Source organism: Ixodes scapularis, unplaced genomic scaffold, assembly GCF_016920785.2.
Source record: "Ixodes scapularis isolate PalLabHiFi unplaced genomic scaffold, ASM1692078v2 PGA_scaffold7__128_contigs__length_106722199, whole genome shotgun sequence".
In the NCBI taxonomy this organism is placed as follows: Eukaryota; Metazoa; Arthropoda; class Arachnida; order Ixodida; family Ixodidae; genus Ixodes; species Ixodes scapularis.
This window is the reverse complement of record NW_024609882.1, coordinates 28225670-28297758: the sequence shown is the minus strand read 5'-3', so window position 1 is coordinate 28297758 and position 72089 is coordinate 28225670. Positions and strand designations below refer to the sequence as shown.

The window sequence follows — 72089 nt, the reverse complement described above, 5'->3', positions numbered from 1 at the left end:
ACACAAAAGTGCAAAGGGATTGAGTGATTAGTTTTCTTTGTATAAAAAAAGATCGCTTTGGTCCATTGAGTTACGGGCGCCGGCGCAGCGGCGGCCGATAGATGGCGTAAGTAGTAACGGCGCTCGCCTGTCCGAGAATCTTGGGGTTGTATGGCGACATTTTGTTTTCGTCGATTTCTTTGTATTTTACCCGTGAGCGCGAGCTGTCGGCATCGGGTACTACAAAGGGTGGCATCACCCTTTACAGAGGGACATTAAGGCACCCTATATAGACCTATTGCAGTATTACCCAAGCATCAGGGAGAATGCAGGGGCTGGTGTTCCACGTGCCAACCGTGCACGCCTTTCCCAAATAAAAGATTCGAAGTAAATAACCAAAATAAAGCGTTGACGAACGCGCGTGCAAGATGCCATTTGTTTTATGTATTTGCTTTAGAAAAGTTGCTACTGGTGACGCCGGCACGTGCGGCGCGTGGAACACCAATCCCTGCATACTCCTTGATGCTTGGGTAATATAGCAAATCGTCTATCGTGAGACGCGATGACCACACCATCATATAGCCAACCGGCGCCAAGCGTGCGCAAAAGGATAACAATTAGCGCGCGACCCGACCGGTAAAGGGCTCTGAAAACGATCTACTCCGACCATGCATTGCATAGGATGTCATTCTGCAGTGGCTGTGGTTACCCCTGCCTATTGTCAGCTTTCAGATAGAAGTTCGATTATGTTAAATTACCACAGTAAAGCTACGCTGGCGGCTGGTATGCCACCGGCTTGGCTGACAATCGCGTCAGTGCGCTTATCTATGACCATGACATCGCCATCAAGCTTTTAGAATGTTAGTAGATCGTGTTTTCCGGCCACGCTGCGTGGCGAGAACTCGCGCAGCCACTTCGCTTTGAAGCATCGCGCGCCCGGAGCGGTAGCGGGCCTCTGAAAATGACCTACTAAAACTTGATATTAAGGAAAAAGCACTTACCGTAGTACGTGTCGATTAATGCTCCAGAGAACCGCCGGAAACAATGAAAAGGTGACCACGACACGCTGATTGTCAGTTGTACCTGGTTCGACAAAGTTAAACAATGCAAAGCATGCAAGAAGCGCGCGTGCAGTGCATGGCAAAAGCGAACTGGCGGGAAAGCCACAACAGTTGGATTGGCTTGGCTTGGCTGTATTAAATTTGCCTAATTTTTTTTATCGTCCGTATTATTAGGTATGACACCATATTATACATTTAGTTTTGTGCAATTATAGCGTAACGCTTGCCAATTAAAAAAGGGTATTTTTTGCGCAAGTGTTCTTTAACATTGATCAGTGTACTTCATAGAGGGCGCTGCCAAGATGCTGATTTAGCTAATTAGCTGAACTGTGCGGTGGCTTCGGTCACGCTTCGGTGGCTTTCTGTGCTCGATCAAAGAAATCTTTCGCTCTCTCGTTACGACTCTGTCGTGCACGGTTAACAATTCAGTAGAAGTTCCGCGGTTCCGCCTCCAGCCCGAGCTTTCTTCCCTTGTCAAGCATGGTACACGCGCACTGCGCGTACTCGCGGATTGAAAGCACGGCCAAGCGCCCAGCACGGCGAAAGGCGAACCGGCGAACTGTTACTCATGATACTTGTATCGTCCCTCATTTTTCCCCAGTCTCCGGGGTTTTGCATAAAATGTTACGCTTGTACGGACGTAATAAGCAGAGCTCACTCGTCCGGTGCTCCAATTCCCGCAAGCTCGTTGGCTGAACGAAATCGATGGCGCGGGAAGGACTGCCGACGTCCTGCGGATATCGCGGTTGGGACATCCTATTCAGGACATTTGTCGTACATCCGATGGATGTCCGTATTCGGCTTCGGACGTACGGATCTTGATCGGACATCCGACGGATTTTAGTGGCCCTCTGGGTAGGACCCTGACAACCCTTGTTACCATGATTCCACCCGGAAGTGGGTCGGCAAAACCACCAAAGAGAACGGCTCTACTTTTGGACGTGTTGAGCCGGGCCCTTGAAAGGACGGCGTACTCTTCATACAACCGTAGGGCTGATATAACCCTTCCGGAGTCCCGTAAGAAAAGAGAGACATCGTCCGCATATGCGGATACTTTGATGGATCTTGAGCCAGGAAGAGGGAAGCCATGTACCGAGGGTTGGTCGTGGATTCATCGGAGAAGTGGGTCCAGGCAAAGGACGAAAAGTAAGGGTGACAGGGGACAGCCCTGGCGTATCCCTCGCTCAACGGTAAAGCACGCGGTAATCTGGCCATTGACAACGACGTCACTGACCAGATTTACATAGAAAACCTCAAAGAGGCGCATGAAGTCTGGAGAGAATCCATACATCCGAAGGACCGAAAACAAAAAGCGGTGGTCGAGACGGTCGTATGCCTTCTCCTGGTCTAAGGAAATGAAAACGCCTGAAAGGCCACGGGACTCTGTGAGGTGGAACCTGTCACGCGTTAGCGTGAGGGACGAGAATATGCTCCGTCCAGGAACAGAGCAGGTCTGAAAAGGGCTTATAAGTCATGGTAACACGTCGCGAGCGCGGTGAGCAAGAATGGTGGCCAACAGTTTGTAGTCTGCGTTGAGGAGAGTGACGGGCAGCGAGGCCTGCGGTGTGTGTGTGTGTGTGGGGGGGAGGGGGGGTCGCCAGTCTCCTTCGGGACGAGGACGATGCGGCCACGGCGGAAGGAGTCGGGAACGTTGCCACCTCAAAGGAAAGTATTGAAAACGCCGACTAGTGCCGTACCAATCTGGAGTCAAAGCTCTTTGTAAAACACTGCAGGCAGGCCGTCGACACCTGGCGCAGAACCCATCTTCATGCCTCTGAGAGCCTCGTAAGCCTCAAATGCGCCGACAGGGAGGTGAAGAGTATCACGCAGGTCGAGCGGGACTTGAAGTAAGGAACCACAAAACTGTTGGAAGAGGACATCGGATATGTTCCGTTGGGAGTAATCTTCTATCCGGAACTAGGCTGCAAAGTGTTCGAAGAAAACTTTCACGATGTCAGGCGGATGGGACGACTGGAAGCCATCTGGTGTGGCGACAGACGGAACCCAGACCGGTCGATCCCCGCGGCCCCGAGAGACGCGAAGGTAGCGGAGGACCTCAGGGTCTGACACGGGACGGCTGTCCCAGGGCTGCAACGCCGTGTTTCCTGAACTTTCCCGCAGAAGGAGAGAGTACCTCACCCGCAACAGGTTCAAGTACTCAGACATGGAAGTTTTTGGACGAAGTGGCATGAGGAGCAGCAGCGTTCGCTTCAGCTCCGCTAACACCACTAAATTCCTGCCATCAACTGGGTCCCCCGACCCAAATCTTTTACCTAAGGACGGCGACCCATCGAAAGACTTCCAGCAGAACCAAATGTAGGCGAGTCTTTCTTCTAATTCTCACCTCGAGAGGCCGCCGTAGGCCCGGACCCCGGGTAGGCAGAACTAGGCCTGCCCATCACCCCGCATTCTGAACATGGCGAGTACTGAAACAACGCCGATCGAAAGGTGCACCGAGAACGACGAAAACAATAGCATGGAGCTAGAGACCAACAAGAACAACGCAAGAAAGGTGATAATTCCCGCGAAAAGATTCCGTAGTCAGGACCGGGACGATAGTTTTGAGATCAGCGATGACGAGATTAACAGGATAGCTAACATCAACGATAGTTCTCCTTCTGAAACGACAAACAGTTGGACGCGAGTCACATACAAACAACAAAAACCACAATGGGGAACCCACCTTGAGCGCTTTGACGAACCAAAGATTGTGATTGTGGTGAAACCCACGACGCAAACCAGAATATCGAACATCTCATTGCGGATCCTCATGGACCAACTGAAACAGCTTTTTATAATTCCTTGCAACAGAGACCGACTTAGCTACGATCCCAATCACAGGAACAACACCATAGCCATTACTGTTTACAGTGAGGCACACGCAGGAGACATCCTCCAGATGAGCACTCTGACGCTGGGTGACGGCACGGAGGTAGGGGTCCAAACATACAGATCCACCACGGGCCTCATGCCCAGAGGAGTAATACACGACGTGGATGCAGAGTTCACAGCACATGACATTGTCGACTACTCAGACTCTGACTACTGCAATGTCCTACATGCAAGACCCATTGGGAGGAGAGGCACATTTCTTCTTACGTTCGATGGAAATAGAGTTCCTAGAAAGATCACGCATCGCGGAAGACTGTTCAGAGTATACACGTACAAACCAACAGCCGTCCTGTGCCTCAAATGCCACGGCATCGGGCATAAGGCAGCTGTCTGCACGAAAGAGCAGATATGTAGGCGTTGTGGTGAACCTCACCCAGAAGGAGAACAATGTGAAGATACGTATTGCCCTGACTGCCATGTGTCGGGACATACAGCCTTCGACCCCAACTGCGAGACCAAAAAAAGCACGGACGCAAAGCTACAAAGAAGAGCACAGGCAATGACACAGACAAAAAGCAAAGCAACAAATGTGGCAAGTGCGTCTCCATGGAAGAGGATGGCTACTGCCCTGCACAACCAAGGCACAGTTAGAGGAAGAGCATCCTTTTACCAAAATCGCATCTCCACCCTACAAGACCTCGAAGAGTTCCCGCCGCTGGAAAACACCGGCAGTACCAAGAAGGGCCCCACCGGCACCAACTGCACGACATACAAGCAGGATCTACCAAACGCCAATGCCAACATGGCCAAGAGAACGTCTTCAACGAACAAGACATCGATAGAAGCCAAAGAAAGTCAACTAAAGGAACTTGAAAGACGTATGGCCCAGCTCAAAGTGGAAATTGAAAAAGACAAACAAGAAGAAGAACGTGCCAAGCAACGCCGACAAACATAACTGGAAAAAAAGAAGCAAGATGCAATCAAGAAGACTGTTGAACAAACGATGGTGCTAATTCCCTCCTTTACAAAGAACCCAACACCATCAGAAAACCCGCCGATCTGCGCGGTCACCGAAGCTACCCAAAGCGGGAATTGGGAAGAGAAAGTGCTGCGCTTCGTAGAAACACAAGCTCAGCAAACGCAACAAACACAGCAAATGCTACACCAACAAATACAGCAACAGCAACAGATGCAGCAGATGATGCAGCAATTTCAAATCATGTTCATGCAGTTCCAGAAATCGCAAGTACAACAATGCAGCATAGAGGATACCTCTACCCCCACCCACAATGCAGAACAAACCATCTAGGGATTCCCGGAAGACAAAGACACTCGATTTTCTCCAATGGAACTGCCGGGGCCTCCGAGTTCGCACGGCGGAACTTAATTTACGACTGCAACAAAATCCTAACGATGCACTACTATTACAAGAGATAAATGGGGACAACATCGGTCTTAGAGGATACAGAAGCTTCACATCCCCCTCAATCATCCACAAAAGAGGCAAGAAAGAAATGGTCCGAGCCCAAGTTGCGGTGTACCTAAGAAAACCACTGCCATATGAGCAATTAGACACTACTCAATGGTGCAACCAGACCCAAGAAATAGTAGCAGTCCGCACAACAGATAACGACATCAAGATCATCCTCATATCGGTATACTACAGACCAGCACTTTTCACGAACGACGAGCACAGCTGGCGAACACACTTTGTTAACACGTATCCCAAGCACCACATCGTAATTGAGGGAGATTTCAACGCCTGGCACGCGGACTGGGGACAAGACCAACCCAATGAGAGAGGCGTCAAAATTCAAGAAGAATATGAAAAAGCAGGGCTCAACCTACTGAATGACCCCGAAATTAAAACCAGACTCGGGCAAGGGCCCAAACAGAAAGACACAACACCCGATTTAACCCTTGCATCACAAAAGTCTATAATAACCTGGAAATGCGATAATAATGACCCATGGGGAAGCGATCATTTCCCAATACACATAACACTAGAACTCGGAAGCAAACTTAAACTGAAAAGAAACAGCAAGACCATCATCTCGGATGATTTCAGAACAATCTTGAATCAAGAATACCACATAACTAACACAGACGAACTAACCCACGCTATGAAAGAAGCATCTGGAAAAGCGACAATTCAGAAAGCAGTAAACGCGGATGGCCCAAATCCTGACACACACCTTCTCTCACTCTGGCAACACAGACAGGAATTCATTGACAAATATAGAACATCAAGAAATCGCAAAGACTTAACTGAGGCAAACAAGCTTGCAAAGGAAGCACAATCTTACGCCAATAAGCTATGTATCGACAATTGGAACGACCTATGCGAATCATTTAACGAGCATACGTCAATAACACGAATGTGGAGTATTTGTAACTCTATGTTCGGAAAAAAGAAAGAGTGGGGTATAACATCCAATATAGCCCTACGATGCAACAAAACGCTAGAAGAAGTACTTGAAGAAACGGGCCCACTTTTCTTCCCTCAACCGGCAACCAAGCCGAACGAGATAATCTACACCCCAGCAGTAGTAGAAGACCAACACCACTACAACTGCGACTTCACCGTCTGGGAGCTTGAAGCAGCAATTGCAAACGGCAGGACTAGAAGTGCACCAGGCCCTGATCAAATAACCAACAGTATGTTGAAGAACCCACCCGAATGTGCGAGAGCTGCGCTATTGGAGCAGATCAACATCATCTGGAAGTTAGGTGAAATGCCAGAGGACTGGAAGATGTCGTGGGTCACACCCATACCCAAACCCGGAAAAGTCCCAGACAAACCTCAAAACACAAGACCAATATCCTTGACGTCGATACTGTGCAAGCTCGTCGAAAGAATGACGCTTGCTAGGATCGATTGGTTTACGGATAAGAATGGTACATACCACCCGGCCCAAACGGGATTCAGAAAGAACTTGGGAACGCACGACAGTCTAATACTACTTAGAGAAACAATATTGAAATTCACCCCCGAAGCTCACCGTACGAGAATGTTGGTGGCTGTAGACATCAAGAAAGCGTTTGATTCGCTACCACACGACGTAATAATCAAGACCGTGGAGACGCAAGGAATCCTAGGAAGACCCCTTAACTTAATCAAGACATTACTCAAAAATAGAAGATACGTAATCAAAGTGGGCAAAGATCAAAGTAGCACAAAGAACAATGACATTGGAGTGCCGCAGGGTTCTGTCCTTTCCCCCACGCTCTTTAATCTAGGGATGGCACCGCTAGCTCGGAGGTTGGACGAGGTAGAGACACTCCATTTTACTATATACGCAGATGACATCACACTCTGGACGACACAAGGCACGAAAGAGGAACAGGTCGAAACACTGCAGGCAGCACTTCACATCATAGAGAGCTTTCTAAAAGAGGTAGGCATGAAACCATCAGCAGAGAAGACTAAACTCCTCATATTTCGTAGAGAAAGAGACAACATTAACCCCACTCTAAAATTCGACTAGCAGACAATAGAAAAGAGTGACGAACACACCATCCTCGGAATCCACGTCAACACCAAACTCAATCCCGACAAATGGATCAAAGGAATGCGCGACACATGGAGACACGGCACCTCGATCATCAGAAGAATAGCGAGTAAACACGGCGGAGCAGGTGAGGGAATTGCCAGAACGATAGTTCAAGCGGCACTCATACCGAAAGTCATGTATGGCTGTCGCTTTTACAGATTGACACTGAATCATTGGGCCCGTCTCGAAACCCTGATGAACGACGCTAGAAGATGTATTTCGGGCCTTCCGAGACAAACAAGACTGGAAGAACTACACAAATGCGTGCTATTTCCGTCGCTGAAAGAATTGGCCTTCACGCAGGAACAAGCACAAAGAGTCAAGATGCAACACACCAAGCAAGGCAGAGAAATCGCCAAACTACTTGGTTGGAAACTCGAGAACAATACACCCATACCAGACCAACTACCACCATGGGAGAGGATCGACATAGCCCAATCGGCCCCTATACCACGAAAAATGAACGGCGACAAAAACAAAAGAGACGGCGACACAAGGTAATAAAGCACGCCGAGGAAGTTAAAGCCATCATCGAATGTAACGACTCACATACCATCGTCTGCTACACCGACGCATCCTTCAGTGAACGAGGAAATGCTGCTCTTGCGTGGTACGTTGAAAACACGAAAACTACTTGCACAAAACATGCACCGTACTGCAGAACAGCGCAAGAGGCTGAGATCACGGCCATTGAAGAGGCCCTGAATGCACTGGGACAAGAAGCCCAATGCGGCGCGAGCATCATCATGTTCACAGACTCCCAAGACGCCATCCGTTCACTGAAGACGCATCAAGAAACGTGCGAGGCGATTCGAAATATTACGACTACGGCCATCAAGCTAAGGATGCGCGACATCCGAGCCTCGGTACGCTGGATCCCGGGTCACGAAGGGATCGAGGGCAACGAGATAGCCAACGAGGCAGCAGGAGAGTTAACTCGTTCCTTCCTCCGCTGCCTTCAATGCCACTCCGAAGCCCCTGCGCCCTCTCGAACCCATCAAAGTCCACCACAAATGTCACAACCAATCGAGTCTCCAAAGTGCGAACCTAACGGCTTTTACGACCCTTTTTGGGAAAGTAAAGCAGCCAGGATCGCTCTGAAGAAAAATATTGACAAGCACAAAGACGTGGCACGGTAAAGCCTTCCCAAAGGATTCCGAAGACACGAATCCGTCCTGCTAAGAAGACTCCAAGCAGGAGCTGCAATCACTCCATCAATAACAAAGAAATGGGCGAACGCTAAAAAGAAGAAGAAGAATCCGGACTTTGTACCAAAACCAGACCAGTGCAAGTACTGCCTAGAGAATCTCAGGGCAGACACTCAACACTTGGTCTGGGAATGTTCAAAGCTCGACCAAGAACGCAATGACGCCCTGGGAGCGCTCAACCATGAAGACAAACCTTCAACACTCGACGAATGGGTAAACCCGGCAGGAGACTCAGAACGACGCAGCCTCATGCTCCGATCGCTGGTCGACTTTCTGAAGACGGCCAACCTCGGCAGAGACTTGTAGCTGCCACAATTACAACCCTACGCGCTTCCATCATCGAAATAACCCCCTCCCCTCTGGCCCTACCATAGTGTAAACCGCCAGCTGAATTTCATTCTTAATAAACGCTGTCTGACCTGACCTGACCTGACCTCAGACATGAAGGGCGTGAAGGTACCACCGTGCTTAAAGGGACAATGAAGGCAATTTCGGATATTTTTTTGGCGAGTGAACTGGGTTCCCGGCACGCCTCAGGCCACGATGCCCAAAATTTAGCCGAAACCGGCGCTTGTGTGCCGCGCAAATCAATTAAACAGTCGCGGTAATAATCGTACCGGGATCGATCGAGGCGACGCCCCGAGCGTTGCGGGAGAAACCAGCAGAAGCGGAGGTCACGTGACCCTGCGGGGCCTGGAAGCGTGACGTCACAAGAGACGTGTCAGCGATTGGTCGAAACTAGAAACGTGCCCTCGGTCACGCTTTGGTTCGTGGTTTTTATGAACACTGTTCTAATTCCACTTCAATAACCATGAAAACTATAAATCGACCGAAAATGATAACTAAACCGTAAACAAAACACCATAATTATTTTTCTCTTTGCTACACTGCGCGCGAAACGGGCAACGAGCAACTATGGGCAAACAAAATATATAAAATAAAGAACACAGCGCGGAGCACGCGGGAGTTTTTTGGTTCCTGTTTCAGATGTCGGTGCCGTGTTTACTTTAGGAACACGGCACTCGAGGGATTCTGCAAAGCGGTAGTCATGCCAAATTTGTGCGCAGTTGAAGGATGTTCAAACGGTCGACTGAAGACCCGTGATCGTTCGGGCGACGCCAGTTTTCACCTAATCCCAAGCGATGAAGCATTGCGAAGTCTCTGGTTGAACAGCGTTGTCTTGCGCAGAGGTCTCGGCGATGGCGTCAGAATTTGTTCGCTACGTTTTCGGTCAGGATACTTTGAACAGAACCTTCAGGTTAGCCGGAGTCTGGGCGTAGGTGTGAGGCATTCAGTGCCATCTGGTGACATAAATGGCAGTTTATCTTTTACTATACTAATGGCGGCAATGAACCTGTGGTCTGCAGTATTTAATGAAGCACCGTCACTTAAAGGTTAACGGTAAACGAGAATGTGCACTTCACTAAGATTATTTCTCAATCTCTTATAGTGTCGATGGCGAAACAAACGCAGCCAGCAGGAACGAAACGGCAACCCACATAGGCGCCTTGATAGAGTCTTATACATCAAGGGGCTTTGAAGCCGAGTGAGTGCTACTAACAGATTGGCTGGGACTGAGTTAGAAATGAACGCTTACGCAGCTCTTGCGTACAATTCCTGCTTCACGTCGCACTAACATCTAGAATGTATAGGCCTCGAATCATCTGTTTAGGAGCATTTTCAACTTTTTCCTTCACCACTAAACAGAAGGCCGCCATTAGTATAGACGCTTTCAGCGCGCGCCAGGTTGAGCTGCCATAGTCGACCTTCTCTTGTCTTACGGAGATGCCGAGCCACTGAAGCGGGCGTTCACGAGCCTCCACAAAGGCCTATGCTGGGGAGAAGGACACAGTAACACCTAAAGTGACGATGACTTGTCCTGCTGTGACAATGAAGAAGTGGAGCGAACGGAATCAGAGGGAACGAAAACTGAAGGTCGGTTATGGTGGCGCCCATGCACAGCTGCCTGAAAGCGTCTATAGCGCATATGGCGTTTTCACATTGGATTGGATTGGATTGGAGTCTGCGGCTCTTCCCTTTGTATCGGATGATCAACAGTAACGGATACTGGATCTAGCCTAGTCAGTCGCGCCTCCCGCGACTTCCGCTTCCGCTTGATGTTCCGCTGATCGGTTGCACTCCCTCCGCCGATGCGTCTCCCTCCACCAGACCTCCAGCCGCCTCTTCGTCACGTCTACCGTCGATCGAACGTTCTTTTGTTCTTCCTCTCCTTGTTCTGCACCGATTCGGAAACCGAGTGCTCCAGGTAGCACCTTTGTACTTGGGACCGGTACAATGTGCCGGCACTGCAGCACTAGGTGCTCCGTCGTCTCGTCGGTCTGCCCGCAGAGTGTGCACGTCCTCTCCTGTCCCTCCGTGAACCTGGCCCTCCACACCCGGGTCCGTAATGTGCCCATGCGGGCCTCTGCGAGGAGTCCACTGCCTGTCGAGTTGTCGTACCAGGGCTTTTTCCCTATGGCCTCCTTCTCCGCGTAGTACATCGCGAGGGACGGCTTCGCCGCCGCTCCCGCTCTCCATCTTTCCGTCTCCACTGCTCGGATGCCCTTTCTGATTGCCGCTGGGCCCTCCCGGCTCTCGCCCGCTGACTCCAGACACATCGGTTCGAAACCATAGCGGTCCCGCAGCCTTCGGAGGCGGTGCATCCATTTGGTGCCTCTTCCCTGGTATATCATGTAGCGCAGGGTGCGGTGGGCCCAATTCCCATCCGGGAGTCTGTGCACTCTCCTCTCGTACAGTGCCTTGGCGCTGGCTTCTCTGGCCTCGAAGGACGACCAGCCCAAGTCCCCCGGACACCCTCGTTGGGTGCTGTTCTTGAAACTGCCAAGGCCATTCTTCCCGCATCTCTCTGTCTTCTCTCCAGGAAGGCCCTTGTTTGCGATGAGAGGACGAGTATGCCATTTGCGTACGTGAGTCCCGGAACGATGGCCATCTTCCATAGACCCATAGACATGATGATGATAGTGATCAAAGTGGCCAGACTGAATTCCGGAAAGGGTCTATTCTGGGGCGTCCTCGTAAAGAGGCACTCCAGAGTTTCGTGTCCTTAGGAGCATCTCCCGTTTTGTTGGTGTCAGGTCACTGAACAGGAGCCCGAATTCGCTCGCGAGAGCGGCATTGCCGTCCATGTTGGTCCGACGAAACGACCGCGCCACCGCGCTGCTATAACCGACCGCGGTAACCAGAGTCTCGACGCCCTAAATGCTGCCGGTACCGACAATTCACATGTGACGTCACTCCCTACGTCACCTCCGTTTTCGGAGGCCCAAAAACGAGAAACGCAGATAGTTCAGTTTCGGTTTCTTCAGTTCTTTCGTAGGTATAGAAATACGCGTGACAAATGTCTACAAAAAATTGAGCAGCATGCCAGGTTCCCAAAAAGCCTAAAAACACCATTTAAAAAACAAAAATTAAAATCGCCTTCATTGTCCCTTTAATGATCCGGATGCGTCGCAGGACCTCATTGAGCTTGTGGAGAGTTGACGCCGACTCCACTTGCTCTCGTGGACGCACAGAGAACGCCACAAACACCTTCAAGCTCTCCGAAAGCGCAGGATCCGGGTCCATGACACGTTGTGCCTCAGTGAGCGCTTGGCGGAGTGACTGAACCGCTTCCCTATCCCTAAGAAGCCGCACGTCAAAACGCCAAAAAATGCAGCGAGGCTGTTCGCCCCCAGGAACGGGCAAGGAAATCAGGACAAGACGATGATCCGAGATGTACCCCGCCGCAGAGGGAAACGAAAGTGTTTCACATCGAGTGAGACATGTAGCAAGCCAGGTTGGGAGGTACACCGATTCTAAACGACTGCTCGAGCCCGCACGAGACCACGTGGGCGCAAAAGAGGAGCCGTGTAACTCGCACCAATCGTCTCGTAAGTCGAACTGTTCAACGAGGCGACGAAGCTCACGAGCATTCCAGTTGGCCCTACCCTGACCTGGACCCCGAACATCAAGGTGAGCGTCTAAAACACTGTTAAAATCCTCCAAAAGAAAGAAGGGTGGGGCTCCAACAAATATGGGTCCAACTCTCGAAAAAGCCAGTCGATAAAGACATATGTGCAGGCGCATACACATTCACCGCGCGCAAGCGATTCTGACCAAAAAAGAAATCAAATGCAATGACGTGACCAGCGGCATCAAAAATGCTTCGACATCCTCGACTGAGCGCTCCACGCTCAGTCGAGGATGATAAGAACGCCGACGCCATGACCGCGCGTGTCTCCGAAAGAAAAAAAATGACCGCATCTCCACGTGGTGAATGATGTTGTTGGGGCGAAGCTCTGGTGCTGCTGATGGTACTGATTTTAATGTTCATAGGTACTGCTAATGGTGCTGATTTGTTTTTATTGCTCATAGGTAGTGCTAAGTTCCGAGTTCCGTTTCGACTTCAATATTACTGCTTTATGGTCGGTGAAATGCAGAGCCAGTGGTTTTTCTAGCGGGTCAGCTTGGATCCGCTAGAAGAACGCTTGAGTCACCTTACGGTAGTTAACGTGGCTCAAGACCTTTACCTTGCCGTACTGCCCGAGGACCTGGACGAGGGCGTCCTCGGACACGTACGGCGGGAGTCGGTAAACCGACACGTGGGCAACGTGGGCCCCGACCGGTTGGAGTGGGACCTGGACGTCACCGAGCAACAGGTATCCCTGTGCTAAAAAACGTAGGGCAGTGGTCATGGAATTGACCGTTGCCATAAACCTTGCACCACCATGGTGCTGAAGGTACAAAAGGTCGGCGTCGGCGACCACTTGTTGGAACGCGTTCATGATGGCGTCCACTGGCATGTCCACCGGCACGTTGTCGAAGCACTGCGCCTTGGACGGCGCCGCTGACGACGTCGAAGCCGCCATGTCGAAGACCGAAGCCCCGGGACCGCGATTTGATCTGGGTCGCAGGGAACGGTGAAAACTGGAAGGCACGACGCTAGTGAACGCTAATGTTGACCGATTTCATTGTTACAGAGTTTTTTAGCGTAATTCGGAGTCACCACGAACAACGCTTGATATACCCCAAGGACCTGTCATATCACTTTTAAAATTTCTTGTCAATATGAGCATTTTCGATACTGTGAATGCGATCCACCTTTCAACCTGGCTGAGCTGCAGAAATCTCCTACAATATTATCATTCTCGTGATGGTTGTTTGAGCAGGAATTGCTTAAAAAGCCGAGTAATCACAACATCAAAAATCAAGATTTAGCTCAGAGTCCGCGGGACTGTTTATTGCACTTGAAGCGTCTTTGAAGCTGTACGAGAATGATAATAATGTAAGAGATTTCTGCAGCCCATCCAGGTTAAAGAGTGGACAGCATGAACAGTATCAAAACGCTGACATTGAGAAATTTTCAAAGCGATATGACAGGTCATTGGAGTATATCAGGCGCTTGTTCGGGATGACACCGAATTACGCTCAAAAGCTGTGTAACGAAGGATAGGGTCGAAGTTACTGTTCAATATGGCGCTGAACACCGTTCCCATGGTTCTTTTAGCGCGAGTCGGGGCGCCTGGGGGATACAGCAAATGGTCTGTTGAGTTCGCCGCCGATTGAGATTAGGCTCCTCCCACCGGCGACGTCACGATGAAGTTTCTTCATCGCTTTTTCCAGCATAGACAGACAGATCACACGGCAGCTGGACAATTCAGGATAGGGGTACGTCTTCAGTTGGGGATTATCAGGTACATTGTTCTCTCGAAAATAAACCTACGCGCGACACGCCAGAGGGTGAGCAGGTGAAAGAAGGGGTATAAGAGCAGAGAAGGAAACTCAAGGTCGCAAGCGACGGGAAAAAGGGTTTCGAAATTGGCGCGCAGGTTCCGCAGCGTTTGCTCACACTATAGGGAACCTTCGTACGCGCACACGGCACGCCTGTGTGTGTATGAAGGCTCCGTAGCTCACACGGACAGCCAACGCCGCCCTGGTGGTTCAACTAACGTCTTGTTCAAAATGGCCGCCGTGGTACCGCGGCCTATCGTATACAAGATAACAGGAGCAGTTCTCAGAGCGGAGCAAATTCCTCGCTGAACACGTCGTCAGCCAACCCATCAGCCGTGGAGGATCAGATGCAATCATTTGGGAAGAAACTTGATCTGCTGTTGGCAATGAAAACAAGCATAGACTTTCTCCTATCACTTCCGGCAAAGGTGGGTGAGCTCTTGACACTAAAACCTACAGTGGAAAGATTAAAAGTCAGCTTGCAAGAGAGGGATAACAAGGTGGACGGGCTGACGGCACACTATAACTCTGTGCTAGAGACCGCGACAGAAAACGAAACTAAGATATCTTACCTTGAAAAACAACACGGGGAATTAAGTGCGACTGTAAAAGGCCAAGCAGAAACGATTCAGGCATTGCAGGAGCAAATCAACAATTCTGAACAATACAGTCGCCTGGTGAACTTGGAAATTCACGGGCTGCCAAAAACTGCGGAAGAAAATCTGAAACGAATTCTAAGCGAGTTGGCAATCAGACTTGGAATATCTAATTTCGGAGACGCAGATATCCAAGCAGCCCACCGTCTCCCTGCCGGGGTCAATCCCAATAGTTCTGGTTCAGCTCACGTGAACTAAAGAATTGCTGGCTCCACGCCCGTGGCAAACTGCGTGATCTTGCGCGAACAGCAGACACACCAGCGCTCTTTTTCAACGACAATCTCACGAGGCAAAACAGAGTGCTGTTCTAGATGGTCAGAGAACGAGCAAAGCAAAAGCAATATAAGTTCACGGGGGTGAAGAACGGGAAGATGTTTGTGAAGAAGAGCGAGAACTCACCACTGCTGCGCATTAACCGTGCCGCAGACTTCGACGAAGTTGTTTAAATGCAAGCCATGGATTTTTTTCGGTTTCCGAGCTGTTCGTAACTAAAACTAATTTCAAAGAGCCTTCAAAATTTTCGTTTTTTTTTTTCATGTTAATATTAGAAGTATTCGAAAGTACTGGGACCACTTCATGATTATTGTTCGAGATTTGAACACTGTCATCGATTCTTTTGCTCTTACAAAAATAAGTGCTACTGAGGGTATGATAACTCTGTTGTCTATTCCCGGTTATAATCGTTTTGCCTATACAAGAAGGTCTGGAAGGGGAGGGGAAAAACTAATATCGAGATAACAATGACGGATGCGGAACAGGTAGGTCTGAAGATTAGCTGCCAAGATTTTTCTGTCATTTGGATTGCCATCTATCGCTCCCCGTCCAGCAACGCGAATTTGTTTTTGGAAGAACTATCTAAAGCTCTATTGGAATTCAGCCCGACAGGGCATTTGTGTTTGTTAGGCGACTTCAATATAAATACAATGGGTTCCTCGCGTCATGTAGTGTGCGATTATCTAAACTTAATCCCAACCCACGGTATCGACAGCGTTACAGGCACCGACAAGGGAGGAATTTTTAGGCGACAATTTTGTTTCTTCTTGAATTGACCAGATTAGCCTCCGGATTCTCGACAGCACCGTGAAAGCGGCTGTGATATCAGAAAAGTTGGCAGATCATTATTACATAGCCTGCCAGGTTAAACAGAACAGCAAGGGGAAGGGCTACGATAAAAGAAATAGCTATCATTGACCAAGCGCAGTTTAATAAAAAAAATGAATGACTACGACTGGGATGGTCTTTTACCTTCGGTGGAAGCACCAATTCTATATGACATAATAGTAGACCTATTTTCGCAATTTTCGCCATCACGCAAAAAAACAAGTAATCATTAAAAGGCACAAGGAGGATCATGAATGGATTACGTCAGACATTTTAGGTGCTATAAAGTATAAAGATTTTCTCTAGAGACGCTGTAAACGTTCGCCAGATGATTTAAGCTTAAAGGACGAGTTCAAAATAGCCAGGAACAAGGCGGCCTTGTTCTTCTAAACGCAGACATTTGAAGGAAGAATTTGAAAGGCATCATTTCGATACCGCAAAAACATGGGAGTGCGCTAATCGGGTTCTAGGTAGGTCTTAAAAACTTACTATTGACGATATGATAGACAAATCTTTTGCGCCTGGTGACACAGAAAACAATTGACGAATTCAACGCCTTATTTTCTCGCACATCCGGGGCACTCCAGAATAGTGATAACGTTAATAACATTACCTTGCATAAATATTATGAAGTCTCAGCCTTTCTTCCTTTAATATCGCAAAGGGAGCTACGCGATTATTTAATTTTGTTTAAGGAAAGGAAGTGTCCAGGTTTTGATGAGATCCGGATGCGCGATCTCCAGGAAAATCTTGAACAACTTAAACCTACACTCATTGCAATCTTGAACAGTATCATTGACACGAGAGATTGGCCGTCAGGAATGAAAACCGCCATTGTTAAGCCACTGCATAAAGGAGGGAAAGTGGACGGTGTTAAAAGCTATTGTCCAATATCAATTTTATCATGCCTTTCACAAATTCTGGAGAAACATCTGTCAAAAGTAATGACAGTATTTTCGAAAAAAAGGTTTGTTTTATTGTCTGCTCACCAGTGCGGTCTTGTTGTGGAATAAGGAACGCGGGCCCTTTTAGAAAATTTCAGCGACTGCATACACACAGGTTTTGATAATGTTATGCTAACTTGTGCAGTCTTCTTGAATGTATTACAAGCCTTTGATAGCATACATCACGAAATTCTTCTTTTTGCAAAACTGTACAGACTCGGTTTCAGGGGCCCTTTACTTTCGATTCTAAAAAGGTACTGTTCAGGACTGTCCCAGGTTGTGAATTTTAGAGATCTCAAGAGCAGTAGAGCTTGCCTTACGGCCGGGGTGCCGCAAGGCTCAGTTTTGACGCCTTTATTATTTAATTTATACGTGAATGATTTTCCCTCGGCTATTTCCGAGCGTAGAGTATTTCAATACGCGGACGATACGGTTCAAGCCATGCGACTTATGCTGTGGCTATTAAACAATTACAAAAAGACCTCGTTCTCGCAATGGGCTGGTTTCAGTCAAACTTAATCAGAATGAATTCCTCGAAGACTAAACTAGTTTGCTTTAAAAATCCCATAAGAAAAGGTTGAACTATAAACTACTGTATGTCTTCACACTTCTAGTGGCATGTCATGTGATTGCATTCCTATTCAGTATGTCAATTCAGTAAAGTACTTAGTGATACATTTCAATACCGATTTATCGTGTTCTACGCATATGATGTACTTGTGTAAGCGGTTAATAAGTGTTTCGTACTGTCTTTACAGTGTTAAAATGTTCTTGCATTTTTCCGTTCGGAAGATAATCACACACGCTTTGGCATATAGTTACATACGATACGGTATAACATTTATGCAGGGTGTTCTTTTTTTTTTTTTGCGAGATAGAGTTGATTTTTTATTGAAGGGTATCCTGAAAAGTATTGCGTTTGACCGGGCCGAAGTTTCTAGCCTCTGTATATTTAAAAAATAAACTTAGCGCCTTTTCTGGGATTATTTAAGGAGACCTAGTACTGCAACACTTTTGGAACTCAAATGTTAGAACTCCGTACACTCCAGGCCGACCAATAAGACAATCATTTCGATTTAACATGCCGCGAATTTGAACTAAATATGGGGAACGTACGCGTATTTATTATGTGCCTCATATATTCAACATCATGCCAGAATCCCTATTTGCTGCCACATCAAGACAAAAACTTGAAAAAGCCCTACGGGATTTAGACCAGTGATGTTGGTTACTCTTCTCCCTCTTATTGTTTGCTCGTTTTTTTGTTTGTTTTTCTCAGGACAGTGCGTATTGTTCTGCAGTGTGTTCCGCGGCTTACACCGGCTCGTCATTGTACTTTTTGCAAATGTATGTATTGGAAATAAAACTATTCTATTCTATGTTATGCTTTCTGATAAGTAAAAATAGGATAACGAAATAAACATGTTAATTTTATTGACCTTGATGCAGAATACCCGAGACTGTGGTAAAAGCTCGTAAACCAAGTCGAAAAAAAAAGACAAGGGAAAAGAACGTCTCAAACTCAGCTACTGCGTTTATTTCCTCAATGCCTCATATGTCCACAACCTAATCACCGACCACCGACGTCACAAAGTCAACCTTTGTTATGCAATCCTACCCACCCTGGCCTTCACCTCAGCCGTAAAGGGTGACCCCAATCCCAAACTGAAAACTCCGGACCCTGAACAAAAAAAAAAAAAAAAACACCGACTCAATTTCCTTCCAGCCAGAGTCTGAAAGGGCTGTGCTTTATATAAACGAGAACTGATATGTCCTCCAACTGAACCCCTGCCCGCAAAATGACCCATTGCACATTTACTTACAAAAAACAAAAAAACAAACACAAAAAAAAAGATATTGACAAAATCATTACCGTTTAAAAAACTCCTTGGAACTACTTCCATGTTGCATTGAAACATGGCTGATACAGTTACCGATGGATTTGATACGAACTGTCTCTCTTATGAGCCTCGTAGTGTTGTTGCGCTCTCTGTGCACAACGCCAATTTGCGAGCAAAGTGCCGTACAATCGTTGCACTCACTAATGTGTTTAGCAATCTCTGAATTGGGTGAGTTTACTTTTAAGTTTCTTTTGTGCTCTACCAATCTATCATTTACACACCTTGCCGTTTGACCCACATACTTGAAACCGCATTCCAGTGGTGTTTCATAGACCACCCCTTATCACGGTGCGCTTTCTGGCACACTTTCTGACTCATCTGAAACGGTGTCAAACGGTTTAGTTTAAAGTCGGACCTAAACGCTACATCTATCCCAAATTTCTTTGAGCACGTTTTAAAGTTGTAAGAAATTGCGTGAAAAGACGGAATAACCGCATGCTTTTTCGCTTCCTTTTCTGGTCTTTGTTTAGCCTTTTGCTGCTATTCCAATTGTCTTTTTATGAGCTCACTGTCATAGCCTGCATCTTCTAACCTTGACCACTGCCTTTCTACCGCACAACCCATAAAATGGGCACACGACTTGTCCAGAGCGTTGCTGATTAGAGATTTGACATCACCTGCTTTTACTGGTTCAGCATGAGAACTTTTCCTACTCAAAACAGGTTTTGTGGCCATTTTTCCGTACTCCCAACATAAACCCCCCTCCACGTAAATGCGTAGGTCCAAAAACTGTAGAATACCATTGCCCGCCTTTTCTAAGCTGAACGGCGCCGCTCCCCTCACTTTCCGTTCGAGTACATCCTCTACGCGAAATGTTCAGATCAATATGCCATTGATATACCTCCATACAAAGCCCGTGCTTGAGGAAATACAATTCAATTTATCCGTTTTTGCTTTCTGCTAGCATTGGAGCAACCGATGAACCTATACATACGCCATCTCCTTGTACGAATTTGCGTTCGTTGTACTCGACTACTGCTGCCTGGAAATAGATCCAGAATTGACAGAAACCCATCCACCGTTAATCATAAGTTGGATTTAAAATGAACCACATTTAATTGGAAAGACTTACGAACCCTCTGCATTAGACGTGACTTCTCTAGAGAATAATATGTCTTTTATGACCATAGAGACTACCAAACTTCTCTTTCCATGAACTCCTTCTAGGATACTGATCAATTTATCCGAATTCTTAAGGCCCAGACTTTTTTCAAGCTGCACAAGGCTCAACCCTGGTTGAATAAATCGCGAGATGGTGTGCTGCCACGTTCCGGTCTTATTCACCACTACACGAAAGGGCACCATGAACTCCTCTAGGATACTGATCAATTCATTCAAATTCTTAAAGCCCAGACTTTTTTCAAGCTGCACAATATTCAACCCTGGTTGAATAAATTGCGAGATGGTGTGCTGCCACGTTCCGTTCTTATTCGCCACTACACGAAAGGGCATCATGAACTCCTTCTAGGATACTGATTAATTCATTCGAATTCTTAAGGCCCAGACTTTTTTCAAGCTGCACAAGATTCAACCCTGGTTGAATAAATCGCGAGATGGTGTGCTGCCAAGTTCCGTTCTTATTCACCACTACACGAAAGGGCATGATCGTGACCTTCGTGAACGTTAAGTGTGAAGTGTAAAGATCACTTCGTGATCTTTACACTTTACACTGAACGTCATTCCTGCTTGGCTCATTATCTTTTTTTTTTCTTCCCAGTGCGTCTAACCCGTCTTCCTTTAAAACCGTGACAACACTTTTTTTTTTCAGTTTGCCAATATTTCTCCTCCATTCAACAAAAAGAGAATTCAGAGCGTCAGACGTTTATCCTTCGAACATCTTCGACGGAAGGGTAGCGAACTTGCGGGATTGATCTGTCTGCAGCACTTTAAGCGAACCTCTTTCCAGTTCGTACCCGAAACCACGCCTCGGAAATTCCTTCGTTCTGCTTAATAAGAGTTATCTAGAAGATATTCTATTCTATCAACTGCCTGGTCTACAAACGCTACCCTCTCGTCAAAATTGACCACCTTCGCAATGTCCTGAATCGAGGAGAAAACATCCAACCTCGAAGGTTTAACAATCACACAAAACTCTGGGCCTTTGCTTAACACCTGTTCTGCTTTGTCTGAGATGCCCATATTGCAAGGATGAACAATGCTACATTTAGATCCGTTCGTCACGTGCCCCGAGCTTGGTGTACTCTCATTTCTCCTTTCTCTGGGCTCCGTACTCTTAAAACTGTCTAATACAATTCCTCGCTTCACATACTTTAAGCTATAAGAAAATGAACAAGAAACACTGCTACTTCTATGAAGACATCCAATCTATGCATATTGGCGAAGAGAGCCAGGAGTCACAACTACAGCACTCAGGAACAAGTGCCTGGTGCAACAAAATATTCTGCTCATGTAAGTGCTAGATGGGGATGGTCGAAAACAAGCGACTGTTGTCTAACGATATGCAATTACGAAGGTGCCTGTGCTGAGGAGTTCCTCCAGTCTCCCACGTCTTCTTCATATACCATTTGAAAATGCAGCGCGACGCCATCACAAGCATTAAACAGACCAAAAAACATGATGTCACCTCCTACGTACGTAAACCTGCTGGAGGGCAGGATTTGGGCTACGGTCAGAACCGACACGAGAAGCCGCCACTCTCTTATGTGCTGCGGTAGGGACTTCCACTTGGTAGTTAATTTCTTGGCGACAAAACTGCTACAATGGGATCCCGGCATCAAGCAGGATGGCAGAGTGGGAACATTCTAAAGAGCTGCTCTGCCCGCAGCACATTTGCTTCAGCGAAGATATGCAATGGAAGAAGAAAAAAAGGCAACACTGCGGGAGCTTGACTGTCAACCTTTATTCCTGAGGAACAGTCCGATTACATACTTATTATCCGCAGATTTCGTTCGAGACAAACAACATAAAAATAAAAAAATATTGCTGCGACAGAGATATGCTAGTAAATTAATTGCAAAATGCAAAAATAATCACACATTGACCAACGATTCAAAGAATACTGTAAACAAGAAAAATTCATGGCCGAGTTTGTATTCATTGACACTTAAAGGGGCACTGACACCCCAAAGGTCGTATCAATTTTTATTGTCTAAAACGATGCAAATTATAGTCATCGACACAAAAAAAAACGCATTGCAAAAAAAAATTTCCCCTTTTATTTTTAGCGTTTATATTTACCGCGCTCACCTCCTTGCTTATTTTCATCGGTGACGTCAAAAATCAGGAAATTTAGAAGCTTTGTAGGCGACATTTCCATAACATTTAATAACGGCAATCGTAACACATGTTTTTTTAACGAAATTGCGAACCACTACGGCCCCTCTTTTTGAAATACCAAAAATCAGATTTCGGTGTGATGTCGCTTCCTGGAATTGTATCCTCCCTCGGAAAGCTTGGCGGCGCTCGAGCAGAGTATGTTTGGCGAGTCGGAGAAAAAAACGCGTTTTTCCCGTGCCGGCGCCCTTTTATCCCGCCTGGTCACCTCCTCTTTGCTTCGGGTCGCGGTGGCAACGGAGGTCCCAAAGAAAGTCCAGTCGCAGGAGACCGCAACATTTGACTCACCGCACTGGCGCGGATCACGCGGGAACTTCAAATTCGGCATTTGGAAATTGATTTTTTTTCATTCAGAAAGACTGAATTCCCAAGTTTTGAATTTTAAGGGTAATGTCCCGGCATCGTTTGCAATCGTTTCGGATAATAAAAAAAAAAATATGATTTTGATGTGTCAGTGCCTCTTTAAGCAGGGGACACATAAGCGATGAAAACGGGCGCCACGCGCCCTTCCGTCACTTCCACGCGCCACGGCGGCGCTTTGATCTGGTTCATACAGACAAAGTAAAGCCCCCATATACAGAAAGGTAGGGCAAACCATTGTCTGAAATGGCGAGAAGAAATTTCTCCTCGCCCATGGCCTTTCTTTCTCGAAAGTTCTCTTTCCCCTCGCTTCAGTTGGATTGGGCACGACAGGTGGCCGTTGCTTTCCCATCATCCCGCGCGACTCGGTGGTCTGCTAGAAACCGGCGCCATCTTTGTGCGAGGCGTGGCGGTGGCTCCGTTGCCTACAACCAAACCGAAAGCTTTTTTTTTTTTTTATTACGATTTTTGCAGCAACGCGATGCCATCATGCTCCGCTGTGCATTGTACAAACAGCATTGCGAAAGGGAAGATGCATTTTGGCGGTCCGACGAGAAAAGAAAATCTTCAGCTACGAAGACAATGGCTACACCGGATCGGTCGGAAAAGTGTTGACAGCCTCCGGCGGAGAGTTTGCAAGGTAGGTCATTGTAAAGCTCTGGATCGCATGACCTTTCTCTTTTGGTTTCGCCAATGAAGATCGCCAAATCAGAGCATGAGACGAGACAAGCACGGAACTAAGTTACCGTATTTCAGGAAAAATCAGTCCGACCTTCCGAGCAACGAAATGAACCTCCCAGCTCTAAAAGAAACAGTATTGAGCTCACTGTTTACTGCCAACGCCTTTCCGACACGCCACGAAGTGCACAAAAGGTTGCGACATTGTCTCTGCGAACAAGGATGCACGTTCTTGTGAAGAAACAATGTCGAAGCGGACAAAAAGGAAGTGGAGTCAAGAAAACCTAGTAGCAGGAGCATCGCAATGAGACATGCGGTCACAAATGTGCGAGTAATGCTTTTGTTTTAAGGGTTTTTTTTTTTCTTGTACTACTGGTTTTGTATAGATTTATGTGTGATCGAAAAAAAAATGAGACATTTATAATTCTCTGCAATGACGAATAAGAGTGCAGCTCTTGAGGAGGAGGATGGGGAGGGCCCAGGGGGAAGGGCATGCCCCTCTTCTTCTCCTGCTCCCCTCCCATTTAGCGGAAAATGTCTGCTGAATTTCCCGTTAAATTTAGAAAAATTTCCTCGCTACATTTAGTGGGTAAAAATTGCCGCTAAATTTAGCTGGAAATTTAGAAAAAAATTTGCTCCTAAGTTTACCAAAACAATTTCGAAAATTTCACTGCTAAATTTACCGCGGAAATCTTTCCGCTAAATTTAGCGGGAAAATTTAGCAACAAATTTCCCGCTAAATTTAGCGGGCAAACTTTACCCTCTATGTTAAGCGGCGGTCACACTGACGCCGACGCCGCTCAACTTGGAAACGAGCGCCTAATGGTACGTTTACACTTGCCGATCCACCAGCGAATCCGCCCAGCTTTTGCCTCTGGGGCGAAACGCTGGGCGAAAAACGCAACGCTCCGTGCGGGAACTATAGGGGGTCGCTTTGAAAAACGCGCGTAGCGTTACTAGCGGAGGAGTTGGCGTTCGACAGTGAGGCGCCTTCTCGCATGCCAGGCTGTGGCGGCGGAAGCGCGCACGGACGGAATTCTTGCTTTTTGAGTCGATACGTTGAGGGTGACGTTGCATGAGTGCTGGGGCAGACCTAAGAAGGACATCTAGCTGTTCTCCGCTTCTTAGATACTGAGTTTGAGTCGTTAATAGGGGTAATTTATCTAGTTGCGCTCGAAAAAGAGATTTGAGCAATTTTCCGAAAAGCATGATGGCCGCCACAATAACTGCTCTCAGTGGGAAATTTGTTTCGCTCGTCGCTAGAGCAGTAGGACTGCTCGGACGATGATATTTGGACGCGAGTGAGATGTTCACTAAGCTTGTGCACTTAGTGAGCCAAGTTTCATTAAGAAAGCAGGTGTGAAAGTTAAGTTTCGAACGAATAAAGGAATAAAGAAAAAGAATATTGGACCCAAACTGTCGTGTTATAACCGGGCTGTGCGAAGTGCAGATTTGGAGAAACAGGCTCGTGGATATGACCGTAGCTTGACACAACACCTATTACACCAAAAATAGGTGGCATAGGGAATCCATGCAAGTAAAAATTTGGTTTGAGCGGTGTAACTGAATGGGAATTGATTTTGACCGTGAAAGGGCTGTCAAGAGGATAACACTCGTCGTGGGAGGCGGAGACTTTACAGCAGTGTTGCGGAGTTGCCACTCCGGAGTTGGAATGATTCCAGAATCATTCCGCATTTTCGCGACCCCGGAATGGAATGGGAATGGAATGGCGGCAACGGTGGGGAAATGGAATGGGAATGGAATTAGATGCCTTTTGCCCGGAATGGAATGGGAATGGAGTGGGCCAGGTTCTTTATATTTTATTTATTTTTTATTTATTTTTTTACGTTCAGCTATACCGAGCCAGTCAGGGAGTCGGTTGTTCAGAAATAAAATGAGCGGGAAACTGCGAACCCGCGTAAGGCCCCAACAGACTTATACGCAAAAGAAGAAAAAAATACAGCACAAAACACAAGCGTCAAAGCAAAGGCCCGGGGGGGGGGGGGGGGGGGGGCGGTGGCGCCTTTCATAAGTGAAGTTCAACACAAATACGAATGCGTCTGCGCCTGTAATATTGCACGGCTCAAGGGTACCTCGTCAGCCGACGTGAACGTGACCCGCTGCTCTGGTCATCCGATACCCAGGAAGGAGGCCAGACGTGGCCTCGCTGTGCGGACCCAGACTTTGTACACCTGTGACTCGTCTCGAGCGCGCTGTTTCTCGGAGAGCTCGCACCTGTGCCGGCCATCTCAGGTCGCAATCCACGAGGTCTCTGTTTGAATGATGCTAGGCGAAACTTGAAGACCGCCTTTCATGTGTTGGAGGCGGAGAGTCGGCAGGAAGGACCGTCACAACAGGGAGGCCACCGTATCGATTTTTCAACCGTAACAGAAGACATCTGCTTCAGGATGCTTCAAGTGGTCCACTTTTCTCGAAAATTCCAAATGCAACTGCCTGCACGGTCTTCAACGAGGTCACCTACAGCGAAAGTACGTATTCTCCTTTCATGCAGCAGCGTGGGTAAAGTTTCATGTTCAACACCTACAGATTCAAGAATATTAGTTCGTCCCACCGTGACCTCATGGGATCAGTGCAGGGGCGCCCTTATTGGACGGGGAAGTGTTGATGTTTTGATGGAACTTATTTAGAGGTCGAAGTCTTTTCGCATCACTGGTCAGTCAGACAGGATGCCAGGGAAAGGACCGCGGTCAATCCTTGATGGAACGTTTTTTAAACACATTGACTTGAGGACTCTTCGTCCGGAACCACTACCTTCAAGGCGAAGTGCCAAGCCTGCGGAAAAGTAATTTCGGGACAAAAAAAAGCAAAAAAAAAACTTCCTCTTTAAATTTAAAGCCTCATCTCAGTTGGCGTCTCAAAGAAATTTGAAAAATGTATTGCATTATCAGTATTTATATTTCTGCCCTCCCTAAAATTAGTCTTGTATTTGTATTTCCGAAGACTTTCTGCCTCTTTTTAAATGCTGTTCCGATACGTATCGCGATACATTTTTACAGATATATTTGACACTTGAGTATCGGGATCTTAGCAGCTATATTCATCTATCCCAGTATTTGTATTTCCACATACATTTTTTAATATTTCTGCCCAACCCTGCAACGTAATGCAGCTGTCAAGTGACACTTTTATCGTTTAGGAATTAGAGGAATGGAATGCAACGATTCAGCCATTCCAGGAGTGGGAATGGGCTCAGTGTCCTCATTCCTAGGAGTTGAAAGGAATGGAATTATCGAAAGCTCTAATTCCCCGGAATGGAATGGGAATGGAATGGGGGTGCCCATTCTGCAACACTGCTTTACAGGTAGGAACTAGTTGACTGTACTTCCAATTGAAACAACTTTACGAATGGTGGTTCCAAAGCCGAGAAAACGGTTTGACCGTCAAAGGCTTTTGCGGTCAGCTGTTTTGTAATAACCTGGTTGTGCGAGGTGCCGATTTTCGGAACACAGGTACTTTGATTTGACCGTAAATTGACACAACACTTAATATACCAAAAAGAGGTGGCACAGCAAAACCAGGTAAAAATTTAGTTTGGGCGGCGTAACTGAGTGAGAATCGGTTTCCACCGTCAAAGGCTGTCAAGAGAATACCACTTGTCCTGGGAAGTGCTCACTTTACAAGTAGGAAAGGACCAGTGGACGGTACTTCCAGTTCAAACAACTTCGCGATAACTGCCTCTAAAGCTGAGATAAAAAAAAAAAAGACTGTTGTCTACAGGACTCGGGGAGTCGGCGTTTTCACATCCAAAAGGAGGCTGATCAAAAAAGGAAGCACACTGTATAAACTTCCAAACTCAAACGCCGATTGTCAAGTGATTCCAAGTTTCCTTGTAGTTTTCCTCAGATTTATATTTGTCACTTTTCGGACCCTCCAAATCTTTCTTCATAAAGTACAGGCTGCGGGCCATACTAGTCCGGAAATATAATCGACCCGTACGATGGCGACGCAGCTTCTTTGGAGGGCGTTCCTTTAACGAAATTAGCACTCCATACCCGCAAGTTTTGGATGGAATTTCAGTTTGTCCTCTCGGCGCTAACATATGTAGATGTTACTGGTATGAAAACAAACGCCGAGCGTAAAGCGGCAGTTTAGAATAGGTCAGCCGTGTCGACACAGTGGCAGACATGATAGGGAGACCAAATTTCTCGCGTGCGTACGGCACGGGTCCAACGTTGTCGCTCTCCTACAAAATATCGGCAAGTTGAAAAACTCTGAAGCTTTGTCTTCACGCGATGCGACGCAAAACTATTGGAGAACTTAACGCCGCAGCAATTCATGCTGTCAACCCAGCGCAACCGCACCACTCCGACTTCAAAACGTACCAATGTACGCGGCGTGATTTCGTTTCGCTGGGGTTCTCATTAGGAAGTTTTCGTAGATCGTTTTCGCCGTCCCGCAAGGCCCTCCGCAACCCGCTACGATAGCGGGAACTCCACAGTCAAGGCTATCGGCGCGCAGGCGCAGTAGCAACTTCTTCGTTGCGGAACGCTTAGCGGAGGGGGCAGCGCGGTCTACGAAAACTCCCTATTGCCTACCTTTGGTAACGGTCGCGCGGCGGAGCGCCCGTCGCGTCGCACGGAGTGGTTCCGGACCTATTTTTGCCGCCGAACGAGGCGTTTCGCTGCCCAGAACTGGAAGTGACATTCTTGCGGAGCGCGACGCTGCCTACGTCATGAGTACGCGTTCTTCTGGGAGCAGCAACGTTCGGGGAGACAGCCCAGGTGTGAACTCTCGCGCCTTCTCGTCATATTTGACGGGACGGGGGATCGGTGGCCGAGTGGATTCCACTTCCGGCCACCGAAGTGAGCGGACGCGGGATGTCGAGCTCCGGTGGAGCGGTATCAGCGGCCCAGCAGGGCCGCGGGAACAGGAATGCTGACGCAGCATTGCAGGAGTACGAAGTTATCTTGCCTATACACTACCTACTGGCCCGTCTGTCCAAAATACGCTTTTTTTACACGCCGACGTGCGCGCCCGGCACTACCGTCTCGAGCACTTCCGTGATGCCCTGGCCCTCGCGGCACTTCTTTCCGAAGTGCTCGCCTTGGGGGCATACCAGTATAACCACGTCTGGGCCGTGACCTTCAAGAGCGCCGAGGGGAAGAGGAAGTTGCAGGCAGCTGAGCGCTTCAAAGTCAAGGGCGGCCGTTGCGTTGTGGTGGACCCCAGCAACCAGGAGACCCGGCTCCACTGGTTGTTGCAACACGTCCAAGACGATGAGGTGCGTGCAGCTTTGGCGCCCTACGGGAGGCTCACGGGGGTCACCAGGCATAAGCGGCGCGTTCCGGGCTGCACCGACATGGGCTCGACGACGCGGTCTCCATTAAGCTCGGACCCGGCGTCACAGTGGAGGACCTCCCTCACCAGCTGCGCATCGCCGGCGAATTGCTGCAGTGGTTCCCGGCAGAGCGCCGCTGTGCCTCCGGCGTAAGGACAAACGCCACATCCGAAGGGAGTGCTGAATGCCACGCTGCACGCGTGCAGCGTGGCACTCGGTTGCGGCGAAAAACTCGCCGATTTTCTTTTTTAACTTAGAGTATTCTGTGTCAAACTTGTCAATTTAACACAATTCGCATTCGTCACTTCATTAAAAATATATCCTCTTTTTGTAATATTGTTGAAGTTCATTGGGCATAATTACTAATTTCTCAGAAATTAGTAATCACTCATTCTGTATATTATTGAAGCCGCAAGTATAAAATCAAAACATTGTACACCGGTAAAAAAAGGCAACAATTTATTGAGAGCTGAAAGTGCGCCGTCGGTAGCTCTGTCAGATAAAGAGGTTTGTACTTTTCGAGCTAATATGAGTAGCGATGTGTGAACCGTTTCAGCTCCAAATATTGTGTAGTGCCTAATAGATAAGTAGGTGTTTGCTGATATAATCAGTGTCGGCTACGCTGTTTTCTTTCTCTTAATTTCACTAACAAACTTTAGTTACGTGAACAGCTTCGTCCTGTCGTGTTTGTTGTCTTCACTCCGTCGTCGTCGTTTGAGCGGTTTTCAACATGTATAACGTTTACCAACTTGCTATATTAATTCGCTATATTACAGAAGACTAATTCTTATATAGGTCACGAGAAACAACGTGCCAGTGTGCAGCTCTGAAGGTCATGGGTGGCTCGCCGTAGAAGGGCAAAATCACACAAAGGCAACGTGTGGAAACACCAGCACGAACGGCTACAAAACGTGCATGTCCGTAGAAGAAAAAGTCTCGACATCCTACACTCTTAGAAAAAAGGGTCAGTATAGTCCTCCCTAAAGGGAGGAACGGTCTTGACACATATGTTCCTTCAGAACGGGAGAAACTTTCGTCCCTTAAGCAGGGGAGCAAAAGTTCCTGCGTCGACTGCATCTCATTATGGCGGCCACGAATCGAGCAAATCGAGCTCGATGAGGCTTAACGAGAACACTAAGTCTATTGTAGGGAGCGAGGGGAGCAGCAAATAAAAACGTAACACGAGCTTTCCGCGAACTGTATTTATTTCCGAAGCCAGATTCCCCCCACAGGTAAAGAAACTTACATTTCGAAAGCATGCAGTCACTCAGTCTTCTCATCGTCAGCACTGCGATGTTCAACGGAGACAACCGGCACCCAGTTCGCGCACATTATGTCTTACCTTGGCTATTCCTCGAGCCACAATTCCTTCATCAACCGTTGCGTCAACCGCACATCACGGAGGAGTGGTAAACCATTCGCCCGCAAAACCAAAAGCCGCACTCAAAAAAAAGCAAATCCGAAGCAACCTCTTGGCTTATCTCAGCACGGTAACACGAAATTATAGCGTAGCCGCGTAGCGTAAAAAGATGTTAAATCGCTTGCCACCAGATGGCAGGGTCAAGCAGAGTAATCGCAAGTAGCTAGGCTAGGTGGCGCTAGGTACCGCCCAATTCATGTTTTACAAAAAATATTGTTATTTTCTAACCCCCCAAATTTGTTTCCTTTTCTGCGGGCATCTGTAACACATGTAGAGACGTTACGCACAGTACCAGCATCAGGTGACCATATATCAAGCGTATACACAGGCATCGCACTTACAAACATCAATACAACAGCACACTAACCCGATCACTACTCCCGAGCCCTGCGTTTCCGTCTTTTATACTGGTCGTTTTGAAAGTACGGAATTTTTCGGTGACTTCCTAAGCAATAAAAAATATTCCGAAAATGTTCATTTTTTCCCAGCAATGTCATACATCTGAGACTATTTTTAATGGCTCAGGGGATGAATCTCTTATTTAAAAAAAAAAAACGCTCGATCATGCCGTAATTAATTGAAAGCCAATAAATCGGGCCGCTCCAATATGGTTCCAAGCCATGAGTTTGTTTTCCCGCACGGCCCTTCGTAGCCAGTCTTTATATTGTAGTTTGTTTTTCTATTTGTGCTGTTCGCGCACGGCTGCAATTGCCGTCTTGAATTAATCTTTGTAGAGCGGATATTCACTCAGCTGGAAGTGATGCTTCACGGGCAGAGAAATCGCTTTTCGATCAACTTGAATGCAGTCAAAGCCGCGACTTGCGGCAACTGTTAAGTGTACGGAGCTACGCCGTTGCGAGCTCGAAAACTTCTAGCGCTCATCCCAGCGCGCCACTTGGAGGGCAGTTTCTACAGGAACCGTAATATATTTAAACAGTAAAATAAAGGATACCGTTTTTTCTCGATTTTACCTGTTTTTGTTTTTTTATGCTAAACTTCCATTGTAAATATACGTACTTTCCGTCATACTTTCGTACTGGTCAGTATTTTCCACAGAGCTCAATCGCTCTTGGGGACCGACAGTCACATTGGCCACTGTACGATAGGAGCTTACCGTTCAGCGTTCCAACATGACTATCCACACGTCGATCGACTGCAGCTAATTCCTCAAGTGGTTTTAAACTTTTTAATGTAAAGCGGAATGTCATCCTGCGACACTCCGCCCCCTCCGATCACGGCCCGACCAGGGGCATCAATGCCCGATAGTTTACGTCATCTCATCTTGTTACACCACTGATACGCGAACACACGGTCACATCGGCGATAATTCCAGTCTTCTGTTCACAACCCACAACACTGCCATCACGATGTCGCTGACACGCAGAAATACAGAACCACGTTGACGATGTTGCTGACACGCAGAAATACAGAATCACGTTGAACGCCGGTTGGCACTCGGCACGGGACAACAGTAACAACAGAACCGAACTCGGCACGGAAGGCACCCAGGCAGCCGGCAGGAAAACCTGCCTGCCTTGGACGCAGTTCCCGCGATTTCCATAACGTCGAAAACGTCGACACAGTTCCTCGTGGTTTCGCTGCTGTAGTTCCGCGTGTGTCTCGCTAATCGGAGACGGCCGTCTTACCCTGTGTATGTAGCGCTGCTGGCACTGCTCCGGAACTTCGCTGTTTCTAGCGGCTTCGTTAGCTCGTTTGATAAAATTAGTGGTAAAAACGTCAATGCAACCGAAATGTTCTGCACGTTTGGACTAGAAGAAAGAATTACATGCGGCCTTTGCTGCCGCTGAAGCTCAATCAACTCAACATTAATTTATTAAACAACGTGCCCGATGTGCTCGAAAAACGAAACCGAAAGATGAGTCGGTGGGGCGAAAGCTTTCTCCGGTCTGCCTGGAGGAGGAGGAAAACGTCTCGGTGAATAATAAGGACTTTAATTTTCCTTTCATCGGTCTGGGTTTGTTTATGTGTGTTTTGGTAAATAAAAAAACAAAAAAAAACTTTACGAAAAAAAAATAAACCCTCCTCTGGGGATTGAACCTTTCACCATCTGGTCAGTAGCGCGATGCTTTACCCCTGCGCCAACTGAACAAGAAGGAACTCGTCCTCCTCCTTTCATCTGAACTGCCGTTCCTCCCTTCTCTGGGCAACTGGTCCGCAACAAGGAGGAACAGTCGCTGTTGCTACCTTTCTCCTCCTTTTTTTCTTAGAGTGTACTGACTGTTTTGTCGTTTTCAAAGGTTAACAAAAGCTTCAAAGAGAATTTCAGGCACCGCGTTGTTGCGCATGCACTTTCGGATTTTCGGCATTTAGAATTTCAATTTTTAGGTTTTAGGCAGGCATTATTCTGTTTTCGAACTTTTTCTCTTCTTGTTCATAAAGTTTTCAGTTTGGCTTCCGTCGCCTACAGATTAAGCCACAGAAAACACCCGCCCGCAATTATTAAATTGGAGGCAATATACACAATAAGCTTAACAAATATTACAAAAAAGAGACTTTCTCTTCTACAAAGCTGATGAATTTTAATGATAATAAATTGATATATATGTTACGCATGATCCAACAGCCTCCATATAAAATGAAGGGAAAAAAATGTGAGCTTTTCTTCGTATACGCTCAATGGCCGGTGAGCTTTTCTCCGCATCCGGCGGTTTCGCGGTGAGCTTTTCTCCGGTGAGCTTATCTCCGGTGAGCTTTTCTCCGGTGAGCTTTTCTCCGGGATTCGTGGCCCCCTTGCTCTCACTCTGAGAGAATCTTGACACAGCCCTGCGCGTAGCTACGCTGAACGTTCGGGGCCTGGCGGCCAGACGCAGGCAGTACCAGGTTAGCCGCATTTTTCTGGAGAACGACCTCGACGTAGTGGCTGTGCAACAGACAAAAGTTGAAAGCGAAGAGCAAACTGGCCGAATGGTGCAGCCCTTCAGAGCCCGGTATCACGTATGCGTATGCCGCTCTGCGGGTAGATCCGGAGCCTGCGTATTATTTTTCAGAAATTCCTTAGGAATTGTAGTAGAATCAGTAGTTGTGTGCACGACCGGCTGGTTGATTGTGTGTGATTTTTCTTTTTCGGGAAGGGAATGCAGGGTAATCTGTGTCTACGCGCCAAGCAAGGAAAACGAACGTCGGCTGTTCTTTGAGCGCGTTGCGTCTTATTTAAATTCAATGAAATTACTGATTTTGTTGGGCGATTTCAATTGTGTGTACGCGGCAGAGGACAGGGTTAGCCAGTTGCCGGTGCGTGACCAGAGTGCGCTGTTTCTGAATAATTTTGTACAAGAATGTAATTTAGAGGATGTAGGGTGGTTTCTGCGGGATACGGTCCATTCGTCACATGCACACTTGTCACAGGACGATTGGTCACAGGACGATTCGTCACACAGGAACATTCGTCATAGGACGACTCGTCACGCGGCCAACCGGTCCCACAATAGTTGGTCCCCCCAAAATGTATTGTGCAACTTGGTTGGAGCGGACAAAGTCGCTCACCTCATATCTTATCTTATCACCTCATATCTGAAAGGCGAACAATTGGTAACGCACGTTTTAGCTTCTGGTTCGGTCCCAAACATGTTAATTCGGCCTCACAAAGTGGGTCACCTCTTATCTTAGCATGTCTTTCGCTTCTCAAGGTCAAAAAATTTGTAACAGACATTTTAGCTTCTGGGTCCGTCCCGAACAGTGAATGTGGAGGCCATATAAGAGCGACTATTTTTGAACTCGGATTATATTCAAAATAATGGAGGTGATCGCTACAGAGAGAGCCATGGTGCTGCACGAGGGGTACTCGTACACATTCAGCAGAAAGAATTCCGATACTAATTGATTTTGTCGAATAGATGTATGCAAGGCAAAAGTAAAAGCTGATTTGGCTGCCAGTCGGATTATTGCTCGCTCAAGCCAGCGACTGAGATCAACCTGCTGAAGACTCGTAATATAATGAAAGTAAAAGCGGAGGAGTGTTGTAAGATTAGTTTTCCTAACCATTGGTTTATGTGAAAGTGGGAAGTCGTGAAACTCCTCATCAGGGAATGTGGGCAGTTGTTGAAATTTGCGATTTACTACCGTCCCCTGCCCGATCGATGTGACCGGTTGCCCGCATGACGAGTCATCCTGTGACGAATGTTCCTATATGACGAATCGTCCTGTGACCAATCTTCCTGTGACGAGTGCGCATGTGACGAATCGTCCTCATCCCGGTTTCTGCCTACCGCTAATCCGCCCCAGTTTACGCATTTCCAACGAGGAAGTCACGCGAGGTTGGACAGGGTTTATGTCTCAGGGGAGCTTGTCCCACTGTGTCAGAATTTTGAAGTTCAGCATGTATCTTTTAGCGACCACAGATTAGTATTTTTTACGCTAGGAAGAAAACAAAATAAAACGCGCTTTAACTGGGATACTTGGAAATTTAACGGCAAGCTTCTACGGGATGAGGAATGCGTGATTGGGGTTAGAGAAAAAATAGGTAAGCTGCTTGAGGCTGGATCCGGAGGTATTGGTTTACGGTCGGGCCGTTTTAAGGAAGTTAAAAGCAGTGCGATTGAAAGATCGTGCATTTTGAAAAGTCGTGAAAGGCAAAAAGAAAAAGATTTACAATGTCAGCTTCACCTTTTGTTGGCTATAGAGAGCGCTCAGCCTGGAAAGTATACCAAAGAAATTCCCGAAGTAAAGAGCCAACTTGAACTTATCGACAAAGATAACTACCGTGAAGCGGTGATAAGGGCGCGGGCCAAACGACTGTGGGCGGGAAAAACACCGACTAAGCGTTCTCTTAGCGATAAAAAAGATACGCTGCCCAAAATGAAATAAGTGCCATTCAGTACGGCAAGGAAGTTACTCGAGAGGAAAAAATAATTGAACGCGACTTCACTGAATATTACCGTGGTCTTCTAGGACGCAAGATAAGCGTAGAGGATGGTTTTAAAACAGTTTTTAACACTAATGCCTAAATTAGATGACGAGGTTAAGTCAAGCCTTGAAGTACCGATTACTGTGCCGGAAATAAAAAGAGCTATTGATGACCTAAGTTCAGGAAAGTCTCCTGGACCCGAGGGTTTGGAGCAGCTTTTTATAAGGCCTTTCAAGACGGTATGGCGGAAGCTCTGCACCGAGTGATATTGGCCGCGTACGAGGTAAAAGAAACCCCGCTATCTTTTCGGAGAACCCATACCGTTTTGATCCCTAAAAGTGACGATCCCGCACAACTTTTGTCAGTAAAGTCTTACCGCCCTATAAGCCTGGCCAATGTAGACTACAAGATTTTTATGAAAGTTTTGGCAAGAAGAATGCAAAGTGTCATAACAACTATTGTTGGGCCTCACCAGACATGCGGCATCAAAGGACGCACGATCTTCACCAACATTCACGTGGCCAGAAGTATTTTAGAGTGCTGCGATGCTTTCGGAAGTCATGTGGCTATGCTACAGCTCGATTTGGAAAAGGCATTTGATCGAGTTGCTCATGACATCCTTTTCTCTACCTTGGAACACGTGAATGTTGGTGCAGTCATTTTAAAAGGTGTAAAAATGTCGTACGCAAAGTGTTGCACGAGCCTTATCATCAATAAGAAAGTGAGTGAAAGTTTTGAAGTGAAATCCTCGATCAGGCAAGGTTGCCCATTATTACCTTTGTTATTTGCAATTTATCTCGAACCCTTTTGTTTAAAGCTTATTTATTATCAAAGAATACGTGGTTTTAGGCTGGCCGCAAGTGAGGTCAAGGTTCTCTCGTACGCAGACAATATCGCTGTTTTTTGCGGCGACGCTGAAAGTGTTAGCGAGGTTGTCCGTGATGCGTCTTTGTTTTGTAAGTTAGCGGGAAGTGCTATAAATTGGAGCAAATGTGTAGGCTTGTGGCACGGCAACTGGGAAGCCACACCAACCTTTTATCAAAACATTCAGTTTGACGCTTCGCCGCCCAAGTATCTAAGCGTGCCCCTTGAACAATAACGAGACACTACCGAGTATTGGAGGGGGGGAAATAGAGCAATTGCGAGCTAAAACTACAAACTGGGGAGGCCGAGAATTTTCCATGTTTGCACGTTCAACAATTTGCAACTTGTTCTCGGTGGCAAAGATATGGTACCTACTTCAAGTGCTGTGAATGTCGCGAGTGAATGTTCAGAAGTTGCATAGGGTTTTTGCCGTTTTTGTGTGGGGTTCGGGATGGGAGCGCACCAGTTGCACAAATTTATTGCGTTCGGTGCAAAGTGGCGGTTTGGGTCTGGTTCATCTGTTCCTTCGGCAGGTTGTTACTCGATTTATTTTTCTTAGAGATCAGAAGAATGTTTTCCTACGGACTGTGTTGCAAGTCAGACTGAGTGATGCCTTACCCGAATTTATCATTACCACTAGAAACATACGGTGTGGGAGAGTACGCGGGTTTTTGTATGAAGTGGCTAAGGCATTTGACTTTTTAAACGTGCGCTTTTCTATGGAATATTTAAGCGTTGTCGCGGGGAAGCGTCTGTATAAAGATTTGGTTGATACGGTGTTGCCGACACCATTGTACCGTTCCTTATATAGTGAGGGTCCAGGTAAGGATGTCCATAAAAGACTTAAAAGAATGCCGGTACGGCCATCCGTAAAACATTGTTTTCTTTCAACTACACAGCGGAACGCTCCCACTAAAGCCCTGGCTTCAGGAAATCTAAAGGCATTTTCGTTCCCGGGTCTGTTGACTGCCTATTGTGTAGACAACCAGAAACTGTCGAACATATCTTCTTAGACTGTTGGGATGCTATTTTTTTATGGGATATTCTCCAACGTACTTTAAAACAGGGCCTGCCATTAACTGCCGTACGGGATTCGCTTCCTTCCAATAGACAATGTGGGGGGACTGCCTTACGACGTGTTGATGCTGTTGGGCCTCCACAGTCTATGGCGGAGTATAATGGATGTACGAAATGCTGAAGTGAACCCTCGTCAAGCCAGGGACTATTTTATAGAAAGTGTCTCTCATTTAAAAGAAATGTTTGGAATGCTCAGTGAACAGCCTGAATGGCTGCCCGTTCTGGAAAGGCTGGTTGTCATGAAAGAATTTTAAATCACGTACGCCTGCCCGGGACTGGCCGGCGTTATTCTTTTACCTGTCACGTTTGTAAATGTGTGTCAATATGTGGGAATAAAAAAAAAAAAAAAAGGATCGGTGGCCGAGTGGGCTGAAGCGCACACCCAGCTCGACGCGCGTGAAGCGAAAGCTCGCGCTGCAGAACCCAGGGAACCTGGGTTCGAGCCCCAGGCCTGCCCGTTTCGATCTGGACGAGCATCGTACCGGCGCGCGGTACGATGCTACTGCGTGAGCACGTTAAAGACCCCAGGTTAGCTGTCGTACTGCAGTGGCAAAATTGCTCATCTACAGTGTAAACCAGTGTCGCCCTACTGGCAGACAAACCTTACGCTGTATAAATCACTAAAACGTCCAATTTGACTTTGATTTTTGACGGGATGTTACGAGAACAGATGCCACAGGCGCCGCCCCCGCCGCCGCCGCTTGAAGGAAATAGATGTAAACGCAACCCTCTCGTCGCCGCCGCCGCCGGGAGCGGATCCGCTCCCGCGGCAGCGGATTTCTTCTCAGGTGTAAACGTACCATAAGGGCTGCGCTCTAAAAAAAAAGGTCCTTTCGGATCCTCAGCCACAGCAGAACACTAAAATCCGGCGACATCCTGAATAAAAAGGGTTGTTTTGCCGTGCTCAGGATATTTTTGTGTAGGAGGTTGTATATGACGAGAAATGTACAGTAGTTATTTGGTGACAGACATCTTTGTAGTTGAACAGAACTTTTTCTAGAAAGGGCAACTAGGCCAGATAATGACAAATATGCAATACGGGCCTCGTAGCCATAAATATTTTGTTGGGTTCATCGTTGTATGTGATTTGTCCTCTGTAATTATGAGAACAATTTATTGACAATAAAAAAATTGCTCATCTTTTAAAGTCTTTGCTGAAGGATCTCTTTGTCCTCATTTGTAACTCACGCAGTAAGGTACGCCCACGGGTGTGTGGCAAAGCTTATACGCATTGCGAGTGAGCTCAAGGGCATACTCTGCGCGTGAGAACGTCAAAACAATATCTTGAAACACAGTAAGGATGAAATAAGGCCTCCCTAATAAATGGGATAAATAAGAAACGCACTAGATGGCAACCGAGAATGCGCAATGTCTTATTTTAACCGAGGGAAAACGAGTATGTGTATTTGATGGCTAGTTTGATGCTCGAGGCGCGTGAATAGCAAACGTCTCATATTCCTCCGTGCACATGTGCACAGCTGCACGTAGTATTCGACGTTTATAAAATGTACACAAAGTAAACCAAGGTGCTGGTACGACAAGCGGGTCGGTAATTCTAAAAATGACCGAGAAGTCCTGGCTTAATAGGCGTTGTGGTGTCTTTTATTTGCCTAGCTCGGGTGATGCCGAGTCTGCAAATGAACTTCGTTCGAGGTACTAAAACTAAGGGCTGTTTATACTCCGACGTTGAGCGCAGTAAACGCAGCGCAGAGCGCGCGCCTTTCATTGGCCGGCAACCAGGAACTCGATATCTGCCACCAATCAGTATCTGCGCGCGCTGCGCTACGCCGCGCCCGTCGACGTTACGTCGGAGTATAAACGTACCTCTCGAGCACACGCTGGGATTGTGAGCCTTGCCGGTGCGTGCCCAAGCCATGCTCAAAGCTACGGCACGAGCTCCCGCTAGCATCACGGTCCGTGCCTACGAAACTCTATTTACAGGCAGGGAGAGGTGCATTCTATCGTGTGCCTTCTCTGAACTCTTCCTGCAATAAACGGGTAAACGCAATTTATTTTTGGCAGTGCATGCAGATGTCTCAAGATACTCAAAACCACATTGCCATTTCTTTTTTTATCGTCAGCGCTCAGAGGAGTTAAAGAAGGTTTTGTCTGCATCCGAGCGTTTCCAACTCCGCTCGCATTATTACATTAGCTGACCGAGACTTCTTACCATGCTTGGCAACTCCAATAAAGGTGCACAGGGGCTTGTTTCTTCGCGTTTAAAAACAAAGCTGTCTTCATATTTGAAAAAAAAAAAAAAATTCTCTAGTCCGCCGTATGCAAAAACAAACAAGTATGGCCTGGCACGCCGGCGCGCGCCTTGTGGGCCTCGCGAAAACAGGGCAGCGGGGCTCATGGCGCAGGAGGGCAAGGAGGATTGCCCTCGATAGAGAGGGGGAAAAAAAAGGCGGGCAGGAGTAATCGCGCTACCTTAAAGCCGTGCGGTGCGTCTGTGCCGCACCTAGCGGCGAAGGGCCAACGGCGCGCAACGCCCAGTTTTACGCTCATGTGCTTCATGCTTTAGCCTTACTGACAATTTTCATTCCTTTCAAAAAATGTGAGAATGTTAGCCATCAAAGCAGCAGAAAAACAAACTATCCTGTGTTACAGACAAAAAAAAAGCAAAAGGAAGTTTTTAGCAAACAATGACACCTACGGTTCGAAAATTCTGATGCAGACAGTCGGGCAACACGGAAACAACTGCCGGGAAAATGGACAAGGGGCGAGAAAATATTGGGAAAACCTAAAACAAAGAAAAGCGATATCTGAAAGCAGGTGTCATAAATACATGACTGTGAAGATGCCAGTGCAAAGAGGGAAGGCAAAAACACTTTCAGTATGAGCATGTTAGTTACGAATTTTCCACAAGTTTCATCAATGCACTTCAGAAGGGGCATTCAAAATGGATACAGCGCCAATTTATAGCAAAAATTGCTGGGCAGAGCGAGGCATTCAACTAACGACGTCCCAACCGGCAGCAATAGACCCTTTTCGGAATTCAGTGCCATCTGGTGACTCAAATGGCAGTTTAAACCTGTGGTCTGCAGTATCTAATGGGGCACCGTCACTTAAAAGTCAACGGTAAACGAGAATGTGCACTTCACTACAATTATTTTGAATCTTTTTTAGTGTCGATGGCGAAACAAATGCAGCCAGTCGGAACGAAGCGCCAACCCATATAGACGCCTGTATAGAGTCCTGTACATCAAGGTGCTTTGAAGCCGAGTGAGTGCTACTAACAGATTGACTGGGACCGAGTTAGGAATGAACGCTTACGCAGCTCTTGCGTCCAATTCCTGCTTCACGTCGCGCTAACGTCGAGAATGTAAAGGCATCGAATCATCTGCTTAGGAGCATCTTCAACTTCTTCCTTCATCTGTAAACAGAAGGCCGCCATTAGTATAGCAGATATGCCGTTTTCAGATGATGATGATAGTGATCAAAGTGGCCAGACTGAATTCCGGAAAGGGTCTATAGTTCCCCACCGAGGTAACTGCTAAAATGAGATCTTAGCACTGTAAAGGATGTCAAAATGAAACTGTTGGAAAAAGTTACTTCACACTACTTAAAGGGCAACTCCGCTTCATTTTTAATATTTAGAAAACTATGCAGCCCTCTTCAGTATCATATAGGAAGACCCCACGTCAAATATTACGATCTAATTCCGTCTATATATTTAATAAACTGGCCACCGAACCTTCAAGTGAGCCCAGTCGCCGAAATCTGCAAACTCCAGCGTGCGACGTGAGGCGCAATCGTCAGCGCAGTCAATGCGACGGAGTTGGAGCGGCCAACGTTGAGCCACTACGTCAGAGGCATGACTACGTTATTCTCACGTTTGGTTTGTTTTTACTTCTCAGAGCGAAATTGAACGATGACGTCATGAGTTTCTCCCGGTGTTGGCTGAACGGCGTCTACGTGATCACCGTAACGCGGAGGCGCTAGTTTGCGCTGCCCTGCGCGCTTATCAGTCTGTTTCTCCGCTCCCCCTCTCCTCTTTCTCCTCTCCCCCTCTCCCCCGGGCAATCACCGTCCACGCCATGCACCATAGCCATGCGAAGCGACCTGCACGTGTCGCGTGTCCTGTCCCTCGCCCCCACGAACGTCACAAGACCACCTGGTTCGACGAGACGTGGCCATGACTCTGACTACACGAGACCAACGTTGCTTGACGCAACCGAAGTTTCGGTTTCAGCTGATGGTTAAATTAAGATTACACAAATTGCATGTGTGACACTGTATCACCCCACTCCTGCCTTGGCCCTATATTGGGCTGGCAGTATTGATAAATAAATAAATAATATTCCACATTTCGTGGATCCGAGGACGTAGAGCTGTTTAGTAGTGCTTTGTGAAATGAAATCAGATGCAAGCTTACATTTTTCGGAATTGAGCGGAGTTGCGCTTTGATTCACACACTTGCGTTTGACTACAACCGACTGAGACAAGACCGGTTTTCAAGCCTCTTGTGACTGCTTACGACCGGCTGCACAGCAGTGCAGAAAGTTGTAAACCCTCACAAAAGGCTTACAACAGGTTTCTTTGGTCATAAGCAGTCACAAGCATGCGGACCAGCCGTTACTTCAGTACCATAAACCGCAGCAGCTGAAAGAAACAACGGAGTAAAAGTAGAAACTGCACACCTTTTTTTTTAATATTCAAGACTGAATATTGGTCACACATCAACTTTTGGCACGATTATATCTTCCAGGTAGACAACAGAAGTATCAAAGGAAAACAATCAAGACATTTTTACATACATATTAGACCTCGCCTCAATAAGAATACATCGAGCAACTTCAAGGGAGCTTGGAACAAGAGCTAGAAAATGACCCAATGTACATTGAGGTGCAGAACATAAAGTAGCTGCTTTGAAATTCATTAAACAATTTCTCCTATTCATTAACCAGCCTCTAGATCACAGCTGGAGAAGAATCGTTTCCTACGCACCAATACATTTCTGCGATGACAAATGATGGCATTCGGAGGAAAGGCTGCAGAGCATTGCCAAAGAGTCTGACTGTGTAGCCAACCAGGCTGGAATAATGATGGAAACTTCTTGGATATTGCTGGCATTTGAAAGGCCTACCTGCTGCAGGCTTTACGCAAATGCCCTTAAGGTTTGTTAACCTAATGCATTAGCATGTGCCTGATGAGGCAAGGCCGTTTAGAAAATGGCCTGGAATGCTGCTCGGATTTGTGAGGCTTCTTACGCATACGCGCTTCCTTGCGGTGAGCTTCACTATTAAGCTGAGCAAATGCCTTGGGACCTATTTTGCACTCAGTTATATGCATACTTTGATTGAAAAGGCATTGTTTTGCACGAGCTAAATGATTAGACATGGGGCAGACTCAAATTACGGGTCAACCGCAAGGCATTCCACACGTGTGCATTGGGTTCTGGCGGACAAACAACTAAACTGAGCAAAGCTTTTGGCCATTGTTTGCACTTCTACGGTTTTTAAGGTGATACGAGTCTTTTAACCTTTTTATTTTTTAATTATCTCGCTGAAATTCAGTATACTGATGTATTTCTCATTGGCGATTTTAAACATACAATTAGTTTTCAGATAGCTTTACTAGATCCTGAGTTATCATAAATATGGAATTTTAATTAGGTCCTTCTTACGGGTCACTAGCATCTAATTAAGGCTTTAGAACTAATTAATTAGAATTATTGTATGACATAAAGCAAAAGAAATAGCATCACAGCACAAAGCATATCTTGGTGAATGCAATTCTATAAGCAGTTGACATAATCTAAAGAATTTTACGCTAACGACCCGTAATGAGGGCCTAATTAAAATTACAAATTTAATGATAGCTCAGGATCTACAGGTTTTCCCACTCACTTTAATCCAAGCGACGACAAATTTAATCCCGGGGTCACTCAGTTTAATCTTAGCGCCATACAATTTAATCCAAGCACCACACAATTTAATCCCGGGGTCAGTCAATTTAATCCACAATATATATATGCACTTATTGTGTTAAGTGGTCGTGTTTCGCTTACAGATTTGGTAACTTAAAACAACTGTTTACACAATTAGAGTTTTTGGCGGGCAATTAATAATTTGATCACTAATGTGATTACTTTGAGTTACTAGTCCCACTATTGACGAGGCTTAATTGATATATTGGTTACTCTTTTTAGAGCACAGTTCTTTGGCACCCCTCTCCGGCTTGAGCGGTGTCGCCTTCGACGTAACCACGCGGTGCATGTAGGGTAAATTTCCCTGCTAAATTTAGCGCAAAATGTTCCCCGCTAAACCTAGCAGAAAATTTACTCCACTAAATTTAGCCCAAATTTTAGAGCGCAGTTCTTAGGCGCCCGTTTCCGGCTTGAGCGGCGTCGGCGTAATTAAGGTCACCCCAAGGTCACATGACCCCTCCCAAGGTCACGTGACCCCCCCCCCCCCGAGGTGACCCTCCAAGGTCACGTGGCCCCCTCCCCGAGGTCACGTGACCCCCTCCTCCCCCCGATGTCACGTAACACCCCCCCGAAGTCACGTGACCCCCTCCCCCCGAAGCATATTAAAGAATGAAGGGAGGAGGAGAAGGAGGAGGAGGGGTCTACACTCCTCTCAGTACCCTTCCCTCCTTCTTGTACGAAGCAGCACGCATCAGCCAGAATGGCGATTCGGAATGCCCGCATTTTATTCCCTCGTGCCCCCGTGTCCGTCGTGTCTTTCTCTTCTTCCAGTGGTGCCATCGTTAACTAGCTGCCGCATCTCCTTTCTCAAAAAAAAAAGAGTTAAGAGATCTGTGTAAGTCTAAATATCGTGGTCATGTCCATATCTTTGTGGTGGCCTTCTATCCCTTGTTCCTCTTCAAAGCAGCGGGCGCGGAACAGACTCAACTTGGCCCTCGTTTACTGGCTCTGTAGCCTCGAAGGTCGTCTTTCGGAGGGATTGTGCCACTGGTCTTAAGTGTTCGCGTGTCCTCCGAAGCACTTGGCCTTCTAAAGTCTGAATGTTGTAGGATCTTGACGCGGAATGGCCCACTACTATGGCAGGTGACCACGTATGCTTGAGGCTGTTGTAGACGGTAGTTTGAGAACCTGTTTCAATATCTGCTAGTGCTCGAGAGGACTTGTCATAGCTAGCCTTCTGTTGTTGCCTTATTTTTGTGAGGCGTTGTGACGGCTTTGGGCGGCACGATAACAGGTAGGTAATGATCAAGCCTGGTGGGCAACAGCGTTCTTGTAAGCCGGCTCATCAGTCTTTGTACAGGTGATTGGAGGACCTCGTCTCGTTGAGTGTTGCGCCATTCAAGAAGTGCATAGTAAAGCTCTTCCATGTTTGCATTTTTTCTCAGCAATTGTTTCGCCTGCCTCACGGCTCGTTCGGCCATGCCATTTGATCGGTCAAGGTAAGGGCTTGAAGTTACTTGCTCGATCTTCAAGTTTTTTAGGAACTCTTTGAAGTCGTGGCTCCCAAACGACAAGCTAGAATGGCGATTCGGAATGCCTGCTCTTTATTCCCTCGTGCCCCCGTGTCTCTTCTTCCATTGGTGCCATCATTGACTAGCTGCTACACACCTCAAGAGCTGCGTTCCAATTCGGCGTTACAGGGAGTTGTAAACGGCTTTCACTTTTTTCCCGGTAAATCTAGCGGAAAATTTCCCCCGTTAAATTTAGCGGGAATATATGCTCGCTAAGTTTAGCAAAGCATTTTCCCCGTTAAATCTAACGAAAAATTTTCCCCGCTAAATCTAGCGGAAACATTTCCCCGCCAACGTTCGCGGAATACTTTTCCTGCTAGATCTAGCATAAAAGTTTTCAAGCTGTATTTACCGGAGAAAATTTTCCCCTAATTTAGTGGGAAAAATTTTAGGTTTAGCAAGAAACTTTTTCGGCAGATTTGGCGGGGAAAATTTTCCGCTAGATTTAGCAAGGAAATTTTGCCGCTAAATAAAGCGGGAAAAAATTATCCGCTAGATCTTGCGGGGAAAAGTTTTGCGCTAAATTTAACAACGAAAATTTTCCGCTATATTTAGCGGGGAAAATTTTCTGCTAGATTTGGTGGAAAAAATTTTGTGCTAAATTTAGCGGGGAAAATTTTCGCTAAATATAGCGGGAAAAGATTTCCGCTAGATCTAGCGGAGAAAATTTTCCTCTAAATTTGGCGGGAAAAATTTTCCACTAGATTTGGTGGGAAAAAAATTCTGCTAGTTTTAGCGAGGAAATTTTTCCGCTAAAATTAGCCCGGGAATTTACCCATCATGAACCGCGTGGTTACGCCGACGGCGACACTACTCAAGCCGGAAACGGGTGCGTAAGCTAAGAGCTGCACTCTAAAAAGAGTAACCAACATATCAATTAAGCCTTGTCCATAGTGGGACTAGTAACTCAAAGTAATCACATTAGTATCAAATTATCAATTGCCCACCGAAAACTCTAATTGTATAAACAATTGTTCTCTGTTACCAAATGTGTAAGCAAAACATGACCACTGAATAAAATAAGTTCATAAATATATGTTGTGCATCAAATTGACCGACTCCGGGATTAAATTGTGTGGTACTTGGATTGAATTGTATGGCGCTTGGATTAAATTGAGTGACCACGAAATTTAATTGGTCGTCGTTTGGATTAAAATCAGCGGGAAAACCTGTAGTAATGCTATCTGAAAACTAATTGCGTATTTGAAATCACCATTGAGAAAGAGATCAGTATCCTAAATTTCGGCACGATAAATGAAAAATTTAGAAAAACTTAAAGACCCTTGTTTCCCCTTAAACACTGTTTTCGATAATAGAGGATAAGACTAGCATTATGAGAGAAGGCTTTGGGGGCACTGCTTGCACTTAAATGACTTTTCACCTGTATGCATTCGATTATGGTTTTGTAGAGAGGAATTTTGAGCAAAGGCTAAGGGGCACTGCTTGCACTTAAATGGCTTTTCACCAGTGTGTGTTCGATTATGATTTCTCAGACCAGAATTTTGAGCAAAGGCTCGGGGGCACTGCTTGCACTTAAATGGCTTTTCACCAGTGTGTGTTCGATTATAAATTCTCAGAGTCGTATCTTGAGCAAAGGCTCTGGGGCACTGCTTGCACTTAAATGGCTTTTCACCTGTGTGTGTTCGATTATGTCTTTGGAGAGAAGAATTTATAGCAAAGGCTTGGGGGCACTGCTTGCACTTAAATGGCTTTTCACCAGTGTGTGTTCGATTATGATACTCCAGAGAGGCACTTCGAGCAAAGGCTTTGGGGCACTGCTTGCACTTAAATGGCTTTTCACCTGTGTGTGCTCTGTTGTGGTAAGTCAGACTGCTACTGTTAGCAAAGGCTAAGGGGCACTGCTTGCACTTATAAGGCTTTTCACCAGTGTGTGTTCGATTATGATTTATCAGAGCACAATTATCAGTAAAGGCTCGGGGGCACTGCTTGCACTTAAATGGCTTTTCAACTGTGTGTGTTCGATTATGATTTCTCAGAGAGGAACTGTGGGCAAAGGCTTTGGGGCACTGCTTGCACTTCAATGGCTTTTCACCAGTGTGTGTTCGATTATGATATCTCAGAGAGGAACTATGAGCAAAGGCTTTGGGGCACTGCTTGCACTTATATGGCTTTTCACCTGTGTGCGTACGATTGTGGTGGGTCAGCCCGCTACTTTCAGCAAAGGCTTTGGAGCACCACTTGCACTTGAATGGCTTTTCACCAGTGTGTGTTCGATTATGATATCTCAGAGAGGAACTTTGAGCAAAGGCTCGGGGGCACTGCTTGCACTTAAATGGCTTTTCACCAGTGTGTAGTTGATTATGATGACGCAGATGGGAATTTTGAATGAAAGCTTGGGGGCATTGCAAGCACTTAAATGGCTTTTCACCAGTGTGCAAATAATTATGGTAGGTCAGAAGGGAATTACAAGCAAACTCTTCGGGGCAAAGCTTGCACTTAAATGGCTTTTCACCTGTGTGTGTTCGGTTGTGGTAGATCAGATTTCTACTCTGAACATAGGCTTTGGGGCATTGCATGCACTTAAATGGCTTTTCACCTGTGTGTGTTCGATTATGTCTTCGCAGAGAAGAATTTTTAGCAAAGGCTTTGGTGCACCTCATGCATCTAAATGGCTTTTCAACAGTGTGCAAATGATTATGTAAGGTCAGGAGGGAATTAGAAGCGAACTCTTTGGGACAAAGCTTGCATTTAAATGGCTTTTTACCTGTGTGTGTTTGATTGTGGTACATCAGACTTTTCCTCCATGTGAAGGCTTTGGGGCATTGCATGCACTTAAATTGTTTTTCACCAGCATGTGTTCGATTATGACAGGTCAGAAGGGAATTATAAGCAAACTCTTGAGAGCAAAGCTTGCACTTAAAAGGCTTTTCACTCTTGTGGTTCCGAGTGTTGCCGAGCACTTGGGACGAGCCATCATACATGGGAGGATGCTGGCACTTGGATTGTTCATCACCATGGGCAGCCAGATGGCTCAAAATTGCATGCTGATCTCTGGTGACATAGGTGCAGGAACAGCATCCAAACCAGATGTCTTCGGTGACTTTCAGGGGGCAGCTGGTTTCCCCTAACCATCTGGCTCCATCACCTACAAGAAAATACCATATATATTGACACACAAGGAAAGCCCAAAAAGATCCAGATGCAGCTGTCCTGTTTAATAATTTGCTGCAATTTGGAATTCGATTCACAGAAGCACTCATTTGCAACTGGCACCATTAAGTGGAGTCTCCAGTTTTTAAAGGACAACCGGCACGACGAGGCCCCTCACGTCGCTCACAAAAGTCCACTGCGTGTCCTCTTCAACGTCACACCGTTTTAAAGAATTTGAGATCGCTGAAAGAGCCCAAAGAACTTCAAACTTGAAAGTGAAGCGTTGTCTGCTTACAGCGATGGGCGGCAGACGCAGGCATGGAAAGGAGTGTTTGATCACGGAATGCGGGTGACACGACACTTCAGGTCGGGATGATTCGGAGGCGTGTGAAAAGCTCGAGTTGCAGGTTAACTCCATCTTTGACGCCACTGCACTGCTGCGGGTCACGCAGAAACTTTAAATTCGGTTTCGGGAAATTGTTTTTTTACTTAACAAATACTGTAAACGACTTATTTTTCGCGGGCTTAATATTTCGCGATTTAGGTCAAAGCTGAAGTTTTGGAACAATTCGTGGATTTTAATTTTCGTGAGGCGGTGGGATCTCAATCTAGATTCCAATGTGTTTACATTTTACCGGAATTGTTCGCAGGACTTATTTTTTGCGAATTATAGACGATTCGAGAATTTTGCAAAAATTAGGTCCTTGTGAAAATTAAGTCGTTTACAGTACTTAGTTCCGAACTTCTGAATCTGGAGGGTAATGTCCAGGCATCGGTCTTAAAGGACCCACGAAACGACATTTAGGCCGGGATAAATGAATTTAAAGTGGGATTTTACTAATAGCATATATTTTAGTGGACCAAACTAAAAAAAGGTAGAAAGTCAAAAGCCTGGCTTTTAGTACGAAAATCTAAAAATACAGAAGACTATTTTGTACCTCCTTCCCCTCGAAAGCTCTCTGCTTTTTCAATGTGAAACATCCACGGTACCCGAAGTATTCACCCGCCCTAAATGCACATCACGGGACATTGGACCTCACTTATCCCCTTCACCTTTAAGCTAACAGTGCAGTGGAAGCTGTGCACTTGCCGGACCAATCAGCTGCCTCCCTTGCATCAGGTGACCTCGTTCTCAGGTGGGTATGCGCGAGGGCGCGTGATCAAGTGGCAAAAGTGTAGCTGGCCGAACGAGCATGTAGCTTCCACAGCACTGACTGCTTCGGGGTTAATGGATTGCGGAAAGCAACTTTTGTTCCAAGTTCTAAGCGACAGGCTAATCTTCTAGGAGAAGAATGGTGTCCGGGTACACAAACCAGCATCCCAGCAAGAGGGGTTTCCCTTCTTTCCGTCTTCTTGAACTGTTTGGTACAATGCGCAATTTGTGAGTTAAGGAGAAAACTTAATGAGAAAAAAGTTGAAAAATCGTTTCAAGTAATTTCAGATTAAAAAAAACATTTTGACCTGTCAGTGCCCCTTTAAGGAGAAAGACACAGGGCAGCATAAGACACATACAGGGCTAGATTTGGAGATGCAGATAAAATGTGCCCTACATGTAAAGAAGAGGGAAACATTTGAACTTGCGATTCTAAAATGTAAGAAGCTTAGTGCTGCCGTTCCCAAAGGGGCGACAGACATACCGGGTGCCCCGAGTTTCACTGCAGAAGGTGGAAGTGTGGATTACAGCAAAGTAGACGCAATAATTAGGAGGTTAGAGCACCGGTAGAAATTATCTGGGGAAAACTGAACGAAGAACTAAGTAGCACAGATGGGGGACAGGAGGAAGATTGAGACTCCCTCCCTCGTGTCTCTGGAGCAGGGTCTCAACCCTGTGCCCAGTGGGTCTGGTGTTGGAGCGACGCCAACTAAAGATTGGCGACTCCCTCGATGGGGGAAGGAGAAGGGGGTGCGCATTTTGTTTTTTTGCCCAAATACTTAAGAAACACATGCAAAGAAAAAAAATTTTAAACAGCCTGGATGGGAAAAGGAAGTCGTAAATACATAAATAAAACTAGTTTACAACGAAAAAGAAAACTTTTTACATCTATATTTACGACACGAAACAAATTTGTAGTTAGCGCCCGCGGGCACCCTCGGAAAAGGGGCCGCTATTTATCTGTGACTGGTTGCTATTTATCACGTCTGGCTTGCACTCTTTTGAAACTTCCTATGGTCTCTAAAAGTTACTTATTAATCTTCGTTTGAAGTACAAGAAAGAACAAATATTAATAATAACTTTTAGAGCCCAAAGGAAGGAAGAGCTCAAGCACCATGTGATAAACTTGCGTGCCGGTCAGAAATAACGGTGGAGGCACGCCGGAGTGTTCCCTTCTGGTGGCTGCGGCAGCGGCGTGAAGACGCATTTAACCAGCGGCGCACAACGCTCAGCGCGCGTCAGCGGTCTAGCGCGGCAGCGCAGAGGCATAGCCTCCTCTATGCTGCCGCGCGCCAAGTAAGCAGCGCGGCCGTAGCCTAACGGTTATCGTGCTTGCCTACCACGCGAAGGGCCAGGGTTCGATTCCTGGCTGCGGCTACGCATTTTGTTGACACTGTAATGTGATGTTCTGGTGAATTCGAGAACCGTCTAGCTGATTCGAGTTTAGAATGTTCTACGCTTTGAACCTTCTACGTCGAATGCTCCAGAAGCCAACGCGTGTACAAAAGCGGCTCCGCGTGGTAAGCCGGAGCCAGTTTTCGCCCCAGCGTTCGACTCTGCTGCTACGCCGACTTCGACGCCCGCGACGCTCTGTTATTATATTTTGTACCCTTTTATTTTTGGCACAAGTTAGCCACATTAAACGTTTATTTATTCCTGTTTTTTTCTTGTTTATTTGTCACCACCCGTGACAATACGGAGAAAGCCTGGCACATCGACGGCAAAGCCATAGGGCGCGCAGCCGCAGAAAAAAGGTGAGGAGGAGCGCGCGAAGCGGTGACCAATATGGTAGCGCAGAGCAGAAAGGGCAGAGATAGTCAGCGAGTGCTTGGGTCATGAGCGGCCGCTCCCCGAACCAAGTTTGTTTTCGTGTTTTCGTCACCGTCGTTTTCGTACTTTGGGAAAAACGGCTGTGGCGATTCGAAAGGGCGCTGGTAACAAAGCACCATGCCGGTGGCGTCGGCAGAGTTGTCGGTGTGCCAGCGGAGCGCGCCGTCGTCGGACCATCGTGTCGTGCCGCGGAAGAACCAAACAGTTTTGACTAAGTAGTTTCGATGCCCAGATGCCGAGGGTACAAGTAACAGCACTACAGGATGAAAGTTCGGCGTCTCCAGCGAGCACTGCGGCCAACTGCGACTGGAAACGAAGGTGCGTGCGCGCGTCGCGAAGACGAACGCTTTTAGGCAAGAGACCTCCAGCGCAAACGAAAGCGACGACCGGGACCGTTGCGGAGACGTGGACGCAGGGATGGCGAAAGAAAAGGATTGACATTGAGTTTCTCTTCTCCACAATTCCAAAAAAAAAGAGAAAAAAAAATGTTTCTGCGTTTTGCCGCTCGCTCTTGTGTGGCGCTAGCAGACAAGCTTCCGTCCGTACCCGATTCCCCGCCCTTCCTCTCCAACTTTCGGCGGCCACTTTTTTTTCGCGACGTGCCAGGCTTTCTCCGTATAGAGGAAGCTATGGCACAGGTCTACCACGTGATCAGCGGCGGCTCCTGAGGGCGCCAACTACAAATTTGTTTCACATCGGAAATATAGATCTACATTTTTTTTTCTTCATTGTAAATTTGTTTTATGACATTCTTTTTCCATCTAGGCTGTTTAAAACAAACATTTTTTTTCCTTTGCATTTGTCCTTCAAAGGTCATCCCAGCAGTCACCCCCCGGCCTGGTGATATTGCCGCGCGCAAGGTCACGGACTTGTAGAAAGTTCTCGTTCATTCTTGCTGCGGACATAACTATCGTTCATCCTTGTTTTGTTGTTCTAGAAAGTGCTTGTTCATTCTCGCCCCGAGCGCGCTACGCTCGAACCTTCTCCGCCGAATCTTCGAGATAGTGACTCACTCTAGATAAGAGGCCGCCCGCGACCTTGTCGAGTCAGTTTCGCCCCAGCGCTCGACTCTGCTGTCTCGCCGACCTCGACGCTCGCGACGCTTTGTTATTATTTTCTATTCTCTTTTTGTTTTGGCACAAGTTCGCCACATTAAACGTTTAGTTCTTCCTGTTTATTTATTGTTATTCTGGTCACCACCCGTGACATTTTGGTGGAGGTGCGGGGCACCGCATGCCTGTACAGCGTTCCCCTCCAAGATCCCGCAGTGCAAGTCCGGTACCAAGCCCAGTGAGAAGACCACTCCCCGCGGAACCCGAAACTCGGACCAGCCGGCGCATCAAGGGAGAGGATCCTGAATACGGTTTGCTACTAGACAAGCCCAAGCCGAAGAAGACGACGATGGCCGACCAGGCGCAGGCCCCGGCTGCTCCTGCCGTCGTATACCTGCCCGTCGCACCCAAAACTCCGACGCCGTTCCACGGAGACGCACACGAGGACATCGAGGACTGGCTGCAACACTATGAACGGGTGGCCCGCCATAACGGGTGGTCAGCCGAGCACTGCTTGCAGAACCTTTACTTTTCGATGGAAGGAACTGCGAGGCACTGGTTGGAAAACCACGAGGCTTCTTTGACGTCGTGGGAGGTGTGCAAGCAAGAATTAAAGAAGACGTTTGCCTGCCAACACCGACGTGAGAGGGCCGAAGATCTCCTGCGAACAAGGACCCAAGACCTACATGAGAGCGTCACCAGCTTCGTTGAGGATGTTCTCCGCCTGAGCGCCCGCGCCGATCCTCAGGCTACCGAGGAGAAGAAGCTGCACCACTTGATGAGGGGTGTGAAAAGTGAGATATTCGGCGGCCTCATTCGCAATCCACCGACAACCGTCGACGGGTTCGTCACGGAGGCAACGAATATGGAACGGGCCCTAGAAGCACGCGCCAGACACTACCAGCGACACCCCGGCGTAACCACTCTGGCGACATCCGGATCCGACCTTGGCACCACCCTCCCCGGCATCCGTGAAATTATCCGTGAAGTCGTCCAGGAGGAACTCAAGAAGCTCCTGCCCGCTGCAGTACGCCCGGCCTCACTCTCCATCGCCGAGGTTGTGCGGGAAGAAGTCCAGAGAACCTTCCAGAAAGAGGCTCCCGTCGTCGTGGCAGCCCCCGAGGAGCCCACGTTGACTTACGCCGCAGTGGCTCGACGGCCACCGCCTCCTCCTCGTGGCACCTATGTCGCGCCGCCCCGACGTCAGTCTCCTGCGCCGCAGCACGACCGACACCACGACGACCAGGTCCAGTACGCCTGCCCGGAGCCTCGCGCACCCCGCAAGACCGACGTGTGGCGAACGCCCGACCGACGCCCTCTGTGCTTCCATTGCGGGGAAGCGGACCACACCTACCGCCGATGCCCATACCGACGACTCGGGCTTCGCGGGTTCCACCCGAACGACCCGCGACCCCGTTATGGTGAACGCCCTCGGGAGATCGACGAGTACCTGCGACGACCTCAGTCCCCCGAGCCTACGTCCCGCCGAGAGTTCCGGTCGCCGTCGCCACGACGTCCAGCTTCGCCGATGCACCGACCCCGACGTGAAAGCCTGTCGCCCCTCGCTCCTCGCCGGGGAAACTAGGCGCGGCAACCCCTGGAGGTGGAGTTGCCGAAGACGACCGACGCCAAGATCCTCCACGAACGTCGGAGGGCCCCCACTCGAACGCTACCAGAGATCGAAACCACGCCCCTCCCTACCGAAAAATCCGGTATAACTTTTCGCTATCCGGATTATGGAACCGGAAATCCATCTGGATTCTATCTGGACTCTATCTGGAATTTAGGTTTTCAGAAATTATTCCTTTGTCTGCAATCTGGATTTCGGGTTTCCAGTAACAAATTTCCGGTTCCATAATCCGGATAGTGGAAAGTTATACCGGATTTTTCGGTAGGGCTGCAACTGTGTCCAATAACCTAAACGTCGTCATCGACGGCCACGACGCATCAGCGCTCGTGGACACTGGAGCAGACTACTCAGTCTTGAGTGGGAGGCTCTCCCGCCGCCTTCGGAAAGTCACGACGCCGTGGGATGGACCTCAGATACGAACCGCCGGAGGGCACCTCATCACACCGGTCGGGAGATGCACTGCTCGCGTCGAGATCCACGGTGAGACGTGCCCTGTCAAGTTCGTCGTTCTGCAAGACTGTTCGAGGGACGTTATCCTCGGAATGGACTTCCTCTGCGAGTATGGCGCCGTCATCGACCTCGGAGCAAACCGGCTGACGCTTCGAAAACCTGCTCCACCACAGGAGGACCCCAAAATGACGTCATCCGCGGTACGAGTCCTCGCAAACCACGTGAACCTACCGCCGCAGTCAAGTGTTTTCGTACCCGTCGGGGTCGATGAGACTTTCTGTGGCGACGTTTTGCTCGAAGGAAGCCTCCAGTTGCTTCTAGGAAGAGGGATCGGCATCGCAAGAGGCGTCACGGAGCTCCAAGACGGACGCACTACTGTCGCACTCGTAACGAACTTCCGACAGGAGGCCCAACACCTTACGAGAGGCACCGCCGTGGGCCACGCCGAGGAACTCCCGGACGCAGCCGCAATCACCGGAATATCAGAAGACCTCTCTTCGTGGCCACCTAAGACAACGCCGCCTTCGCAGTTTGACATCGACCCAACCCTGCCTACCCCACAACGACGACAACTCAGTGACCTTCTCGCCGAGTTCAATGAGTGCTTCTCCACGTCGTCAAAAGTGCGCCAAACGACCGTTGCGAAACATCGAATTGTCACTGAAGACAACGCGCTTCCTGTGCATCGGTCGCCGTACCGTGTTTCCGTGAAAGAAAGAGAAGTCATCCAGAAGCAGGTCCAAGAAATGCTCGATGACGACATTGTCCAGCCCTCAAGCAGCCCGTGGGCTTCACCGGTAGTCCTCGTGAAAAAGAAAGACGGGACTCTTCGGTTCTGCGTGGACTATCGCCGACTAAACGCCGTAACGAAAAAGGACGTCTACCCGCTGCCACGCATCGACGACACTCTGGACCGGCTGCGCCATGCCCGATACTTTTCGTCGATGGACTTGAAGAGTGGGTACTGGCAGATCGAGGTCGACGAACGGGATCGTGAGAAGACTGCCTTCGTCACGCCGGACGGACTGTACGAATTTAAAGTGATGCCGTTCGGACTGTGCACAGCACCGGCGACGTTCCAGCGCGTAATGGACACCGTTCTTTCCGGCTTGAAATGGCAAAGCTGCCTCGTCTATCTCGACGACGTCGTGGTATTCGCAAGCGACTTCGACGAGCACCTGAGACGTTTGCGAGCCGTACTACAGGCTATCCAGAATGCTGGACTGACACTAAAGCCGACAAAATGTCGGTTCGCTTACGGCGAGCTCAAATTCCTGGGCCATGTCGTAAGTGCTCAGGGTGTAAGCCCTGATCCTTCCAAGACATCTGCTGTTGCAGAATTTCCCAAGCCATCAGACAAGAAAGCCGTGAGAAGATTTCTTGGACTGTGCGCTTACTACAGGCGTTTTGTTCGCGATTTTGCCAAGATTTCTGCACCGCTCACGCACCTGACCAAGGACGACGTGAACTTCCAGTGGGGGGAGGAGCAAGAACAAGCGTTCAACGAACTGAGGGAAAGACTCCAGTCGCCCCCTATCCTCGGACACTTCGATCCATCAGCGGAAACAGAAGTTCACACGGACGCCAGCAACGCCGGACTCGGTGCGGTACTCGTCCAAAGACAAGACGGAGCAGAGAGGGTGATCGCTTACGCAAGCCGGGCACTGTCTAAGGCAGAGAAAAATTACTCGACGACCGACAAGGAATGTCTCGCTGTCATCTGGGCGTTAACCAAGTTCCGCCCGTACCTGTACGGGATCCCGTTTCGCGTTGTCACGGACCACCACGCTCTCTGTTGGCTCGCCAACCTCAAGGACCCGTCAGGACGCCTCGCTCGCTGGAGTCTGCGACTGCAAGAATTCGACGTGGCCATTGTGCATAAGTCTGGCCGCAAGCATAACGACGCCGACTGTTTGTCTAGGGCCCCAGTCGAATCTCCTCCCGAAAGCACTGACGACGACGACGACGCCCGTTTTCTCGGTGCAGTGACAGATGCCGACATGGGAGCGCTTCAACGAGGCGACCCGGAACTTCGCGCCGTGATCGAACACCTCGAAGGCCAAGGAAGTTCAGTTCCGCGAGTTTTGGCCCGAGACTTGTCAAGCTTCGTTCTGCGGCGAGGTGTGCTCTTCAAGAAGAACTTCGGAACGAGCAACCCTGCTTGGCTGCTGGTTGTTCCGGCCAGCCTGCGAGAAGAAATCTTTCAAGCATGCCACGACGACCCGACGGCTGGACACCTTGGCTACAGCCGGACGCTCGCCCGGATTCGTGACAAGTACTACTGGCCGAAACTCCCGAAAACAGTCCATCTGTACACGAGGTCGTGCCATGAGTGCCAACGACGTAAGAGGCCTCCGACGAAGCCAGCAGGACTCCTGCAGCCGATACCTGCCCCGACTAGGCCTTTCCAGCAAGTCGGAATGGATTTGCTTGGGCCGTTCCCAACATCGACGCAAGGAAATCGGTGGATTATCGTCGCGACCGATTATCTTACACGATACGCCGAGACGAAAGCCCTGCCATCGGGAACAGCCGTGGAAGTCGCCAAATTTTTCGTCGAGTCCATTCTCCTTCGACACGGCGCACCTGAAGTACTGATTACAGATCGCGGGTCATCCTTCATGGCCCAGCTGACGCAAGAAGTCCTTCGTCTCAGCCACACCAGCCATCGTCGCACCACGGCGTACCACCCACAGACCAACGGGCTGACGGAGAGACTCAACAAAACCATCGCCGACATGATTTCCATGTACGTCGACGTAGAGCACAAGACATGGGACGAGGTGCTGCCGTACGTCACGTTTGCGTACAACACAGCGGTTCAAGAAACCACGGGAATGACACCGTTCCAGCTGGTACACGGCCGAACGGTTACCACGACGCTCGACGCCATGCTGCCTCACGTGCCAACCGGTGATGTCAACGACGACGCTCAACTCATCTCCCAGCGCGCGGAGGAAGCTCGTCAACTGGCAAGAGTCAAGATTCAAGACCAACAGCGAGTCGACGCACGCCGGTATAACCTTCGTCGCCGGGACGTCCACTTTCAACCCGGAGACCGGGTATGGGTTTGGACACCAATACGTCGTCGCGGTCTCAGCGAAAAACTCCTGAAACGCTATTTCGGACCCTACAAGATCATCCGACGCCTCGGCGATCTGAACTACGAAGTTCTACCCGACGGAACGCGCCCATCTGCAAGACGTCAGCCGCGACCCGAGGTGGTGCACGTCGTCCGGCTGAAGCCGTATTACGAACGATAGAACTTTCCACTCTCGTCGACGGGTGAACTGTGAACTGTGAACTGCGACTCGCGATTCTGCTGCCTTTTTGTTTTGGATTTGTTTTTGTTTGTTGTTCTTCGTTTTGTGCTGCATCGGGACGATGCACTTTTTAAAGGGGGGGGATAATGCCGCGCGCAAGGTCACGGACTTGTAGAAAGTTCTCGTTCATTCTTGCTGCGGACATAACTATCGTTCATCCTTGTTTTTGTTGTTCTAGAAAGTGCTTGTTCATTCTCGCCCCGAGCGCGCTACGCTCGAACCTTCTCCGCCGAATCTTCGAGATAGTGACTCACTCTAGATAAGAGGCCGCCCGCGACCTTGTCGAGTCAGTTTCGCCCCAGCGCTCGACTCTGCTGTCTCGCCGACCTCGACGCTCGCGACGCTTTGTTATTATTTTCTATTCTCTTTTTGTTTTGGCACAAGTTCGCCACATTAAACGTTTAGTTCTTCCTGTTTATTTATTGTTATTCTGGTCACCACCCGTGACAATATTTACAGAAATGTATTGGCCAAAAGGGGCAGAATCACATATTTCTATGTTTTTAATTTCGGTGGCACAAGCTATTCCCCTTTATAAAGGGTAGAGCTGTTAATATGCATCCTTCCATCCATCCAGATTTTTGACGAAACATGTAAACAAGGTATTCTTACATAATTAAACAAAGGCAAAACTTCCTGGGCCTAAGAGTACTTTCAATTGGACTGCACTTTGTCTATGTTTCAATGAGCAAGAGTCAGCAGCGCATCTCCATAGTTTTTCTTTAGGTAGAATAAGAAAGGTTATATCAAAAGGATAGACCATGGACCGATGAGTGTACCAAAATCATACGAGGCCAAGGATAAGCACCGTTGCCCATTCGGCCTCTGTGCTGAAAGTTACGTGTCCCTATGCGACAGCGCATTGGAAACCAGGTCATTTACACGGGAGACATTCAACAAAACAGGCAGCAAATCAATTGAGGCTTTTGCAATTATTTTGTGAATGGGAAGCGAGTGCGTGCACCAGCTCACGTCACTTCGTTATCTGCCTGCGTGTCGTGACTGTTAAGGCTGGTCAAATGCTACTACCAGCAACTCGGCGGGTATTCAGCGGGTTGGTTGTTTGCCCAGCAACCTTGTGCCCTGATCCGTTTTTAAGGAGGTTTCTTATTCATACTCCCGCTTCCAACTGTCTTTTCGCTCAATTTTTAGCCCTTCCGGCAGGCGATTTCTGCTTGTTATGTTAAGTTTTAGCTGTCGTAGTTTCTAAGTGCCCTTCGGCGATTGCGCATGAAGATATTTGACTCTCTGCTTGCTCAAGTGCATTGTGGTGCCGAAGGTGGCATTCACAGGACGCCATAGTTCAGTCGGTTCCTGCTGAGCGCGAGATTATGATTAGCTTTCACAACGCTTCTACAACATGCATTGCACACCACTAAGGTTGTAGTTCTTCTCAGAAAAAACGTGGGGGCTCGTATTGATGCCTGCGTTCGACATGGCAAACGTTTTTCGTCCAGGATCTTTGATTGTGTAATAACATTTGCTACAAATGTTTGATATCTGCAATGATAAGCAGTAAACCAGCAGTAGCATCTTACCTGGCTGATTGAAACTGTTCTTTAAACTAGGCCAGTCGCCCTTTTTGTGGTAATGCACTACAAACTTTGCGTAACACGATGGGCATGGAGTTGATTACAAGGGTTGCGATCAGCTCGAGCTGGTAGTTCGGTTTCGCCGTAGACGCCCTCCAGACAAAACTTTGAGACAGGATATCTACTAGTAGTGTGGTTGTGTATTTAATATACACAACCACCCACCTTGTCCCTGTGGACAAACTTGTGCTAGTATGGGTCATTACTTTACTACATGACATCTAACAAAGCCATATATTCAAAAACGTTTAGTTTCACACACAAACTTGAATATTTGTCAAAAGCTACTCAACTCTAAAACTGATATAAATACTCTGGAGGCGTTAAACATGTTTTAGAGAACATTCCATAGTATATAAATATATAGCTATATATATATATGTATGTATGTGTGTGTGTCTGTGTACGGTATATATATGTGGACGGTTTCAGTTGGATTCAGGCAACGAGCAGCAGTCTAGTCGGATTTTTTATTCTGCCTCAAATTTTTATAATTCCTGGCGTATGTTCCAAGAAGAACAATCCTTTTTATTTTAACATCCTGACATGTTTAGTTTCGGAGGAAAAAAATCTAGAAGCAGGAAATAATGACAAGGTTTTGACGATTGTCGCGTGTGGTGTATTTGAATCACTCTCAATCTCAAAGTATTCAAAACAGAGTGTCTATATTTTTTAGTGCTATATATATGCAAGTAGGTAAAACAACATTATAACTACTATTTATTATTCATTGCTCCACTCTTTGTAAAAATCCCCAAACTTGCGTCCGCAAACAACTTTGACCTAACTTGCAGATTTTTTCTTTGAGTCGACTATGTTTTGTATTATTTTTAAAATAATACGACATGTAGAACCTTTCATTGCCTTCCAAATTAAGCAAAGTTTGTGCCTTCATCATGTACGAGTACTCAGAAATAAATTATGAAACAGAGGTTTTCACTTTTAGTTCAATTTCAGCACGCTGTATAAAAAAACAAAACATTTTCGATTTTTTCTTTTTTTCGCATCGCATTCTCCTCACACCCTTCTTTTACCCAGAATACATTCCATTACAGGTATTTGCACTGGTTTTGAGTTTTAAGCCTGCAAAAATGGTATAAAAGACATCAATAAAATGCTTGCAAATATGCTATAAAAGACATCAACATCAACCATATAAAAGACACCAATGTCTTTTATATGATTATCTATTAAACGTCCCTTAGATTATTAATAATAAACAATAAAATATACAGCTATAACCTATAAAGCCACCAACATCATTTCCTCTTTTTTAGCATATTTAGAGGCTTAAAACTCAAAACTAGTGCATATACCTCTAACGGAATGTATGCTGGGTAAAAGAAGGGTGTAAAAAAAACGCAAGACAAACAAATTTGTTTTTTTATATACAGCTGATGAAACTGAACAAAATGTGAAAAGCTGTTTCATAATTTATTTCTCAGTACTCGTTCATGATAAACACACAAACTTTGCTTAATGCAACTTGAGAATGGAAGGTACCAATCTCAAGAGAAAAACAAAAACTACTGTAAAGAACATTTCTTACAAACTAACTTTTACCTCAAACAAGAAACGTATGCAAGAAAAAAGACAACCAATAGTCATCTTTAAACACCAAACTGCAAATATGCACACTGTCAATGGCCTTGGAAGACCCAAAAGTGGTGGATAGGGGGGTTTGGACCAGCTCCATTCTCCGGGCTTCCTTAGCTTCTTAGATCAAAAATCAAAACATGCCATCTCATAAAAGACTTCATCTTTAGTTAGGAGAGCCGTGGACTAGTTCCTGGCTCGGAGCTTCTCCTAGTTTACCATCCTAGACCAACAGAACAACTAATGGCAATTGGAAGACGCACAACAAGAACAGGGGGAGTGAGCCAGTTTCCTTCCCTGGGCTTGCTTTAACCAACCACGATAAACAGCCATCAACAGAGAAGACCACAAACGACAGGTGAGAAGGACCTAAGACCAGTTCCAGGTTCTGGGCTTCTCATAAAAAATAATGAGAGTATCTATAACGAAACTAGAACAAAAAATCATCTACTCTCAAATCAACAGTGTTCAAGAATGGACAACCAAGAGGTTGTCCATTCCTGCACCTCAAGACCGATCATCAACAACTAACAACATACAAAAAGAAAAGTAATGCTGATGAAAAAACAAAAAAAGATTAATAGACACACATGATATGAATACAGGATGCAAACAGGAAGTTTTACAAGTGTGATCCTTCTCCTTCGGGGGAAAATGTAAATATGTAAATACCAGGGTATGTATAGCTATAAAAATAATAATCTCATGTTGTAAAAAATAATCATTAAAAAAATTAAAAACAACAAAGAACTAAAATGATATCTGCTCCCTCCCCTCCCCGCCCCGCCCCCAAAAAAAAAGAAAACAACATAAAATTAGGGAGAAAGACAAATAATAAATAAAAGGAAAACATACATCAGAATACCAAGATACACAGATATACATAATATATAAAAAAAAATTAAAAGAGAATGAGATTTTTAGATTATTTCCAATTCATTTTTTTATGTATTCCAGTACGAAAGTTTTAAACAAGGACAAGACAACTTCCTCGTCGTCAAGAACACCGAAGACAAGAGGCAGGACCAACCGGAACAACAATTAATAACCTAACACCAAAGGAAAAACAAAACGAAACACAAATAATCATAAATGCCCACAAGATTCTCCAAGTTCATTCCAATGCCAAGGTTCAGCTGCCTCCGTTTTTCTTTTTAATTGCCTTTAAGAACTGAAGAAATGTTTGGCAAATTACGGCACTAATTTTTTCTATTATAGCAGTCTTGGGTAGTACACGTTACTAGTAATGCGTTACTGTAACTTTGTTACTTTTTTGGTAACTTGTAACTGTAACGAGTTACTTTTTAAAACTGTAACTTGTAACTGTAGTCCTATTACCTTTTCTGAGGTAACGATGAAAGTAACGAGGTTACTTTTGTCGTTACTTTCCGTTTTTTTTATTAATAATATATCATTGAATAAGTACAATCTAGCTATTCCGTGCACTTTCCAAATTGTCTGTTCCGACATTCTGAGTGTCAATTTGGCCTTGCACAAACTTGTGAATATGATCTTTCTCGCAAGTCATGTCCCGAACATAGCTTCCAGCAGATTCTATGAAAAAAAAATCTAGTTATCTTTACGCATGTGCTTATACACTTAAATCACTTAAATCTTAGCATCTTGAAGCGCTATCTATGTTGCGGTTACTCTTTTTCTGTGCAAACGCTTTTTAATTGGCTGAATTAACTGTGAAACAATACACACGGAGGGCACTGCGAATGTTTCGTATTTTGATTAGCGCCACCACTCCGCACTGCACATGCTTCGTATTTTGATTTGCGCCACTACTCCGGCGTGGTGTCAACAGTTGAGCCAAAAATTACTGCTGTTTGCGCGGGGTTTGCTTGTTGCGCTGGTTGCGCGGGGTCTGTTAAGTAAGGGCAGGGACGCGTTCGCCATCAAAATTGAGGGAAGCTTTTAGACACTAATTTCGAGAAGCAAATGATGCTAAGTGAAAATATGAAGTAAAAAACTTACTTTCTAATTTTATGGAATAAAACTTGGTGAGGGACGTTATCGACTTGTTCCAAAATTTTTTTCGTTACTTCTTAAAAGTAACTGTAACAAGTTACTCTTTTGTTGCAGTAACTGTAACGGTAACTTCGCAACTTTTTTCTGAAAGTAACTGTAACGAATTACTTTTTAAAAGTAACTTACCCATGACTGTATTATAGTGGATTAAACCTGTTATACCATCAGGCGGTGCAAGTAGAGAGAAACAGTTTATTTCCTTTTTTTTAGCTCTCACTTGGAAATTGAGGATATGTAAAAAACTGCAGAATGCATTGATAAAAACTGACATCTCGTAATTCAGGAACACTTCCTTCACTAAAAACCGTCGTAACCCTGGAATCGAGAAGGTTTGCTGGAATTACCCTTGCGTGCTTGCGCCCGCCAAAGAGCAAGCAGTGCATGTTTTTCGACGACTGGTAATATCATGATTGCAATGGCAGCCTACCACGGCAAAGTCAAGAATGATATTCACGTGGAGACGTCTCAGATGCAGACTTGAAAAGGCTGTTCAAGATTCTAGAACACTGGTAATAAGACAAGGAAACAAGATTTGTGTCCAGCTTACTGCCGATCATGCAAAACTCCCGGAACATACTACGCAGACACACGTCGCCGTGCATGACAATGTGCACGAATAAAAAAATTGAGAGGACGGTACCTGTGGTGCCCGAGGACACTACAAGCGCGGGAGCGATGGTCGTGCAGAAATTTGTGAGCACGGCACTTTAAGTTCACTCGGCAGGTCTTCAAACTCGCAACAACTGGTGACGAGTGTTCAGCCATGCGGGCCTCGTCGAAGGATCGCCCGCCGCCATACTTGCTGGTGACGCCGTGACGCGATGGCGATCCTTGGCCGAACTGAGCCGTTTAACAAGCAGGCACGGACTGGCGAACCTACATAGTGACTCAACCAGTTTTTCATCGCCAACGATGTTAAACCAGAAAAGCAAGTGGCAGCGTTCCTAAGCTTCATTGGAGCAAAGATGTACGCCCTGTTAAAGAGTTTGGTGGCTCCGGACATCCCAACTAGTAAGTCATACATCGAGCTGGTATCAGTATAGCGAAAGCACCTGTTGCCGAAGACTCGCCATCGCGGAACGCTTCCGTATGCCCAAAAGAAACCAAAAGGAGAATGAAAGCGTCCTCGAGTTTGTAGCCAAACTGAAGAAGCTGGCGCAGACAAGTGATTACGGTGGCTCCTTGAACAAAGCCTTACGCGACTGCGAGGTGTGCGGCATCATCAGGGACACCCCGTTCAAAAGCGGCTATTGTCGGAAGCTGGCATGACGTTTAAGAAGGTGCTAGAAGTAGCAGTGGCAACGGAAGCCGCCTCGGCAGACGTACATGTTTTACATGGCCAGAGTGCGGACGCCAAAGTGCTCAAGCTGAAGCGGGACAAGCCCGAATGCAAGCACTGCGAACTTAGGAATCACACAGCAACTGACTGCAGGCAGAAAGGCTTAGGTTGTCACAAGTGCGGAAGACGCAGACACCCTAATCGAGCGTGCAAGAGCCAGCAGTCCGGACCAGCAGCTTCTCAGCACCGCGGAGCACCTACACGAAGCCGGAGAAGTCAAGGGGAAAAGTCAAGACGCTAAACGCCGACACTGAAGACGAGGTCGACATGTTCGAGCTTCAGGGGACACGTTTGAGGCCGCTGGAACTAACAGTGAAAGTGAACACGATTCCCCTGACGATGGAAATAAACAGGGGGGGCGCAGTGTCTTTACTCCCACCAGACCTGTACAAGAAAAGGTTCCCTAACCTGGTCAAGGGAAGCGGAGTTGTTCTTTGAGCATTTATGGGCAACAAGGTAAAGCTGGTAGGTGAGTCACAGGTACAAGTGGAGTACCAAGACCAAGTTCACAAGTTGCCACTGCAGATTGTGGACTTCAAGGGTCCCCCACTTTTGGGACATGATTAGCTGGAAGTGCAGAGGCTCGACTGGTCTAGTGTCGAAGCTGTCCAGTGCTTGGAGAAGGGAAACAGTGAACAAGTAGTCGGTCTTTTGGAAGACTTTGCTCAGGTGTTCTCAGATGATCTGGGCCGTCTCAGGGGGTTTGAAGCTCACCTCAAGCTAACGAGTGGGTACACTCTAAAGTTCCTCAACCCAGGACCAGTGCCCCACGCCCTGAAGGCAGCTGTCTCTAAAGAACTGATGGCTTTGAAATGCAGGGATTCTAACCCTGGTGGATAGCAGTGAGTATGCGTCGTCCATCGTGCCGGTTGTCAAAAAAAAGGGAGTCATAAGAATCCGCGGCGACTACAAGCTGACAATCGGCCCGTGCTTGGAGGTCAACAACTATCCACTCCCCAGGATGGAAGAGATATTTGCAACGTTGGCAAAAGGGAAGTTTTTCTCAAAACTGGACCTCTCAAAAGCCTACCTACAGATGGAAATGCATCCTGCAGCATGGAAGTACCTCACCATCAACACCCAGTTGGGGCTCTTCCAAGTGAACGGTTTTCCCTTCAGCATAGCGTCTGCACCCTCCCTCTTTCAAAGTATGATAAATCAAGTGCTCCAAGGGTTGCCACAGACCACCTGCTACCTGGACGACATCCTGGTGACAGGCAGAATGAAGGGTGAGCATCTTGGAAACTTAAAAGCGGTTTTAACATGATTACAAGGAAAAGGAATGCATTTTCAGAAAGAAAAGTGCAAATTCTTCCAAACAGAAGTTACATACCTTGGTCGTGTGATCAGTCAGGATGGTCTACGAACCATGGAGGAAAAGGTAGCAGCACTTCGAGATGCACCCACTCCAAGCAACAAGGCAGAGTTGAGTTCATTCCTTGGGCTTGGTAACTACTATGGCAAATTTCTACCAAACTTGGCAACTATACCCTGTATTCTCTGAATTGTCTACTGCAGAAGGATGCAGCATGGGAATGGAGCACAGACTGTCAGGACTCCTTTGACTCTCTGAAGAAACTTGTGACGTCAGCACCAGTCCTATTTTGACCCACGTCCACCCATTATACTCGCATGCGGTGCATCGGCACATGTATGGAGTAAGTGCAGTCCTGTCCCATGTGTTTGAAGATGGAGCAGAGCGGCCAGTAGTTTTTGTTTCCACGACCCTGAGTGAGCATGAGAAAAATTATTCTCAGTCAGAAAAAGAAGGCCTAGCTATCACATTCAGAATAAGGAGATTCGACTACTATTTGTATGGCGCGGGGGCGGTGGCCGTGCATAACCTTGTGCACATGGCACCTTGAGTTGAATCGGCACGAGCAATGGCGCAGTGCGGGCAGAAGAATAAATGTCTTCGAAGATACAACAGTACCAATAGTTTTATGCTATTTCTCATTTCTTGCTTCATGTAGAGACACTTTATTGCAAGCCATAAAAGAGAAAGCTCTTGCGGCTCTCAGGTTACCTCAGGCAAAGTGCCGCCTTGTGAATTTCCAGGTTCAGTTCTTCGCTGAAAGATCCCAATCCTGAGTTCTCTCCAGGTACATTCCCAAAGTTTACTCATTTTTTTTTCTGCAAGTGTCTCGGTTTCTTAGGTGGTGTTTGTTCAAGACCGTCACATAAGCTGCCTGGTCACAAACATGCAAGCACCCGAAATCTCTTGTGAGTAAAAACATTTTGTGTTAACAAAAATATATATATTATTGTATATTATGTTTAAAAATAGTCAACAACTTTTAATGTAAGGCACCTAAGGCAGCATATGCCCCAAACTAAGATGTATATTTATTTGTATTTTTTTATTGTCTGAACGTTTGGAAGTGGCAGACATAAATTATTCTTTCAATGAATCTTTACATGGCAGTCTCTCTACTCACTGGAAAAGTCAGGTGTGTGCAACCTAGATATATGTAAAAAAAGTGAGGATTCCTAGTGCTTGCGTGAACTCGACGCATATTCGAAGCGACTGGCCACAACTGAGCCCAGTGCTACGCTCGATGGCCAAGGCCTGCGAAGTCCTTTATTTCGTGGAGATCTTCGAATCAAAGCCCTGCAGTCAACCACACATCACTATGGAATCTTCCTAATCACCGGGCACGCAGAACACCATAAAACACCGATTGAATTACAAAACACAAAACTTTGCCAAAATGTTGCCTCTAAAAAGCATGCAACAAATACACAAATTGGAAAGGATTTTTGAACCCTGTCAAGGTGGCCAGAAGTGCCTGAAATACAAAGTATAGGAACTTAATACTTAACTTGCCCAACATTCACTCACCACTGCCATGAACCTCCTCTAAAATTCGTGGTTTGCTGCTCTTGTCTTCTATAAGCCCAATCCTTTTCACCATGCACACCTTTTTCTGGGATTTGAACTTTCTCTATAGTATCCCTACAGGAGCCAGAGTTGCGCGTTCAGCCATCTTGAAACCCTAAGTGGTGCGGTAGAGCCACTTCTCGCGCGTGTAGCAGCTGTGCTCCATTGATTGCAACTGGTCACATGACTGAATTCGGCGAATAGAGGTGCTGCACACATCGCCGTGCTTGGAAAACAGTGAAGGAGGAGGAGAAGGCCTAAGCAGGGTAATATACGCCGGCGCACATGCGTGAAACTTTGGCGAACAGACTTTCCTGCATTGTGCAGGATTCTTTGCTCCTCGCATGATTGATCTCGGCAAATAGCAGCGCAGAGGGACATGAAATACAGACGCACAACTATGGCTACCTATAAAGGAACTCTACTTCGACCCTACTGAGGACGCCTCTCTGGCGGAGGATCTCAGAATTCGCACGGACTCTAGCAGTTTGGGATCAGCTGTACAAGAGCTGCTCTAGACTACGACCGGCCATAGCCAAGCCATCGAAAACGTTTATTAAAAAGGTGGAAACTATAAACTTACCGTGACTTGAAGACTGATTCGGTTCCATAGGAAGTGTTGGAAGGGGTCAGGCTCCAAAGACACCTGCCAAACGCCGTCTCAGTGAAGCCAAGCCGATTCCCACAAGGTTCCCGTAACTGTAATCGTGTTGAACGTTTAGTGAGAAGGAGGTTAGTACGCGCCAATCGGTGTCTGTCGTCTCCACCGTAAATCAGAATTTCTGCCACTCTAGTATGACAGCTAGACACACGACCACATGCCGGTACGACGCTCACCCAGATAGAAACTCGCAGAGACGGGTATTGAACCCCAGATCCCTGGGTTCTGCAGCACGAGCTTTCATCCACATTATCCGAGCCGTGGTGCGTTAACACGTCTGGTCACCGACCCCCCCCACTCTTATAACCGAGTTCAGAACCAGTGGATGAAAAATATTTCTTGCCAAGCTCAACGCAAGCTGCAAACACACAAAAAAGGCAGGTCTTGAACTTGGAAAGTAAACAAATGCGTAACCTTCGGAGTAACATTGTCAGCTACGGTGAGTGTGAACGCAATGTCCGCTGTTAAATTAGGTTTGCCAGCTGTCAACAATTTGTCCTTGCAAACGTTTCGAGTGCTGTTAAACCCTTTTCAAGGCACCAGCAAGCATGCAGTTTAAAATGTAGTGACATATACTTCAATAGTCGAGTGCCCAATATTTATGAGACCCAATCGTTGCAGCTATACTCAGCGCAGGCACATAGCCAGGGGGGGCTCAAGGGGCCCGCCCCCCCGAAATCTTCCATTTTGCTGGGACCTCCTCTCCCCCCTCCCCATCATACCACATTTTGTCATCGGCGGCCCCCCCTTCCCATGAATGAGAACCATGAATGCCATTAATGCTCGACAAAGGTTGCAAGCTCTGCCTTTTCCAACATAATGGTCATCAGCCCATGACGACAGTGGCTCTTTGGGTAATGGTTACCATTACCAGTTAACCAGTGCCACCCAGTTTTCTCCAGTTTCAGAGGAAACCAGCTGGAAATGGAAGACGGGCTATTAAAAACCAGCAAGACAGCATTGCACAAAATTTAAATGAAAAGATTCTCGGCTTAACAATCTTTTCTTATCCTGGGTGCATAGATAAACTGGGACAGAGGACTTCGACTCGAGCAAACCCTTGCGCCATTCTACCTAAATCCTAACTAAATTTTGTTCTTGTTTAATTTATTTTTTGTCACCTTCCTAAGCCGTTTTCACCATTTCTCCAGCAATCTTAGTTCGCTTAACCTTTTGGAAACCACTTATTCCTTCATTAACCCCTCCAATTCCAAAGCAACGACAAAGTCTGTCTCAGTTTGGGTATGTAAAAGACTTATCTTACCCAGAATGCACCACTGCTACCTTCGCCTGTCCCTATAGTGTACAATTCGTATCTGTCTCCTCAGATCTTGATCTCCAAGTCCCGGCTCTCAGTACCCGTCTTTGCCGCGCAGAGGGCAAACTTATTTTTGAGTTGTCAAAAAACTTGTTTTCTTATTCCAAATGTTTCTGCGTACAAGGCTTCTTTTCCAATCTCAACTGTGTCATATCTCTTTCAGCTTGCTTCACTGACGTCTTAAGGGGGGACACTACCCAGAAAAAATTTCTGCAAAAAAAAAAGTTGATTTTGAAAAATGTTATATTTACATTCAGCAACATCTAGAGAGTATTCCCAGAAACTTTTATTAGTTTACACTGCATAGTTAACTTTTTATAAATTAGTTTCTGTCCACTGATGTTAAACAAAAGGTACAGGCTGGAGCACTTTGAACGCATTTTTATCGACTCCACTTTCTGGCATAAATTACCCTTTAGGAAAACTATCCTTTTGTTATTACGTAACTTGGATTAATTTTTATGAGTTTTTCTGGCTTGAAATTTTTAGGGGATGAGCTTGTATTTTTTATATTTGTCATTTTTCAAGCTCTAGAACTAAAACTTTGGACAAAGGTTGGAAATCTACAAACGAGTATTAGTGTTTATGTGGCTTTCTTGTCATGAAAGATGGTATAATAAAGAAATATAGCTCCATAGTTATCTGCCCTGAACTGTCCTAAAGCAATATAACACATGAAAATGACAAATCTAAAAGCAATTTCAAAACAATAGTTTTCCTACGCAGACACGCCCACTTTTGTCTGAACATTTGCAATTTTTTTTGTACTTCACCCAGGTGAGCAAAATTTGGCACAAATGTTGTCAACATCAACAGAAACAAGCCCTGTAAATGTCATTTAAATCAGACAAGTGGTTCAAACATTCACTTTTTTGGGTAGTGTCCCCCCTTAACTGACTCTGTCCTCTTCATTCTTTTCTGGCATTAGCTAAGTACCGTATTTGCAGGAATATAACGCGACCATGAATATAACGCGAGGGCAGGTTTTGATGCCCTCAAAAAGAAAAAAAAATGTTATTGCTATTATAACGCGAACCGAGGCCGCGTCGGTTTTTGCACTCGGGGGCATAGCAGATGTGAAAGGTCAATGGAAATAGAAGAAATGTCAGTTTATGTTTTAACTGCACTCATCCTCACTGCTCAGGTGCTTCCGTTTACAATCCACTTGGCGACTACGTAGATAAGCAGCAGCACGGCACCTGCTTGTCTGGTAGATCCTTTTTCTTCCCTGCGAGCCTCCTCGGCAGCCCACAATCCAAACAATGCACAAAGCAGAAGCACCAACACACAAACACCAGATCACTCTGGAGCAGAAACTAAACAATGCGCTGGCAGAAAAAAAGACTGCTGAATCCGATACACGATCACACTTCTTGTTCTGGTCCCTCTGCATAAACAAATGCCTCGTGATGCACGATTGCGTAAACGCGGTTGGTGGTCTTGGCCAGTCTTAGCTTGGCTTGTGTTGACTTGACTTGGCCCGGCTTGGCTTGGCTCGAATTGGCCAGTGCCCGCATTCCCGCATGGCGCACGCGTGCGCTGAGTTTCTGCGGCGTGCGTGCGTTGTACAAACACAAAAGCGATAAAAACGCTTTTTAATATTTTTATTCCCCCCTTTACGTGACCCAATAGCTAATGAACTCCCTTCCACATCCCCACTCCTTTTCCCACCGGATCTTCTATATTGAGCCGGAGGGATGGCTTTCTCCACTGGCTTTCTCCAGACTCGCGCGCCTCGTGGCTGAACGACTCCGAATATAACGCGAGGTGCATTTTGGAGCAAGTAATTTAAAAAAAAAAACTCGCATTATATTCGTGCAAATACAGTACTTGGTAAACAGCCCACTTCCCGTCTGGTTTTTCAACACCCTCCATGTATAGAAGCCCAACATTTAGCTTGCCCAAAGTCGGTGTGTTACTGACATTAACCTCTCCTCAAATTCAATTTCACTGCTTGCCTCCCTCCCCTAAAGAAAAAACCTAATCACTCTGCACATCTTCATCTGGGCCTTTTGCTCTCCAGGTAGAGGATCGCAAAATCAGCACAGACTCCAAGGAGTCTGTGGACAGCTGTACAAGACACGCTGCTCTGGAGTATGGCCGCCTGTTTTCTAGACGCCCTCACTGTCCCCCACACAAGCTAGTCAGACACCTACGAGAGTAATACACAAGAGACACCAAGGAATAACTATGATGAATGGACGAGGAAAGGAAATGCCTCCGTGCCTAGCAATAGGTGCCAGCCGTTACCACCTCACTTAAAGGGGCCCTGCAATTATATTTAAGCATCTACCTTTTTTGCAGTTTCCACGTCTCTTGGAGTTCGGGCGAGCGAGGGGGCACGGAGAGAGTAACTAAATATCAGTGCGTCATATTTTAAACGGACGACGCGGAAACCTTCTCCACCGAAGAGGGCGACCCATGGTACCGAAAGCGCGCAAAATGTGACGTCTTCGGTCCTGGGCTTACTACTGGTGAGAGCCGCTAAAAACTTCTTTTTAGTCGAAATATAAAACACAAGTGACGCTAAGCGTTTCAGTTATTTATAAAAGTAGTTTTTGTTCAGTATTTTAGATCAGAAAAGAAACTAACGTAGTTCATAAAGTACGGAAACAAGAAATGACCCGTCGACATACCCGCTACCAAGCGGCGGAAAAGGTGGCGCATACTAGAAAGGAGTAGTGGGATCAGGCGCCGACACGGAAAGGTCCTGGATGTACGCGGCGCCGCTGAGGTCGTATGGACAGGAGGATCCGACCGGCTCCGAGTGTTCCGAAGGCTTTCGGCGAGAACCCTTGTCTTGCGGTTTGGCTGTTTCGCGGTATGGCAGCGCAAAGTGGCTCCCATTCTGAACTGATCTTTACCCGTGTTTGCTGTCGTTTGTGGCCAATGAAGTGTCATGCCGAATTAGTGTTTAATCGCGCAGCAAATGCAATGAGAGCCGCTCTGGCTGCCCGCTGCATTCAGCCTTTCCAGAACATGCTTTAGTGGCGCCCTCTCGCGCCGTCGACACGGAGTGCGGCTGCCATGAGCGCTCGATAAGCTCACTAGCCCTCCTCTAGTTCACGGTCACTCTCAAGCAACCAAGGACGTCATGAGGTAGGTTATTTTTTGTTTGTTTTTGTAATTTTGGAATCTTGAGAAAAGAAAAGAAATAAATGGAATCTTGAGAAAAGAAAGGTCTCACTAAGTTACTACGTTCAGTGCGCTCAGGATCGGTGCAAATTAAAAACCAGTATAAAAGTCCTTGCAGGGCCCCTTTAAAAAGTAACTGCAAAGAAAAAAAATATTTTTTTTAAACAGCCTAATTGGGACAAGCATGTCAAAAAAAAATTTTCCGCGAGAAAAAAAGTTTTTTTACAGCAATATTTATTCCGCGAGACTGATTTTAGTTTGCGGCTATTTCACCCGTTTTAAATTGCGCGCCACGAAGTTGGGATTCTGTGACATTACTCCCAGTCGGCTCTCATTGGCTAAGAGTGTGATTGACAGCTCAGATCTTGGTTGTTAAACCTGTTATTTGTTGCAATTTCCTTTTGAGCGGCATATTTTTTTATGTTTAAAGAATAACCCATGTGATCAGAGTTATTATTCTTTACAAAAGGTTTACAAGACGGGCACTTCCGTTTGGATTCATACCATAACAAACAAAAGCTTCGCCATTCTTTCATGGCCGCCGAAGTCTCTGTTCCCGCCTGTCTCGCCTACCTCGACTAATCGTTTCGGCGAAGTGATCAGGGTTTCGTGCTGACCCAGGCGCTTGAGTGAGACTTCTTGAAGTGAAGTAGTGTCTGTTTAGCAGCTGTCGCAGGTGTTAGTGATAGGAAGCGACGCGAGGTTTTCGCTTTCATAGC

General features: G+C 46.9%; 2 protein-coding genes across 2 annotated transcripts; one reads left to right on the top strand and one right to left on the bottom strand.

The window, feature by feature from the left end:
* Window positions 1–3456: 3456 nt before the first annotated feature.
* On the top strand, window positions 3457–4827 carry LOC120843237. Its single transcript, XM_040214526.1, has one exon. The coding sequence runs from the start codon at window positions 3457–3459 to the stop codon at window positions 4825–4827; it is 1371 nt and encodes a 456-aa protein (XP_040070460.1).
* Window positions 4828–45468: 40641 nt separating this feature from the next.
* On the bottom strand, window positions 45469–69456 carry LOC121833099 (zinc finger protein 420-like). The gene is made up of 3 exons (XM_042286188.1): window positions 69435–69456; window positions 66840–66955; window positions 45469–47371 (listed from the first exon to the last, which is right to left on the bottom strand). The coding sequence occupies exons 2-3, from the start codon at window positions 66865–66867 to the stop codon at window positions 45597–45599; spliced, it is 1803 nt and encodes a 600-aa protein (XP_042142122.1). The 5' UTR covers window positions 66868–66955; window positions 69435–69456; the 3' UTR covers window positions 45469–45596.
* Window positions 69457–72089: the final 2633 nt, after the last annotated feature.

Excerpts from the sequence above, each read along its gene's own strand:
- LOC120843237 (XM_040214526.1), top strand. The coding sequence starts at position 3,457 with ATGGCGAGTACTGAAACAACGCCGATCGAAAGGTGCACCGAGAACGAC.
- LOC121833099 (XM_042286188.1), bottom strand. The coding sequence starts at position 66,867 with ATGGAACCGAATCAGTCTTCAAGTCACG. Across the intron at positions 47,372-66,839 it reads GAATCAGTCTTCAAGTCACG|GTGATGGAGCCAGATGGTTA; the intron begins GTAAGTTTATAG and ends ATTTTCTTGTAG.